Source organism: Nuphar pumila, chromosome 2, assembly GCF_984573655.1.
Source record: "Nuphar pumila chromosome 2, dmNupPumi1.hap1.1, whole genome shotgun sequence".
In the NCBI taxonomy this organism is placed as follows: domain Eukaryota; kingdom Viridiplantae; phylum Streptophyta; class Magnoliopsida; order Nymphaeales; family Nymphaeaceae; genus Nuphar; species Nuphar pumila.
The window spans coordinates 62152725-62216400 of NC_143250.1; the positions used below are offsets into that span (position 1 = coordinate 62152725).

Sequence of the window (63676 nt, forward strand, 5' to 3'; positions counted from 1 at the left end):
ATTTTCCGGGGGCGCTGCCCCGAACCCCCGACTATCAAACAAATAAATTTTTTTTTGCTACACCCCTGTTTGCTACCTTCATTTTGAAACCACTTAGTGAAAAACTCTATTTTTTTTAGTATCTAACCCTCTACATGTAATTTCCATGTTTGTTTGAGTAGAAAGTGATTATAGGTCCATTTTTTTTTTTGTTGGGATGAGATTCATCAGCATATAATGTACTAGTTTTTTAATCTTGAAAAAAATCAATTTATACTTTTAGGACAAAAAATATAATAACATGGTTATATCCCCCCCGACCCCCAAAACTGAGTTTCAACTAGGGATATGAATCGACAGTGGGGAAAATATAGGATACTCTTGAGTCTACTATAAGGCTTACCTTTGTTTGGGAACTGACAATTATACATTTAGAAAAAAGTAGCGTATGCCAATTAGTGGTATTTATTTATTTTTTAATGATGAGAAACCCTCGCCAATGGGAGAAAAACCCTGGGTGGGGCGCCATGACGACCCTGCCTTACGTGGCCTACTTCTGAAAGCTCAGGACACACCTGTGCGCCAGTGGGGGTTTGATTGGCCCCTTCATCTCAGCACCTTCTCAACAAACTCATGCAAACAACCCTCCAGTAGTGGTAGTTACCAAATCCCAGTTTTTAATGTAAAATACACTTGTTTTTTCGAGAGAAAACACAAATCCATACCAGTTATACAACCATAACATTTAGGGTTCGAACTTGCAACATCCCAACACAAGGTGACATGCATTAACTGCTCCTGCCAGACAAGCAGAGCCTGATTTCTTAAATGCATAAACTACCCCTAATAGAAGTTCGGCGTAGTGGGATTGGGCCTAGGTTCAAATCTCATGGGCATCACGCTTGGCCAATCTCTTGGGGCAAGGAATAAGCCCACGGAGATTTACGCTGCCAAAACAGTGACCGTAAGTGCGTCTGGCAGAGCCAATACGACTAGGTCTATGATATTAAGGGGAGGTTTCTATGTGTAGATATATAAAAAAATAAAAAATACATAAACTACTTCACCGGGGATGAAGGATATAAAACGGGGATAGAGGTTAAAATCAAAATCCATGAAGGCATGAATGGACTTACGCTTTCTTACGCTCGACCCGTTCTCAATCCTTCTTTAGGAATAGCAATGGAAACGGAACCCTGCCCCGCCTCAACCGGGGATGAAAGACATAAAACGGAGATAAAAAGTGAGGAAGGAGGTTAAAATCCAAACCCATGCAGAGATGAAGGTCCAAATTTTGAGATGAGACCCGGGGGTGGATACCTTGTCCCCCCTGTCCACTGTCATCCTCCCTAAACGCACTGCCTCCAACTGAACCCTTTAAAAATGCCCTCAACCTCAACACATAATACCATCATTTATATCTCCGGGGAATATCAACGCGACCCACTTAATAAAGTCGCATTTCCACGTGATCCCTAACAACACAAACTTCCAAGTTCCTGAACTTAAATCATTTTTCAAACATGTCGGCTTAAAACGCTTATGCTTTCATACTTTTTGTCCAATCATAAAATATAATATGTATGTATATATATATATATATATATATATATATATATATATATATATATATATATATATATATATATATATATATATATTTAAAACGAGGAACTCAGAAGCAAGAAAAACACATCTATGCGTCAGTGAGGTTTGATCAGGTGCCCTCATGTGAGGGCCTTCACGATCACCCAACTAGCCATGCGGACGTAAACATAAAAATATGATTTGGCTCTTCTGGAAAGAGCTTATCTTTATAAAAAAAAAGGGTAGAATTGTATTTTGAGTAACTTGAATGGACGAAATAGAAGGCGACGTGTCACGTGTGCCTTATTTTAAAATCCGCGTTAAAATAAAAAATTAAAAATAGAGGGGCCCGGGTTTCTTCACGTCCGCATGAAATTACGATCTTGCCAACCGTATTTTATTCTCCGTATAAATCAAATCCAATAGATCGTTTCGATTCCGCTGTGACGTCGGTGGGTTGGGTGGGGGTGGAGGGCCTTCTTTCTTTGCGCTTCCGTACCAGGTCGTGGTTAAATGAGTAATCCACCGTCAACGAGCCGAACCTTTCCTCCCCTGCCGGACCCGGTTGTACGGCGCCACCGCATTGGCAGTTTCCGGCGAGGAGTCGACGAAAGCAGGAGGTGAGTGAAACAGAGATCGTCGTCGTCGTCGCCGTAGTACGGAGCCACCGCGTTGGCAGTTTCCGGCTAGTAGCCGACTAGAGTATGAGGTGAGTAAAACAGCGATCGTCGTCGTCCTTCTTCTTCTCGGTGCTCTCTGGGACCCGGTAGTACGGCGCCACCGCAATGGCAATTTCCTCCGAGTAGCCGACGGGAGTAGGAGGTGAGAGAAATAGCGAGCCTCCTCCTCCTTGGTCTACGTCTCGCTCCTCTCTGTGTGCTGATGAGTCTCTCTCTCTCTCTCTCTCTCTCTCTCTCTCTCTCTCTCTCTCTCTCTCTCTCTCTCTCTCTCTCTCTCCGGGAGTGCAGATCTGAGAGTGTAAAGAAAATGACAGGCTTTTTGCTGAGATTGGGGAAAAGGAGGGTGGAATCTCTCTCCTTTATTGCGTTTATTCTCTCTTCTTTCTTATTTTGTTTTTTAGTTATTTTACTTTTTCTTTTGTTCTTGGAGATCGCGTGATTTTTCTTGCTCTTTCTTTTTCGTGACATGAGCTAAATGTTGGAACTTAGAGTTAGTGATCAAGCTTTTGTAGTCCGTCTTCAAATTGAGGGGAACGAAACGTTCTTTCTGCTTCCATTTTTCTCATTTTCTCTTTTTTTTCGAGAAATGTGTAGTTTTCATTTTATTTTTTCAGGATTGCGTTGGTTCTTTGTTTGTAGGCACCGGAAATTTGGGGTTCAAAATGAGTTCTTGTGGTTTTTTCTTGAAATAGGAGGAGAAAACAAAACATTGCCTTTGATTTTCGTCTTAGCAAAGGAAGAGTGGATCTTTTTTTAAATTATTCCTGTTTTCATCTATTTCTTTGTTACTTGTTGCCATCGTTCTTCACAGAAATTAATTAATGACAACGTGAGATTTTTTAATCTAACTTCCTCTTCTTTTGCGACAGTTATAAAGAGAAACAGACGAAATTTGCCTGCAATTCATTGTTTTCGTGTCCTTTTTTCTTTTTTGTAGACCATCCCCTTTAAGTGCAGTGTTCTTAAATGATCTTTAGTGTGGCAAAGTTCCTGTTTTATTTTCTCACAGTTTACTGTAACTTTTTCTTCATTTCCTTTTCCCTTTTTATCTGAATTTGAGAAATCTTCTCTCTTTGAAAATTAAGTGAAATTTCCTTCCCTATTCTCACGAGAGTTTTAAGGCTGGAAGCTGGAAATTGGGGACAAAAATCATCCTGCATTTTGTGATATAGTTTTTATCTTGTTTTATCTTGCTCGATGAGAACTCTTACATCCTCCCCAATATTTTTTTTTTTTTGAAAATTAGAGAAAGAGTGCTGCTTTTAGTCTTGTTTTTCCTCTACCCCCACCAGAAGAGAGAGAGAGAGAGAGAGAGAGAGATAGAGATTTGCTGCTTCTTTTAAAAAAGGGTACTTTTCTCATGGTAAATTTTTTCCTTCTTGTTTTGTTTGGATTTGTCGCTTTTTGTGTTTTTTTTACATTGTATTCTTTGCAAAAAAACTATAGGTATTTGGAACTGGTTTGAATGTAAATCGTCTGTTTTTGACTTTCACTTGCATTTTGTAATTATGTCTGGTAGGGTCTTATCTTCTGCTTTGGAACTTGGTATGGACATATTGTCCGTTTTGGGCTTCGTTTTGTTTGATGAGATCCGTACAATTTTATGGAATAGGACGTTTACTGTATCTGTTTTTAACCGAAGACCTCTTTCTTTCTTTTTGTATCGATCATTTTTTCTTAATCTGAGATATATAGTCGGATGGGCTGGCTCATAGACCTGCCTTATTTTGTGTTTTATTTATTACCTCTCTACCAACAGATCAAAAACTCGTTTGGACTCGTTTTATGAACATATCATACTGCTCTAGAAGGATTTCTCCTAGCCGACATGCAACAATGTCCATTCTTTCCTTCTTCCTTTTTCCGGAATGTGGATTTCGCAAATTAAGATCTTGGTTTCATGTACCTCACAATGTAATGTTTGTGGAATGTTTCATGTATTTCATAAAGTAAGATCTTTGTTTCCCTGGTATTGGCAATTTTGGCATTCACGACTATGACCTGAACTGTACTAAGGTTACCCATATCTAATCTTTGCACTTCTGATGCAGAATACAATTTCTGTTTGCTGTTTTTTTATATTTACACATAGAAACCGCCCACAGTATCAGAGACCTAGCCGCACTGGCTCTGCCTGCCGTACTTATTGTTCTGTCCTGCTGTCCTGGCAGCGGAAAACTCAGTGGGCTTACCCCTTGCACCAAGGAGTCGCCACCTCTGTTAGCTGATTTACTCTCAGTTTTCAGAATTTCTTGTGTTTTTTTTCTATGACGGCTTGACTAGGATTATGGTTGCGATTATGACATCTCATTGGTATTTTTAAATGAAGTACATGGCACCTTGCCAAAAAAAGTCACTATAAAATTTTCCTCTTCTGCATTGTCCGTTCATTTATTGCCTAGTATTCTTTATTTTTTGGTGGTCAACGGTAGTCTAGTTTTTTGAGATTTCTTGCCTACTTCGGCCTGAATACTTGAATATTTTGTTTTTCTTTTCAGCTTCATTTGTATTGTTTGAAATTTAAATAAATATTTGGTTCGTGATCGTTAATTTTACTTAACCGTGTTTTGTAAAAAGAAAATGGTTACACTGATCGTACAAGGTTGGCAATGTCTCCATCCTTTTGCCCATTTATTGTTTTTTCTTCTTGTTTCCTTATGAGCATGTATCCATGACGTTATTGTTATTATTGATATTTATTAGTACTACTACTGCTGGTACTTGATCCGTCAGTAGGTCTTTTATTCTCTTCCGAGCTGGATGATTTCTGAAACGAGTTGGAATTTTATTCCTTTCATAAAATAGTATTCAGGTTTCCTTTTTATCCCCGTTTCCAAGGTGAGGTTTCTCTGATATAGTTTCTCCTTTTTCTCGTCTTGTAGTTTTCCACTGTACAAATTGGAATAGTCGTCACCCTTTTCGTCTTAGTCTTTCCTTAGCATGGAAGACCCTGAGTTTGTGGCCTTTTGTAGTTATAATCATACTGAATGTTATACTGATCTGAACATCTCAGTTCTGGGATCTTGGGGATTTACCACTTCATCAGTGAACCTGTCATGCCATTTGCCACAAATATTCTCTCTTGTTATGTCCTTTTCCAATCTCTGCATCTTTGTCAGTATTGTTTACCTAATTTATGCTTGCAGCCTTACAGTGATTTTCTTTCTTTATGTCGGACTGCTGTTAGATTCCAAGTTTTACTGCTTTTTTGTCAGTTTGGCTGAACCTTCTTTTCTCTCTTTCCCATTTCTCCATAGATTTAGAGGTCACTACAGGTCAATTTCTTGAGGCGTGGATGCTGTGCTGTTGTGCTTAGGGATAAAGAGGGTGAGCGTCGTGCTCTTTTTCTTGTGCCTGTGTTTGGTGTTATCCAAGTGGATATTTGAACTCATGCTTCTTGATGGTTTTCTTGTTAGTAAGGTGTTGGAATGGCTGAATTTCAGCGGAAGAAATCCACTAGTTACCACAAATCATCTCCAGGATGTATGGGAAGGATGGTGAACTTGTTCGACTTGAACGTGGGGGTTTCAGGAAACAAACTACTTACTGAAAAACCTCATTGTGATGGTGAGTTTAGCTGTGTGCTTTCTGAGTTTTTCTCCTTGTATATTTCTTTTGATGGAATAGTCCGAGTTGGATATGAATATAATGCATGTGAATCCTTCATTTAATGGAAAGTATCAAGGAAATGCTGATTTATGGATAAGCTTTATGTGTGTGTGTGGATGCATGCAAGGAAGCTCCCATCCTTTCTTCTGTTTCTTTTTTAATGCAATGATCTCTGCTTCCAGTTAGTGAAACCCAAAACAATCAGCTAGTCCAGGATTATTGAATAGAAAATTAGAAATCCAGTTTGCAGTTGAATTAATTAATTGGCCTTGTATCTGTCCAACTGCCTTTTTTCCCTAATTTCACTTGGAACCAGCAATTTATCTTCCTGGATGGCTAATGTCAGGATCAAATCTTTTGAGAAGTCAGGTGGAGTCTTCAAAGGTATCACATCCTACGGAGAAATATATGGAAGAGGAACCCGTAAGTATCTGGTGCCTTTACTTTTTGTATCCCAATTACAATTTGAAATTTGTTAATGCTCAATGTTTTTTAAAAACTTTCATGAGAATGAGAAAAAAGGAATTTTTGTTTCAAATATGTCAAAATGCCAACAGTGTCATGTCTGAATTTGATTCCACGGTCTTCCTTATGGGCTGTGGTGGCTGTTTGCTATCTGATAGGCATGTATTCAGTTTAATTTGTACATCGTGTGGTTACCAGGCAGCATATGAGTCCAGGAGTTCTTTAAACAAGGCCAGAAATGGGACACCTATGAAGATGCTTATAGCTCAAGAAATGTCAATGGAAGTGGATCCCAAGAGAAAGCCGCCCAGTGTTGTTGCCCAGCTAATGGGTCTTGATGCTCTTCCTTCTCATGAACCATTTTGCTCCAGTCTAAGAGACAAATCTGAGAGCTATTTACAAAGCATTACATTGAGGAATCATGAACACTGTCGTCACTTGCCAATCCAGGTGGGTTCCACTCATTCAGGAATCATGAAGGGACACCAGAAGCAGGAAAATGGGTTGAAGGAGAAAAGCCTGCTGCACAAGATCCAGACCCATTCTTCTATTTGTGAAGAAGAAGAATGTAAAGATGTTTACGAAGTTTGGCAGTCATCTAATATGGAGAAAGTCAATAACCAGTCACTGCACAAAGTAACACATAGTGGCCATATGGATGAGAAAAAAATGGATCTTGTACGTCAAAAGTTTGTGGAAGCAAAGCGACTTGCTACTGATGAAAAGCTTCGTCAATCTAAGGAATTTCAAGATGCATTGGAGGTGTTAAGTTCAAACAGAGAATTGTTCCTGCAATTTCTTCAAGAACCTAATTCCTTATTTTCAAAGCATCTCAACAGCTTGCAGTCTATTCCACCACCATCTCAACCAAAGCGCATCACAGTGCTGAAACCATCGAAGACAGTGGTGGAAAATAGCTCATGGAAACAACCGAACGGTGGTGAAAGATGCATTACCTCAGAATTAAAGAATGACAGACTGGGAAGGAAACAGGAAATGTTGAATCACTCCCTAAAGAAACAGCAGCTAGTTGAGGCAAAGGGACTGGATGAGAATAGGCCACCTTGGAGTTCTGTTTTTGAACATAAGAGTAATTTTCATGTTAGACCACCAGGGAAAGCTGATAATTCTCCTAATCCTACGAGAATAGTGGTCTTAAAACCTAGTCCCCAGAAGGTCCAGGGCATAAGAATGGTGGTCTCATCCCCACCCTTATCACCTAGGCCATACAGTAGAGCCTCATATGCAAGCAGTCCGGAGAAGCTTTTGAATGCTTCAGCAGATGAAAATAATGATTTTCTAGTGGGGGAGATAACGAGACATATGCCTGAAAGCTTAAGCAGCCACTCATTGAATGCATCAAGTATGAGGGAGGAGACAATGCTCTCATCTGTGTTATCAAATGGCTATGTTGGAGATGAGAGCTCACGTAGTAGATCTGAAAATGAGTATGCAGAAGGTACCAATCTTAGTGATTCAGAGGTTATGACCCCAATCTCAAGGTATTCATGGGACTTCATCAATAGGTATAGTAGTTCTTATTCATCATCTTCTATTAGTAGGGCGTCTTATTCCCCAGAGTCTTCAGTAGCCAAGGAAGCCAAGAAGCGACTTTCAGAGCGGTGGGCATTGATGGCACATGGTAATCAAGAGCGACAACTACGAAGAAGCTCGAGTACATTGGGTGAAATGCTTGTTATACCTGAAGTGAAAAGGCCAACAAATTCAGTCGGGAAGATCAGAGAGGAAGTTCTTAGTATGTCAAGCAGCAGGCCACTTGCTGAAAATGACGATCATGAGTCGAGTTGTGTCTCAGGTAACAAAAGTATAGATGATGGAGCTGGGGAGTGCTCCCCTAGAAACCTGTTGAGATCAAGATCAGTTCCAGTTTCTTCAAAAGTGTTTGACACTGTACAGCTGGACGATGAGGCTTATAAGCCTCAACTGCCAAAGCCCATTGCAAGCGCGGAGAAACCGAAGAACACAAGGTCATTAAAGGGGAAAGTTTCCAGTTTGTTCTTCTCCAGGAATAAGAAATCACGCAAAGAGAAAAGTGATCCATCTCCCTCACTTGGGAACTGCCAAGAAGGAAAATCTGTCAATGTGGAAATGTCCAGAGATGTCACTGAATCGCAGCAGCTTCCTACCAGGAGTAATTGTGAAAGCAGTTCATCTCCTATGTCAAATTCACATGAATTGTGCAGAACAATTGCTTCGACTTCAGCTATGAAGGGATTAAAAGGAGGCTATTCTATCGAGGTACCTGTTTTAAAGGATTTTTTGTGAACACACATGCATGCATATGCACACATGTGCAAACTTATGAGATCATCTTGCTATTACAGAGGTTCTTCCCTTCTAGTGATGACTATCTAGTCTCTGATATTCTTTTTCTTCCCACCCACCTACCCTATCCCTTTTTTTCCCTTTTGATAGTCAGGCTAGGGGATAGCCTCCAGTGGGATTCAAAGCCCTGGACCCCTCGGTTAGGAATGTGCGACTCTGACAGATCCAGCTAATCTTATTCAGTCCTAGTCTCTGGTATACTTGTTTATTGTATGTTAGTGTACAAAGTTGGTTGTCTTTGCAATAAAGATGGATGCTGCCTGAAATATTCAATTGGGCATACCAACATACAAATGTACCTCGAAAGTTTATTCCTAGCACAAACCTTAATATGCCCTACAAGTGTTGTGTGAGCTCGTGTACCCCTATTTTATGCTTGCATCTACTCATCGATGCACTTCATTTTGTTTGTTGCTGACTGAACTTCTAGCTTTGTTTAATTTTGAATTCTTCTATCCTTGTGTAGGCAATCCTGAGTCAAGCAAAACCCAAATCACTAGAAATTTTGAGTGAGAACCAAGAGCAACCCAGTCCTGTCTCAGTGTTGGAACCGCCATTTGAAGATGAAGCTCCTAGCCCGCCTGGCATGGAAATGAACATCTCAGATTCTCAAGGTAGGTTTATCACTAACAGCTAAGGTTTGTTTCTAATCATGTATATTAGCTCCTGATCTATTCCCTTGCCCAACAGCAGACCATGCACCTCTTTCCCGCAAAATGGGCACAAATCGGATATCTTCACTCGATTCAGTGACTACTGCATTGTCGTGGGAGGACACGAACTTGGAAGATGGCATAACAGCAAACAGAGGGACAGAATCAGTGGCAGTGGATGAACAAGAGCAATTCCTGTTTGTGCAAAAAGTGCTTGCTGCTGCTGGCTTGGATGGGGAACAGCCCCATACAAGAGTCATTTCCGATCTATGGTATTCATCAAACTGCCCCTTAGACCCCTCCTTGCTGGAGAATCTCATTGATTGGAACAAGCATTTTAGCAGTAGTAACACTAAGGACTTGATAACTGAGGCAGTGAAGCTACGGCGAGTTATGTTAGAAAGAAGGCTTCTGTTTGACAGTGTCAATGCTGTCCTCCTGGATATGGCAGGGCTAGCTTTGGATGTGAGTCCATGGTTGAGAGCCAGAAGCGGCGCTAGGGAGAGTATGGTCCTTTCAGGAAGTGAGCTAGTAGAAGAGGCATGGAGGCGTCTGAAGAAGAGTTTCACCGGGGAGGAGGTGGTGGTGGCTGTAGTAACGGCAGCAGGAGGCATGGATTGTGTGGACAAGCTGTTGAAGAAAGAGGTGGGAAGCAGAGGGTGGGATTGGTTGGATTTGGAGGTGGTGGAGATGGACGGTATTGGGAGAGAAATAGAGAATGATGTGCTTAATGAGTTGATAGAGGATGTTGTTTCTGATTTCATCCATGTATGCTGCCATTGACCTTCGCTTATGTTTGTGAGGCCACTTTCTGCCTTTTGGAGGTAGACGAGAAAAAGCAAATAAGGTTATGTTATGAGAAACACAATTTTTTTTTTCATTTGGGATTTTTTTTTCGGGTCCTACTTTTGTAATATATGTATGTACGAGCATCTTGTATAAACTTTTATGATTTAAGATTTGAATTTTGTTTCAAGCTGATCAATAATTCTATCTATTCACATCATGTTTTAAGGTGGGGGAGGGAGATTCCTTAGTACTAGTGGTTGTAACCAAGCAGAGGGGAAAATCTCTCTCTCTCTCTCTCTCTCTCTCTCTCTCTCTCTCTCTATATATATATATATATATATATATATATATATATATATATATATATATATATATATATATATATACCAACCAAATATGTTTACTGGTATGAACTGAGATTTTCATAGGGCTTTTTACTTTTTTTCAAAAATTTCTCCGTGAGGATGGTCTAGATGCATGGTTTTATAGAAACAGACTCTTGGATCATCCAATTATGATGTACAAAAAGGATCTTTCAAGGATTTAAAATCAATAGCTTAGAATTTTCATAAATATTCAAGCATAAAAAATCTCATTTCTTGATTTGATATGATTTCTAGCAAATGAACCATGCCGAATGCATATGCAAGATTAAATTTGCAAAAAAACCTATGAAAATCTCGATTCATACCAACCAACGTATTTGGCTGGTAAACATATTCCAGTTTCCCATATATATATATACAACTGATTAGTTGATATGGAAGTAACTCTTAAAGGGTAATCACATATGTTCATGGTTTGAGTTGTATAAAGGTACGAGCTGTCTGATTCTGCCAATGCAGATGCAACTTTAAACTTTTGCAGCAGTCCCATCTTCAGAAGATTCCTGATATTTGGAATCAGATTCAGGCCTGTCCTGGCGGGTACAAGACATTCCTACATTCCTAGATCACGTTGGAAAATTTTTAAATATTCAAAATGGTGAAACCGTTGGAAGAGGGGCGTCCATGGAAACGAATGCTACGTTAAATGAAAACAGAACTCTGTCAAGGAACAACGCACTGCTTTTAACTGCACATAAATTACTACTGTTTAAAAAGAAACAATTCACAGCCTATTTAGTGGTTACGCTTTTATAGACAAGGAGGCTAAGAATAAAGAATTTGAAAAAGAGTCGGACCAGTTCCATGCTGGTTTGGTCATCGGTTTTACATGATGGAACATCTTCCCTGGTCGTCCCCATTGGTTCTCATGGCTTGACATGCTTTTGGATCCACTCCACTGTACCCGAATTCATTCGGGTTCAATCCATACTGCATGATCAATAATAAAGCAAATTAACTCCACTGGATCTCTCAGAAGCCCATAATATCAGTCATGCATTTAACTATTTGACAACCAAATATTTGACAAGAACAAGCCACGGAGAGAGAGAGAGAGACTATGTACAGTTACGTGATGCAGAATAGAGGTGGCAACAGTACCTTTTCTCTCATCCTTGTGCTCCAGGCATCAAAGCGGTTGCTTTTACTATTATCCATTGAGGTGGAAGCAACGACTTGGCCCCCTTGGTTAAGGAGCACCGGCTGCCCATAGTTATCCCTCGCAAGATAATCATCATCATCACTGCCATAGTCTGATCTTCTTGTTGTAACCATGGCCCTTAGAATCATTGCCAATAACAGTGAAAGAGCCTGCATGGACATCATTGAAATAGTTCACCTGTTTGTTGATTAAGCCCACTCTGCTTGAGCATGTTTACTGGTTCCAATTTCTAGACAGACCAGTGAATGGGCTATTGACCTGCTTAAAATGAAGTGATACCAAACAATGTTGGGTCCCCAGATACAAGGAACAAGCAGCATAAAGCCCAGAAGGGCTCCGCTCATCTGGTAGGAACGACTTGTGAATGTCACCAAGTTGACGGGACATCACAAGTTAGAAACCACGGGTGGTGCCCCTTGCCGCAAGGTCGAAGCCGGGTGTACTCCATGGTGGGCCTCAAGGGTTTAATCAACCAGAGGCCAGCCAATGTGGTCAGTGATGGACGAGGGCGTGGTGTTCCCTGGATTATCCCCAAAAAAAGGAACAAGTACAATAAAGAAAAATTCCTGATGATGGATGAGACCCATATTAGTACATGAAGGGATTGTCTGTATCTGATGCAATAGAGTCGTTGTGCCAATTTTGAAGGCTCTGCTTGGGAGCTTAATGTTGGCGAAAAGTTTATGGAATTGCAAAAGGAGAGCACTCAATTCCTGGAACTGGCAAATACTTCCTCTATTGCTAATTCTGCTTTCAAGTGCAAACAAATATTGCTAGAATAGTTTGACTCAACTGTGACCCAATTCCTCATTTCCTACCTCATCTACCAGCTCTCAAACAGAACCATAACTCTAGCAAACTAAATCTGGAGCCTCACCTAAGATCCTCAAGTAGTACGTTACATACTTTGTTAATCAAACTCATTCGGCTTACAGTTGCATGTGAGAACTATATGGCTTCAATAAATGAAATAGTATTAAGGAAATGATTAGTTTCTCCGTAATGTTGTGTAGCGTGGTCCATCAATGTCACTCAAAAGTGCGTCTCCCTCTACTCATTTCCAGAGTATTATTTACTTCATTATTCATTTGTTCTTCTAATAACATCATTCTATCTCCATACTTTGGCCTAGACCCTTTTTCTTTATCAGGATGAAGGCACATATTTTGTCAGTTGGAAACACCCGGGCCTGGAAAAGGCCAGGTCCAGCTAGGGATGTCAACTGATCAGATTTTCACCGATGTACAACTGAATCTGAATCCCTTTAGTTGGATTTGATAAGCCAATACCATATCCAATTATAATCAGATGCGGATATGGTTTTGATTTTTTCTATCAAATCTGACGAATATCCAAATCCATTTACATGTAAAAAAGCGGATTTGGTACGAGCTTTTCACCATTCCAATCCGAATTCAAATCAGTTTCGACAACATCCAATTAGTCCGATATGGTATTGCACACAGTTGAACTGAATCCAAACCGTTTACATCCCTAGGTCCTACTAAAGCTCATCTTGTTTCCTAGCTCGGTCCAGCTCTCTGGGATGCATATCATACCCAAATATCATGAAACTGAACCAAATTGGTCAAGGTCCTATGAAAAATCCAACAGCCTAGGTCTATATTCAGACCCAAGGCTAATTAATGTAAAGTGCACTACCCCTTTCCCCCACAAAGACAAGTACAAACTTTTCTGCTCTAGAATCAGTAAATCCAGAATGATGTGAAACGAAATATTCAAAGGGATACATTAGTATATGAACACAGAACAGCAAGTTACAGTGACCACAAAAAAGGGCAACAACAAGATGAAGGTTTCAATAAGTACTAATTGCGTGTGTTTTCCCAGCTAGCAGGACACATAAAAAATAAGTTGTAAACTCAGTCTAAAAACTAACATGTTGCATTAGTGATTTTACAGTGACTGAGTTTGCTACCCTAACATCACAACATTCAAGTGTCGCAGATCAAAAGCTAATTTTGTCATAATGAGAGAAAATAGAGCAGAATGATAAGATTATCAAGAAACAAATGTAGCCCAATCCCTACCATAAACCAATCCAGTAGAAATGCATTAGCAAAAGGAAAAATAAAATCAGAGCAATATCGAGATGAGAAAGTCCAGGAACCAAATGCAGAAAATACTCTCTCAACTTGAGAAGGGTCCTAACAAGTGAAATTCCTTTAACCAATAAACAGGTCATATGAACCGCTCATTGGAGAAAGCCAAGAGTACAAATTACCACACATAGACAACAACCAAGAATGATGCACTTCAGTTTTCTAATCTGCAACCATATTACGAGCATACCACACTAAAGCTGGCCCTCCAAATATTGCAACCAAGTTGAGCAAACAATAATGTGCCATATTATATGGATCTGACCCATTTGCTTTTTGTTCTCTTCTATAAAGTTTTCCATTTTCAATAAACTTCATTCATCATAATTCTTATCATTCAACCGATCATATTTGTGGCTGAAACAATGCATGGTTAGAGCATGTAATGTTACTTCTTGATATAAAATTACACATGTTCTATACTGCTTTTCACAAAGAAAAACAAGCAATAAAAATTCAAGAATTTAAGACAAAACAAAGATTACCTGAATACTGACCACAAACAGGCCAACACCTTTACAAATAGCAATATTATCTTCAATAAAAGATCTAAGATTGTCAAATTCTCCAGTAGGGTCATATGGAAGATCCTGCAGAGCATGAAAATGAAAGAAGAAACACCAGTGGTGAAATATGAATAGAAGGTATTTGTGAAAATACATAAACATGAACTAGTGGATACAGTTTTCCTCAAAAAAAAAACTGGTGGATACAGTTACCTCTTCCCAATGCTTGTCAAGAAGCATATAACCCATCAAAGTCGCTTCCAGCAGAATAAGAACAGTTGTAAGCAATGTATACTAAGCCAGTGGTTAAGGATCAAAGTTGCATTAAGACCTCACCATTCATGAAGGTTAAGGTTCAAGAAGATGCATGGTGTCAATAAATACTCAAATTAATCCATTAGATAATGGACAAATATTTCATCATGGTACCATATGCCTGGATTATTCTGCATTTAGGTGTGACGTTATATGCTACAAGTGTGCTAAACTACTAATCAATGACACAAATCCACAAGAAAATAAAAAGTTTGTGCATGGTTCGATGAAATTACAAAGACAAAAACAGAAGTGCTACAAACAGAGAAGTTGACTGATTCCTTGGACAAGATTCAAGAAAATAGATTGAGAAAAAACCAGTAAGATGAATAAAGCTTCAAAGAAATGTCATGTCATAAACATCAATATCAGGAATTTCTGTGCAAGTGTATCTGATGACAAACTAATACAATTTGCTTTATGGAAAAAACTTGGGAAAAATATCAGCAGCATGGTAAATTTGTGACACTTTAAAACAGGTGATATCTTGAAAATGCTGCCATTTTTCAATATTATACCATTTTTTCACAATATTTTAGAAAATTATCAATGTTCATGACCTCACTGTTTCATCTTAGCATAAGGTGTGTTGCAGGCATTTCTATATGCACAACCCAAATTAGAAAGAAGAAAAATATGACAGCTAGAAAAATATCCTGAAGCATGCCTGCATTGTGGTCCAATATATACTGAACTCCAAATATCTGAAGGAACAAAACACTAGCCAGGATACAAAGCATAGGCAGCAACCATTGATAGTTTCTGCAGCAATGTGACCAACACAAGTAATCAAGCATAATATGATGCCAATACTCATAAAAGAGTAGATAAACCTGTCATAAACAGCAAAAGGAATTACTCAGGTTGCCACTATGCCACAATAAGAAAAGATCATCTATAAATATAACCAAGGCAGATTGTGGGGGGTGGGGGGGAGTTGGACACCTTTTTTGGCATCTATAGGCTGCTGGACATGTGTCAGGGTGATATAGAGGCTGGTGTGCATGCTTTTAGCAAATTAAGGTTGGCTATACTCATGACATGTGGCATGTGTGTGTAGCACACCGAACTGAGCCGGCTCGGGCTCGTCGGCTTTGTAAATGAGCCGAGCTTGAACCGGTGTATAAAGCTTGGACGAGCTATCAAGCCGAGCTTGAACGACCTGTCGAGCCCGATAAGGCTCAGTTCGTTGCAAACCCAATATATATAAATTCTTCGCAAATAATTTCACAAGTGCATTGTTACTGTAATGGGTCTTTCTTCATAACATGTTGGGTTTGAATCCCGTCTTTTATGCCTTTTTTCGCTGAGAATTTTTAGTATGTATATAATTTTTTCAATGATAACAGTCAAAAGACGTGCTTTGGCTTAATGGTGGGTCACTTGGTTAACGTTAGAGAGGTCGGGGGATCAAATCCCTCTGCAAATTTTTTTTATAGATCTTGTTGAAGCTCAGCTCGGCTTGGCTCGAGCTTGAAACCGAGCCAAGTTCGGACAATGCCTTACAAGCTCGGCTCCGAGCTCGAGCCAAGCTTGGACAAAGTCATTTTGAACCGAGCCGAGTTCGAACAGCCCAAGCTCGAACTCGAATCGTGTGCATCCCTATGTGTGTGTGTGTGTGTGTGTGTGTGAGAGAGAGAGAGAGAGGGATTTCCATTCTCCATGTGTGGTAGGTATGATGCTCATGTGGTTGACATCCATAGTGCACATGGATATGACTGCTACATGCAGCGTACACATTCTGATTGATATACATAAGAGGTGTTGATATATATATATATATATAATGAAGTGTGTGTAAGAGAGAGAGAGAGAGAGAGAGGGGGTGGGGCGTCTGCTGGGGGGATCTAATTTGCCATTGTCTTTCAACCAAGTTTAACTACACACATGTAGGTGAAGGCCAGGTTAGCTGTGACCACGTGACTGTTAACATATATAATATATATATATATATATATATATATATATATATATATATATATATATATATATTCCTTCTTTTACACCATAATACCCGATAGAGGTATTATGGTCTTTTCACATAAATACACCATAGGGGTATTTATTTCTTTTCTTTTTTCCCTCTATTTCTTTTTCCTTTTTTTATTTTTTATTTTCTTTATTGAAAGCCACATAGGGGGGCCCACCATAGAGTCGTTGGGGGCTCCCAACGACTCTATTGGGAGCCCCCTTGTGGTCCCTTGAGTGTATAAATAGGGGCGCTCCCCCTTGTGCTTTGTATCCACTTTTAGAGCTCCTCCTTTAATAAAAAGAGTCTATCTTTTTTTATGTGTAGCCTTCTTATAAGATCTTTTCGTATTATCCCTTAGTGGATTGCCTCTTTGTGTGCCTTTGTGCCAATTCCATTGTTGGACCTTGTGAATGCATTTGCATTCTTGATTCGTCCGCATACTTCATTACATGGAATCAAAGCCACTCGACTCTTGTAAGGTGAAGTTATGATTCCCTCTCTTCTTTATTCTCGTACTGAAAAGAAGTGTATTCCCCTTGTCACGAGTCACGGATTTGTAGATCCAGACCCGTGATCATTGCCTTCTCATTAATGGCACGATGTAATTTATTCTTTTGTAATAAGGGTACTTTTGTACCCTAATTTCTGTAATGGTATGTTATTATAAAGAGGTTAATACAACAGTCGACCCTACGAAACATAGTGGGTATCGGTTTTCTTGCAGTTCCTCTCTCCCTCTTTATCTCTCTCTTTGTTTCTCAGCTTTCACGCAGGGAAGGACGAGAACATTGAAAATCTTTCATGGTATCAGAGCCACGCTACACCTGAAACTGAAATCGATCTCAAAGGTATGTCCAAAAGATCTGTCTCTTCTCGATATTTTCTCTTCTAAGTCAAGAAATTGTTTTTTTTTTCAAATCTCGTTTGTTTCCCCAAATCTCGATTTCTCTGTCTCTTGATCTTGATCAGATATGACGTTAATCAGATCTGATCAAACTCTCGTCTCTAACTAATCTGCTGATACCATCTGTTTTCCCCAATCTCGTTTGTTTCCCCAATCTTGATTTTTTCCCCAAATCTCGTTTGTTTCCCCAAATCTCGATTTCTCTGTCTCTTGATCTCGATCAGATCTGACGTTAATCAGATCTGATCAAACTCTCGTCTATAACTAATCTGAGTTAACTCAGATAGGACCAGGTTAACTCAGCCCAGGTTTTCGATCTCAAACCCTTCGTTGAACCCCATCTGTTTTTCATTAATCTGTCAGTGTGATCTAATCACGCAATCGGGTCTTATTTGATCCAGCTAAATACTTGATCCAACCATATCCCTGATCAGATCTGACCAAGCCGATCTGACGATACCCTCATTTCTACCATTTCATTTCCTATAGCTTGAAAGCATTGTGTCAATACCGAGTGTGAATTCATATTCACATATTTTTTGTGGCTTTCGTATTCGGGATTCATTCCTTTCTGAAAATCAGAAATCTGACAGATATTCAATTTCTGTTTTAAATCAGCCATTGATCTGAATTAGTTTCTGCAAAAAAAAAAAAGGGTTACAGAAACTGTACACAGATTGTGTTGGAAACACTCCTCATACTGTGAAACATGAATTCACTTCTTACTCAGTCGGTCCTTTCCTCAAGTTTCCTCAGTCAACTTGTGTCTGAAAAGTTAAACAATAGTAACTTCTTGACTTGCAAGAGGCAAATCATACCTTTCATTAGGAGTCAAGATCCTTCTGGACATCTGGATGGATCTATTCCAGTTCCTCCCGAGTTCATATCAAGAGAAGAAAGGGACAACAAAGGGGAATCTACTACGGTATATGTTAGAAATCCTGAATTTGTAGCTTGGATGAAAAGAGACCAAGCGCTAGTTGCTTATATTAAATCTACACTGTCACAAGAGGTACTTGTAGCAATTCCGGATGACTGCACTGCCATGCAACTTTGGAACAGACTTGTTCAGACATACTCAGAGGTTTCTCAGGCCAGAATTATGTTTCTTAAAAAAGAATTTCAAATGTTAAGAAAGGATTCCATGACCATCATGGAATAATTAAACAAAATGAAAGTTATCACAGATCAACTAGTAGTTGTTGGAAGTGCAGTAACTGATAAAAATTTGGTACAACAAACTTTCAGTGGATTGAGACACGACTATCATATGATTGTTACTTCCTTGTTGTGTTTACCTGAGCTTCCCAATTTTGAAGATCTGCGTGCAAAATTGTTACAATATGAGATGAACCAAAAGGGATTTTCTAAAGAATCATCTATGCATATTGGGGCCCAAGAAGTTCTTGCTACAGGGATTACTTATGCACGAGGACGAGGAAGCTATGATATCAAGGGAAAAGGAAGACAAGGGAGAAGTGGTCAAGGAGGTCGTGGACGGTTACCTACACCCAACACATATTCTAATCCACAAAGACAGAGGCCAATTCCTACTTGCTTTCTATGTAATAAGAAGGGACATATCAAAGCTAATTGTTGGTTTAATCCTCAAAATAAAGGAAAATCGACACAAACTGAAGCAAAAAGAGGCACAGACAGTACAAGGACCAGCGGAAAAGTAAAGGAGTTATTGTTGCCAGCCTTAACAGAATTGAATCTAAAACAGAATGAGCAAGGTAATTGGTACGTGGACTCTGGCGCAGCAACTCACGTTACTGGTGATGCCGGTAAGCTCCTAAAACGTGTTCCTTACATTGGTAGAAGTAGTATAGTTACTGGAGATGAATCACACCACTCTATCTCTCATATTGGAAACTCTATTATACCCTTGTCTGAATCTTCTATCAACCTTTCAAAAGTTCTTTATGCTCCTAATATCAAGAAAAACATTGTTTCAGTCTCTAAACTTGTTGATGATACCAAAGCCTCAGTTGAATTTACTCCCTCTTCTGTTCTTGTCAAGGATCTCTGCACGAAGGAGACGTTCGCTAGAGGAAAACGACAAGGCAATATGTATGTCTTTCAAGAAGATCCTTCAGCACATATTCGCTCTGCAGAACCAAACTTGAAGCTTCACTCATCGTTGCCTTCTGAAAATTCTACCTGTATCTTCAGTGTCTCTGAAATCAATAAGCCAAATCTTTGGCATGGTCGTCTAGGTCATTGCAGTAGTAGTTTCATTGAAAAGCTTGTTTCAAATAACCTCATTCCCAAGTCAAGTTTAGGAATAAATGTCAATGACAACAAATGTTCTAGTTGTCTCTTATGTAAGAGTCATGTCTTACCATTTCACTCTATCAATAAAAGAGCTTCAAGACCTTTTGAGACTATCTCTTCTGATGTTTGGGGGCCTACCCCAATTGCTTCCATATCTGGAACTAGATATTATCTTTTATTTGTTGACAGTTATTCACGTTATTCTTGGATATTTTTCATGAAACACAAATCTGAGACTTTCAAGTTGTTCCGGAACTTCCATTCCTTTGTCAAAAACCAAATTTCTGAAAACATCCTTAGTTTCCAATGTGACGGAGGAGGTGAATTTTCTTCCATTGACTTTACTAACTTTCTTCAAAGCAACGGGATAAGGAAAAAGGTGTCTTGCCCACACACACCTCAGCAGAATGTGATTGCTGAAAGGAAGCATCGCCATATTGTTGAGAGTGCGATGAGCATGATGCATGATAGTTCTTCTGATTACTTTATGGACAGAGGCCTTTCATTCTGCAGTTCATGTGATAAATCGATTGCCCATGACTATTTTGGAAAACAAGTCTCCTTACTTGTCTCTTTTTGGTGTACATCCCAACTACCATGATTTGCATGTGTTTGGTTGTTTATGTTATGTTCATGTTGATAGGTCAATGAGACATAAGTTTCAGGACAAGGCCCTGAAGTGCAGGTTTGTGGGTTATGCTGATGACTATAAAGGGTACAGGTGCTATGATCCGGTGAGCAAGCGCATCAAAATATCAAGAAATGTCATCTTTGATGAATTAAATTTTGATTGTCGATGTACTAGTTCTTCAGAATCAAAATCTAAAATCGAGGCTTATTATCCTTGGTTGAATTATGAACTTCTCTCAGGACCTAGTGATGTTTGCTCAAATTGTACTCAAAAGGATAAGGAATTTGTGTCTACTGATGAAATGATTGCCCATGAAAATACAGACTCAATTTTGAATCCAGAAAGGTATAAAGTCTTTGTCTACACTCGACGAGAAAGAGAGCCGCCCACCATAGTTAATTCAGACATTGACACATCCTCTACATCCAACATCGTTGATACCAGAAGATCCACCCGTTCTCGCCATCCAATTGAAAGATGGGTCAGTTATGAAAATTTCTCATTAGATTTTCAACTCTTTCTAACAGCCTTGAATAAAGAAGATGAACCCACAACGTTCTCCCAAGCATCAAATTCCAGAAGATGGATTGAAGCAATGAATGAGGAGATGGAAGCTCTACATGAATGTGGTACGTGGGATGTCGTATCAAGACCAGCGACAGAAATGTTGTTGGTTCGAAATGGGTGTACAAAATAAAGTATAAACCATATGGGACTATAGAGTGATACAAAGCGAGACTTGTAGCTAAAGGTTTTACACAAGAGTAAGGACAGGACTATGATGAAACCTTTAGTCCAGTGGTGAAGATGGGGACAATCAGAGTCATACTTTCTTTAGCTATTGAACATCAATGGACTATTAGCCAACTTGATGTGAAGAATGTTTTTCTTCATGGAAATTTGAGAGAAGAAGTATACATGGAACAACCCACTGGTTATGCAGAAGGCAATCCTACAAAATATGTATGCAGACTAAAAAGGGCGATATATGGATTGAAGCAGGCATCTCGATCTTGGTTCGATAGTTTTTCTCTTGAAATACAAAAATATGGTTTTAAGAAATCTCTTCTTGACCACTCCTTATTTATATTTAAGAACCAAGACGCAGTTACTCTGTTGTTGATATATGTAGATGATATCATCATCACTGGTAATTCCAATGAGCACATTGTAGAAGTCAAACATCTCTTGAATCAGAGGTTCAAAATGAAGGACCTTGGCAAACTACGATACTTTCTTGGAGTTGAAGTCGACAGTACCTCTGAAGAGATGACTCTCACTCAACATAAGTATATCATTGATGTTCTCAATAAAGCGGGTATGAAAGACTGCAAGCCCTTGGGAACTCCTAGCGTTCTTCATCAAAAGCTTAGCTCTTAAGACGGAGATCCATTTGATAATCCCACACAGTACCGTAGCATAGTGGGTATGTTACAATACCTCACTTTTACTCGTCCTGATATAGTATACTCCGTGAACCAAGTATCTCAGTTTATACATGCACCATGTGAAGGGCATATGGAAGCAGTTAAACGGATACTTCGATACCTAAAGGGAACGGTTGGGGATGACCTCTTATATAAGAGAAAGACCAATGGGAAAAATGCACATGAGATCACTGTTTATTCTGATGCAGACTGGGCGGGAGACCCAGATGAACGCAGATCAGTATCCGGATATTGTGTGTTTGTTGGGATGAATTTGGTTTCTTGGAGTAGTAAGAAACAAAAGGTTGTTGCCAGATCCAGTACAGAGGCTGAATACAGGTCAATGGCAGCCGCCACTGCTGAAGCTACTTGGATTAGACACTTACTGACAGAAATAGGAGAATCGATCTCTCGATCACTTCTTTTGCGTGACAACCAGAGTGCCATTAGTATGTCTTTTAATCCAATCCATCACAGTCGTGCCAAACATATTGAAATAGATCAGCATTTTGTGAGACAAAAGGTAGAAGAGAAATAGATTGAGCCTGAATTTGTACGAACTACAGATCAAGTGGCGGATATATTTACAAAAGGATTGACAAAAGACAGATTTTGGATGTCAAAAGGCAAGTTGTTCATGGTTCAAGATCATGCACAACTTGAGGGAGGGTGAAAAGAAGTGTATTCCCCTTGTCACGGGTCTAGAGATCCAGACCCGTGATCATTGCCTTCTCATTAATGGCACGATGTAATTTATTCTTTTGTAATAAGGGTACTTTTGTACCCTAATTTCTGTAATAGTATGTTATTATAAAGAGGTTAATACAGCAGCCGACCCTACGAAACATAGTGGGTATCGGTTTTCTTGCAGTTCATCTCTCCCTCTCTATCTCTTTCTTTGTTTCTCAGCTTTCACGCAGGGAAGGACGAGAACATTTAAAATCTTTCACGTACTTCCTTATTGGAGCAATGGAGGCCAAGATCGACCTATCAATCAAGCTAAATGGAAAAAATTACATGACGTGGGCATCCGCAATGGAGAATAACCTCAAAAGAAAAAAACTTTGGGGTTACGTAATGGGGCCTGTTCCGGAACGTCAACTTGAGCTCACCAAGAGTGAAGGAGGTCAAAAAAAAGCTCTTGAGGAAGATGCTCACCTCAAAGCTATTGAAGACCATCAACGACAAATGAAGGATTGGGAAAGCAACCATGCAAAAATCCTAGCATAGTTTATGAACAACGTTGAACTTAAGGTACGTGCAAATATTGCTAAATTTCGCCGAGCCAATGAAGCTTGATTTTTTATGAAGGGTATGTATACCCAAAAAGATCTTGCAAGAGCTTATTTTTTGCAAGAGAAAGTTAGAACTACGAAACAAAGAGATATGAGCATCCAAGATTACTATAGTGCTTTAAACCCTTTGGGGGATGAATTAGCTCTTTTAGAGCCTAAATGGGTGTCTATGGAGGATGTGGAGCTTAGACAAAAACAAATGGAACAAGATAGATTGTTTCAATTTTTATTTGGGCTTCGTCCCGAATTTGAACAAGATCCTCACTCCTTCATAGATCCACTCTCTCTCTTTTAGAGGATGTCATTACCAAAATTACTCAAGAAGAGACTCGGCATGGTATGAGTAAAAGTGTGGATGAAGTTCTTGTCGTATCTAAACCCGACAATCATGTTAAACCACCCCATTTTGGAAAACAAGGGAATGGTGGAAGGAAGATGATTATATGTCATCATTGTTATGAGCTGGGACATATCAAACCCGCATGTCCAAAATTCAATGGGACTTTCAAGCCTAAGGTGGCTTCCGTTGAGGAATCCTCCACTAAGATGAAGGCAAAAGCGTGGATCTCAAAGACACACTTGGACAAATATCCATGGCTCCCCAACAAATCCTAAACATTACTTCTTCCACCTCCGGTGCCGTCATTGCTTCTTCGTCACCTCCCGATACATATTCTTGGATCTTAGATTCCGGAGCTTTTTTTCACGTGACTCCCCATGAAAGTGCTTTAACCAATGTATGCACCAATTCAAAACAACCTTGTGTCTCTACGGCCGATGAAACTTTTCTCAAAATAAATGGCATTGAAACTCTAGATCATAAAAAATTTTAAAATTTCTTTGTTCCAAAAGTTAGAATAGTTCCTAAACTAAACCTCAACCTTTTCTCTGTTTCCCAAATTGCCGATCATGGATGTGAAATATCTTTCTCATCTCAAGGGTGCTTTGTGCAAGATCTCCAGTCCGAGAAGCGGATTGGGCAAGGCCATAGAAAGGGAGATCTTTAATATATGGATCACTTGACGTTCCCTACAAACTCTTTTTGTACCTATGTCTAAGATAAAAGTATTGAAACATGGCATAAAAGACTTGGACATCCAAGTTATTTTAAAATGTATCTTTTTTCTTTTGGAAACAAATTTTGTAAAGAAAAAGATATCAATTGCAAAGATTGCATTTTTGGAAAATAAAATTTATTTCATTTCCTACGAGAACCTTTATTTCAACAAGATCTTTTGAATTGGTGCATTCGGATGTATGGGGACCATCCTCGGTTCTATCTAAAGGTGGTTATTCATACTATGTGACGTTTATTGATGATTATACTAGATATGTATGGATCTATTTTCTTAATCTTAAATCAGAAGTCTTTAACCTTTTTAAAGAATTTTGTGCAAAAATTCAAAACCAATTTCAAAGTCACATATCCATTCTTAGATCCGACTCCGGTGGAGAGTACTTATCAAATGAATTCCAAACATATTTAAAACAACATGGTATTTGTCATCAAAGATCATGCCCAAGAACTCCTCAACAAAACGGTCTAGCGGAAAGAAAACATAGGCATATTTTAGAAACCACTAGATCATTACTTATTTCTAAAAATATTCCTAAATTTTTTTTGGCCGAAGCCGTGTTAACCTCCACTTACTTAATCAATCGAATGTCGTCCTCAAAATTAAATAACATCTCTCCTTATGAAAAACTCTTTAAAATGACACCCGATTCCAATCATCTTCGTATTTTTTGATGTAAATGCCTTGTTCTTTTACATAAAAGAGATAAATTATCACCAAAGGCAATTGAATGTGTATTTTTAGGATATGGTGAAAATCAAAAGGGCTATAGATGCTTTGACTATAAAAACAATAAGTTATATGTCTCAAAAGATGTGACCGTTTTTTAAGATGAGAACGGATTTGAAGTATTAGACAAACAAAATGAAACTGAATATATGTTTCTAAATGATCTTTTAGAAGATATAAATAATGACTCTTTAAGTCATCCGGAAACATTAAAAGATGCACATAATAGTGAAGATACACATAATGTTGAAGTATCACAAACTCATGGTGACAATCTCCATGTTTACACTCGGCGCGGGCAAGAGAAACCTATTAGTGCTTTAGAAAAATTCTCGCGACTTAACGAACCTATGGAAGAAACTTCCCTTAGGAGATCCTCTAGAGAATCAATTTCACCTAATAGGTTTGTCTCATATGAATCTCTCACACCTAATTATAGGGTTTGTCTAATAGCCTTACATTCTTACTATGAGCCATCTCATTATTTTAATCAAGCAAAAAATATATCACATTGGATTAAAGCAACGAGGGTAGAACTAGATGTTTTAAAAAAAGGCTAAAACTTGAGAAATAGTTCAACTTCCTCCAAATAAAAAAGTTATTAGATGTTGTTGGGTTTACAAAGTTAAGACAAAAAGTGATGGTTCCTTAGAACGCTATAAAGCAAGATTAGTAGCTAAGGGATACTCACAAGAGTATGGCATTGACTATGAGGAGACTTTTGCCCCAATTGCTCGAATGACTAGTATCAAAACCCTAATTGTTGTAGCATCATCTAAGAAATGGCCTATATTCCAATTAGATATTAAAAATGTCTTTCTTAATGGCCAATTAAATGAAGAAGTATATATGGATCCTCCGTCGGGAATTACTATTAAACAAGGTCAAACTCTCAAACTATTAAAAGCTTTATATGGTCTTAAACAAGCTCCTAAGGCTTGGTATGATAGATTGTGATTCTCTTACTGTATGTTGATGATATGATCATCACAGACAATGATGAGATGGGTATTATTAATGTTAAAAATATGTTAAAAGATAATTTTGATATGTCTGATTTAGGTTTTCTTAGATATTTTCTTGGCATTGAAGTTGCATACTCTCCCCGAAGGTATATATTATCACAAATGAGGCTTGTTGCGGATATATGTTCCAAATCTGGAATTTCAAACTATAAAAAGGTGGAGACTCCAGAGGTTATCAATGTTAAACTACGGTTAGAGGATGGGGTTCTACTGAAAGATCCTACACCCTACAGACAACTCATTGAATCTCTCACCTATCTGACTATCACCAGACCAGACATTGCACACGTTGTTCACTCTGCTAGCCAGTTTCAGCATGATCCTACAACTGTGCATATGAGTGTCGTTCTTCAGATCATTCGTTACATAAAAAACACTCTAATTAAAGGGTTATTTCAATCCTCAGTCTCTTCATTAAATTTGCTTGCTTATATTGATGTTGACTGGAGAGGAAACCCAAATGACAGAATCTAAACTACAGGTTTTTGCATTTTTTTAGGAGATTGTCTGATTGCTTGGAGATGCAAGATGCAACAGAAAGTCTTGTTATCTTCTACTGAAGTTGAGTATCGGGCTATGACAACTACTACAATGGAACTTGTGTGGCTTCGAAGTCTTCTTCAAGATATGGGAGTTGAAATTTCCGGTGCCTCGAATCTTTGATTTGACAACAAAAGTGCCATCTATATTGTCAGCAATCACACATTTCATGAGCGGACCAAACATATAGAAATTGACTGTCACTATGTTCGTGATGAGTATCTCCGTGGGACAGTTACACTGCCATATGTCACATTCGAATATCAGCTTGCAGATTTTTTTACTAAAGTGCTTCCTGCTCCCCGATTATTGTTTTTATTTGGCAAACTTTTCGTCATCTCCCCGTAAAGTTTGAGGGAGGGTGTTAACATATATATATATATATATATATATATATATATATATATTCCTTCTTTTACACCATAATACCTGATAGGGGTATTATGGTCTTTTCACATAAATACCCTATAGGGGTATTTATTTCTTTTCTTTTTTTCCACTATTTCTTTTTCCTTTTTTTATTTTCTTTATTGTAAGCCACATAGGGGGGGGCCACCATAGAGTCGTTGGGGGCTCCCAACGACTCTATTGGGAGCCCCCCTTGTGGTCCCTTGAGTGTATAAATAGGGCTCTCCCCCTTGTGCTTTGTATCCTCTTTTAGAGCTCCTCCTTTAATAAAAAAAGTATCTTTTTTTATGTGTAGCCTTCTTATAAGGCCTTTTCGTATTATCCCTTAGTGGATTGCCTCTTTGTGTTTGCCTCTTTGTGTGCCTTTGTGCCAAGTCCATTGTTGGACCTTGTGAATGCATTTGCATTCTTGATTCTTAAGCCGGTGTCCAATATATGGTGAGAGTGCACTAAGCAGGTTGGGTGGGGGTTTGTTGGATCCGAGGAAAGCCGACAAAAAGATGTGGATCACATACATGAACTTGGATCCCGGCGTGAGTACATTAGAACACATTGGATCTGGTGCATGTCTTATGAAAAGCGCATGGAAACCTGGTGGAGGTTTATTTTCCACATGGGATGGATGTGATTACTATCAGAATCATGCAAATTCGGGCCAGGTGAAAGTGAAATTGAATCCTAGGTTCCATTATGGGATTTGAGAGTGTGTGAGAGAGACGGCGCACGTAGTGATTACGATTTAAGCATGTGGGTTGGCTGGAGTTGTGAACCAGGTCTACACAGAATCCGACTCAAACTGAATCATAGATTCCATTTTTTGATGCATTGTAAGTATTAAGAATGTATATTGTTTACAGATCTGGGTCTGGACCTTTTATGTAACCTGTAACAATATTTGATGTTATCGGGTATCGGGTCTGTGCTAATGTAAGACCCGATCCAACTTGTAATGTGTATATATATTGTGAAATATAGGGCACGATACACAATAGGTATCACACCTCTCACTGTAGCCTCTTTTTCTCAACTTTCTTTCTCTTCTGCAGTGGTTGAACGCTGGAGCGTGATCCCTTACATGGTATCAGAGCAGGTTCGTGTCTGATCACCACCCAAGTGTGCGAATCTGATTCCAGAAGGTGTATCCTGCGAGATCCAATAATCTAACAGGTATAGTGATTTCCTTTTTCTCCTTTTCCTTCTCGTTTCTATCTCTCTCCCCAACATCTATCTCTATTCTACCGTGATCCTTTCTTTTTCCCCAAAATTAAATTCTGTTTTCCTGATTGAATCGGATTTTTGTTGACTTCAAATCTGTCCTTTCATTCAAATCAATTTTTTCAGGCATCACACACAGCTGTCGTTTTAAATCCCCTAAGTTTGGCTAGGTTGTGATTTCAGATCTGACCCACGTATCAGATCTCCTCTTATTCCTTAACATAAATCCTTGTTGCTTCCAAATCTGGACGTCAGAGCTGTGTGAGGATCGATTCTTTTGAAACAGATTGAAATCTGTTCACATAACGTCTGATCTGGTATTGTCGACAGATCTCAATTCTTGACAGATCTGATCTCCTTTTTCTTACTTCTTTCATCCATCGGATTTGATTTTCCTCTCATTTATCGTCAACATTATTTCTGATCATTGTCGTGAGATAAAAAAAAACAATATATATATATAAAGATCTGCTTACACAACTTGGATAGGGGTGTCTTCTGTCTTAACGTCTGCCCCACTTTTGATGATTAACGGCAGACCTGGTCAAATCAGAATCAGACCAAATTTGACCTGTTTCTCAAGAGCAAGGGAGCACTGCTGATTATTTCTGACTGTCCGTACTCGTACCCTAAAAAAAAAAGGGCGAGAATTGTATTGCTGGACTGAGTGTTCCCTTGGGTTGCTGTGTTCTATTTATTGCCTTTTGTGCCATCGACCCCTGTTTGTCTTTCCTCATGGATTCTCTTTTTCTTTCGTCTAGTTTTCTTGGCCAACTTATATCTGAAAAGTTGAACTCGAATTACTTAACCTCGAAGAGGCAAATTTTGCCTTTCATTAGAAGTTTGGATCTCTCTGGACACCTCGATGGAACAATTCATGCACCACCAGAGTTTGTCCTGCAGGAAGAACGAGATGATAAAGGGGGGGGGGGGGTTCCAATAAATTAGTTCGTAATCTAGAATTTGTAGCATGGAGGAGAAAAGATGAGGCGGTTGTGTCCTACATTACCTCTGCTCTCTCTCAAGAGGTATTAGTGGCCATTCCAGATGAATGTTCGGCTAGGGAGTTGTGGCAGATATTGGCACCGACCTACTCACATATTTCAGAGGCTAGGATTCTGCATTTAAGGAGAGAACTTCAGCTTTTGAACAAAGAGAGCTTATCAGTTACAGAATACTTGAACAAAGTCAAGAGTATCACAGATCAGCTAGCCATGGTAGGTTGTGAAATCCCTGACAAAGAAAAAGTTCAACAGGCACCGAATGGTCTTGGATCTGACTACCACATGCTGGTCACCTCTCTCCTATGTCTCCCTTCATTGCCCAGTTTTGAAGATCTAGGCGCGAAACAAATTCAGTATGAGGTTACTATTAGAGGTGAGGAGATGGCATTGAATTTCAGTAACCATGATGTACTTGTCACAGGAATGATGCTAGGTCGAGGATGTGGAGGTTTTAGAGGAGGACGTGGACAGGAAAGAAACAATCAAGGAGGTCGTGGATTGCTTCCCACGCCCACCATGTTACCTAACTCATTTTCAGGAAACCAACAATCTAGAAATGTTCCAACATGTTTTTAGTGTAATAAAAGGGGGCACATTAAAGCGAATTGCTGGCATAATCCGAAAAACAAAGGCAAATTTAATGGTGCAGGACCTTCTAATAGAGGAAAAGCAAGGGAAGGTTCTAAAGATGATGAAAAGGAGAATGTGAAGAATCTCCTGATTTCTGCTCTTTCAGGGTTGAACTTCAAACATACTGAGCAGGGAACTTGGTACATTGATTCCGGGGTTGCTGCACATGTAACAGGTGATGTTGGTAAGATTTCGAAGCCCAATTCTTATCGTGGTAAATTTAGTATTAAAACCGGAGATGGTGCTCTTCATCCTATCTCTCATGTTGGAAATGTTTCCCTTTCACTCCTTAATTCCTCTCTACGTTTGTTTGATGTTTATCATGCTCCCAGTATTGTCAAAAATATTGTTTATGTTTCTAAACTTGTCAACGATACTAATTCTGTCGAATTTACTCTTCCTGTATGTGTTAAGGATCTTCTCACGAAGAAGACGCTAGTTGAAGGAGAACGACAGGGAAATATGTATGTCCTCAAAGAGTCTCCTCATGTTCGTGATGCTTCAACAAATTCACAGCTAGTGTTATTCAAAAATTGTTTTAATCTATCTCAGTGTAATAAGCCAGAGATCTGGCATCGTCGTCTGGGTCATTGTAATCATTCATTTATTAAAAAACTTGTCTGATGGGCTTGTTCCACGGTCTAGTTTGATTGTTGAGTCTGACATTTCCCTTTACTCCAGTTGCCAATTATGTAAGAGTCATGTTCTCTCATTTCACTCAATAAATCAAAGAGCTTCTATGCCTTTTGAAATTGTTTATTCTGATGTTTGGGAACCTGCCCCACAATCTTCTTTATCAAGCAGCCGTTATTATGTTACATTCATCGATAGTTATTCCAGATACACTTGGATTTATTTTGTGAAACACAAATCTGAGATGTTCAATCTTTTTCGCTCATTTTGTGCTTTAGTATGTAATCAATTCTCGTCTAAAATTCAATATTTCTAATGCGATGGTGGGGGAGAGAATTTATAAAAAGAATTTACTGAATTTCTCCAAGATAATGGAATAAGTCATCGAATATCTTGTCCACATACACCACAACAAAATGGTGTGACGGAAAGAAAACACCGACACATTGTAGAAACTGCATGGAGCATGTTACATGATACTCATATTCCTTTAAGCTTGTGGATGGAAGCTTTTCATTCCACTGTGTATGTCATAAATCGACTGCCGATGAAATTGTTAGAGAATCAATCATCTTATTTTACACTCTTTGGGGTTCACCCTGACTATAATGAATTGCGAGTGTTTGGTTGTACATGCTATGTTCATATTGACAGCTCTCAACGTGACAAGTTCCAGGATAAGCCATGCAGGTGTAAGTTTGTTGGATATACTGATCAGTACAAAGGTTATCGCTGCTACGACCCTACTACTGGTCGCATCAGAGTTTCACGAAATGTTGTGTTTGATGAGATCAATACTGAGGGCCCAGGGAGTGTAGAGGGACACAACAAGGACGTTGAAGGTTATCAGTCACGGCTCGCCGCTGAGCTGTTTGATCAAATGGAGACACATGACACTTCCTCATGTGATATATTACCCACTGAATGGAATGAGATAGATGTGCATCCACAAAGGGAAGAGTCGTCAAATATGCAGGATACTACTATGCTCGTTTCAGATGTTACAAAGTTTCAAGGGGCTATTTATGTGCGGCGAAACAAAGACAATGCTCAGCAACTTATTGTGCAGCCCAGGAGGTCTGAGAGGATTCGTCATCCTATTGAAAAATGGGTCAGTTATGACAACTTCTCCACAGACTTACAATTGTTCATCTCCTAGATTGCAAAGCAGGATGAACCCATCAATTTTCCACAAGCGTCTATGTCAATCAAATGGGTTGAGGCTATGAATGAGGAAATAGAAGCTTTACATGAGTGTGGGACTTGGTGTTAGAACATCAGTTTCCACTTGAGCTGATATGCAAAAGAGGGAAAAGTGAGAAGATAAAGATAGAAGAAAGAGGAGACGCTGAGTCGTTTTTGCTGCACACAGGCTCACGACTATTCATTATGTTATCGTGGCCTTGTTTAATGTATTTAAGCATTAGGTATTAGGTTACAACTTATGGACATGATTGTCCTATAACAAGTTACAATATTATATTTGTGCCCCAGTAAACACGTCAATGCACAATCCCAGTTTGGATCTGGGTCAGACCCAAACTGGGTCCAGCACTACACGACACTTAATACCCTCCCTCAAGTTGTGCATGGTCTTGAACCATGGACAACTTGTTCTTCAAGAACTAAAATTTGTTTTTCGTCAAACCCTTTGTAAATAAATCCGCCACCTGGTCTTCTGTAGGAATAAAATGACGCTCAATCTCTGTCTTCAACCTTTTATCGAATGAAATGTTGATCTATCTCAATGTGGTTTGTCTTACTGTGGAAAATAGGATTAAAGGATATATTAATGGCACTTTGATTGTCACACAATAAAATAGACTTGGAAATATATTCCTCAATTCATTCAACAAATGCCTTGTCCAAGTAGCTTCAGCAGTTGCAGCAGCCATTGATCGATATTCAACCTCAGAACTTGATCTAGCTATTGTTTTTTGTTTTCTACTGCTCCAGGATACTAGGTTTTCCCCAAGAAAGATGCAATATTCGAAAACCGACCTCCTTTTATCAGGATCTTCTGCCCAGACCGCATCACTGTAGACCATGATATCATGCATGCTTCCTCTTTTCCAACTTTTCTGATAAACCAACCCATCTCCAATAGTACCTTTTAAGTATCTCAACACCCTCTTGACTGCATCCATATGCCCTGTTCATGGCTAATGCATGAACTGCGATACTTGATTGACAGAATAAACAATATCCGGGCGAGTAAAGGTAAGATATTGAAGCATGCCAACTACACTTCGATATCTTGTAGGATCCGGGTACAAATCTCCATCCTGTGAACTGAGCTTTTGATGTAAGACACTCGGTGTAGACAAAGGCTTGCAATCTTGCATACCAAATTTCTTCAATAAATCTAGTGTGTATTTATGTTGTGTCAAGGTCAGGTAACCATCATTCCTGTCCACCTCGACCCCAAGGAAATAACGCAAATCTCCCAAATCTTTCATCTTAAACCTTTGACTTAATAGTCCTTTTATTTCTTAAATGTGATTCATTGAATTCCCTGTAACTATAATATCATCAACGTATATCAACAACAAGGTGGTTATGCCTTTATCCTTGAAGATGAATAAGGAGTGGTCTAAGAGACATCTACAGAACCCATGCCTCTGTATTTCTAAGGAGAAACTCTCAAACCACGAGCGTGAGGCCTGCTTCAAACCATATATGGCTCTTTTTAGTCTGCATACATATGTGCTCGGGTCTCCCTCAGCATATCCTGGAGGTTGTTCCATGTAAACTTATTCCTTCAAGTCTCCATGAAGAAATGCATTTTTGACATCTAACTGATTCAATGTCCATCCATGTTTGACGGCTAAAGACAATATAATTCTTATTGTCCCCATTTTGACCACGGGACTGATTTTATAAACCCCTTTGCAACAAGTCTTGCTTTGTATCGTTCTATAATGTCATCGGGTTTGTATTTGATTTTATAAACCCACTTAGAATCAACAACATTTATGTTAGGAGGTCTGGCAACAATTTCCCATGTCTGACATTCATGAAGCGCTTCCACTTCTTCATTCATGGCCTCAATCCATTTGTTTGATTTCACAGCATTATGAAACTTTGTGGGTTCATCATGCTTATCAACCTGAGATAGAAAAAGTTGAAGATCCATAGAAAAATTATTGTAGTATGGATAAATTGACAATTACAATTCTAATTAATCAATGAATTCGGTATATTCTACATTCATAGGAGTACATCTATGTTTCTGCTTCACGAATATGATATTTTCTGGGCATTTCTAATGATATCAAGTGTTATTCCTATTTTGGCATTTATATAGATCTCTTTACTTGTACGACTTAGATGTCTCGTATTTCTCGAAAAAGTGATTGGATTGATGGGATTTGGTATGATACTTATGAGATAGATGATATCGATGAGATTGATATTCAAATCTTTCTTCTTAGAACGTATTGATTTGACCCCATAAGTGGGACCACCACCCAATAGCATGTTGCCACCAGAAGCAGAACTCCGTATTTCTTCCAGAGAATCTCCTAATTGTTCCAGAGCAACTAGAAAGAGATTCTTTAACCAGAAAGAATTCAGTTCAGGTGGAGGATACCTATCCAGAAGTTTTCGCAACTCAATCATGTATGATTGAATCATCAAAGATTTGATCTTTGCTGACCCATCTGTCAATAGGATGTCAGATTCTATTTGAACTCCTCAGGTTTCCAACAGGCACATAAGTATCTGATCCAATGTGAGGAGCAGGGGGAGTACCTTTTTCTCTTCGCACATACATATACCCTTTAAATTTGTCAATAGGATGTGATTGTGGGTCTGCCCCTTCTTCAGTGTGTGAAGCTCCACAGACCTGATCACCAGATTTAGGTAAGCATGCTTGGCCTGAGTCAATATTATTTTGGTCAACTGAGTTTGTTTATTGAGTACATTGAGGTGAGCAATCACCATAAGCATCTGCAAATAATTCTGCATTCATCCACGGATGATAAACTTCTTCTCTGGGAATCCTTTGACAGGTATTAAATTATACATCTCCAAGATTATTCTCGTCAAACACATTCCTGGAAATCTTAACACGCTTAGTCATGGGGTCATAACATCGATAACCTTTATAATCATCAGCATATCCCACAAATCTACACTTGGAAGCCTTTGGTTGGGATTTGTTCCTGAGAGAATCATCAATATGAACATAACAAATGCATTCAAACACACGCAGTGCATTATAATCGGGTTGAATGCCAAGAAAGGAACACAGTGGTGAACTATTTTGCAAAACTGTCATAGGCAGACGATTTATAATATAGACAGCTAAATGGAATGATTCTGTCCACAGACGAATGGGAAGATTACTGTCATGCATCATGCTCATGGTCGTTTCAACAATATGCCTATGCTTTCTCTCAACGACCCCATTTTTTTGTGGCGTATGTGGACAAGACACTCTACGCTTTATTCCATTACTTTGGAGAAAATCAGTAAAATCCTTTGATGTATACTCACCACCTCCATCACAATGAAAATGCAGAATATTGGTAGAGAAATGGTTTTGAACAAAGGCATGAAAGTTGCGAAATATGGAAAAAGTTACAGACTTATGCTTCATAAAGAATATCTAAGTATAACGAGAGTAGCTGTCAATAAAGATGAGATAATATCTGCTGCCAGAATAAGAGCATATGGGCCTAGATATTATCTGCAGCCAGAAGAAGAGAATATCAAGAATTGATGATATTGAAGATCCTTTATGTAATGAAGCATATGATTGAGCACCCCTTGAAGAGGCACCAAATGGAAGAACTTTATGAATTCTATAAAGATATTTTGTGTATTGGGTTTCATCTTTTGTAATTTCAAACTTACAGTGAGATACAATAAGTTTGAGGGGGTGTTAAGATTAATGTAATATATATAATATATATGGGAGTCAAGTCAAAGCCAGTTTGACTAGATCCCAACGGCTAGAATTCTAGCCATTGGGAGTTATCTCTCATTTTTTAATGAGAGAGGACTTCCCTTCTCCATTTCACTTATCTTCTTCTCTCCTCTACTTTTCTCTATAAATATAGGTGGGTGGGTGCCTTTGTAAGGTGCGATAGTGATGGGTAGTTCTAGATATTTTTTAGTGTTCTTGAGTGCATTTTGTAGTGAGGTTTTTATGTATTTATTTTTTTTATGTATTTTATTGTTCATTATGAATGAAATCATTTATTCACAAAACTTATATTAGTTTGTATCTTGTTAGTATTCAAATGTATTTTGATTTGGCATTTGGATTACAATTTGGAATGTCTTGGGTTTCGCACCATTTCGTGACAATATGTACATCTTCATCAGGCTGCCATGTATCATGAAAAAATGATTTCTCTCCTCAACTGTAATTGTTGACTTGAGAGAGAGAGAGATCGCATGCAACATTCATGAGGTTATGTGTATCACATGCACTATGGTCATGAGGGAGAGAGAGAGTAGTGGTGGGTTATGTTGGGTTGTGTATTGAGAGAGACGAAGAGTGAGATAGTTGTCATGTGTGGAATGCATTGAGCGGTGGCTTTATGTTGGCATGGTGAGATGAAGCGGTGGATTTGAGTCATGTATGGTATGTGGATAAGACAAAAGCTATGACTGGGTGCTGGATGGCCGATGATGAAAAATGAGATGAGGGAGACATAGTTGGTGAGTGACTGCAAATGGTGAGTGGTGGGACATGCAGACTGGATAGAAGAGGTGGGAGTTTGATTCAGCAAGCATACTCTTTAGTGTTTGAAGATAGGGCCTACAATTTAAAGTTGGTGAGAACTGAGGATCAGTCCGGCTCATCTGTGTTTGTAGTGGGAGTTCTTGTGCAGATGAAGAAAGAGGGACAAATGGAGACAAACAAAGTACTGGTCTACAATCTCATGAGCCTATACCCTGACCTCCTTTCTTCCATCATCAATTCTTTGGATCTAAGATCTGAAGCATTGCAAAACCCCTAGAAAAAATGAAAATGTTGGAGGGTGAGTTTGCTTGGGGCAATTGCCATCTCAGATAATCCACATCACGAGCTCATTAGTTGCAAGCCCAGTCCTCCCTTAAATTCTTATTAGAAACACAAACTCTCAAAGGGGATGTGATGGACGTGAATTAACAAATTTCAAATCACACTCACTCATCCCTTCAACTACTGCACATACTCGACGTGGAGTAATCCATATATCCAGCCACTATTCACAATCTATCGTATGTTGTCAGCCTCCAATTCATGTGTAGAGGTATAAGTCGGTAAAAAGCTAAAAAATAATATATATATCACCTCGGTTTCAGGTAATACTATATCTTGGTCTACATATAGCTCCCTAAGAAATTAAAAATTAAACCATCCAAGTAACATGAGTTCAGGACATCGCATGCTACTCCTGAATTTTGAGCTTCTTAATCCATGGTTTTCTTTGATTAGCCACTGCAAAGTTCAAGGGCATTCTTCAAATTCTAAAAAATAGTTGTTGTTTTCAGTTATGCTGAAAGGTTAGCTAATAATTGCAAGAATCATCCAAACACAATTAATTTAACTATATACACAAAAGATTGATATGAAAAATGATGCCACAAGCGGCTGATAGTATCAACATGTATTGCAAATGTAATGCTTGAAGATTGAGTAATTTAGTAAGTTTCCTTATTATTGATTAATTGAGGAAGTAATTAATTTAGTTAGTAATAACTTTCGTTCATTTGATTTTTCTGTTGTTGCTTTCATATTCAGTAGAATTTTCGTTTAGTTTAGATTAGCATATGGTAGATCATAAATCATAGTGCAGATCTTATTGACCCCTCTTTGATTTCCTTCGAGTATAAATATTCCAATTTGCAAAGGTCCCAATCCATCCGTTCATGGAGTTTGCACCAAAAATGGATGATTGGAGTCAGAACAAGCGGGTATGGAGCCTTTCCTAATGAGATGTATTGAGCTTCCCAATGTTCCAAATGTTTTCATATCTAAACCAAGCAATATGGTCCATTTGTACATGGTCAGATTTGGATTAGCTGTTTGGTCGGATCTAACTTCCAACATCCATAAAGCTTTTTTTCTTCAGTTTTCTTTCTGCCAGTTCCAATATTTCAGTTAGAGGCATAGACATTTGGGTTGCACCAGGTTTGGTTTGGTCAGGCTGTTTTCGATACACTTCTTGCATTTTTGCTTCTCCATCGACATGCAATGCACATGAATTTACCTCATCCAGTTTTTTTAACACATGGAATGCAATATGGATAGGAGTGACGACCACATCTTCCTGGTCTTCCATAATAGAAGTTTACAAAAGTGAAAGCACCAAAACTACTACTTGTTTTAGCTCAAACATTAAGTGAGCACACCTAGCAAATAAACAAATAAGTAAGATGAATGGGTCCACCAAATAACATAACATAAGGAAAAAAACTCACAACCCACAAAGAAACGATAAATCTATGTGGTCACCGCTATATGCATCAGCATCCACAAGAACACCAACAAAAATAACACTTTCTTATATGTTCATTAAAACATAGAACAATAAATAATTCAATTTTTCATGTAGGCAAAACTGAATTTATGAAGCTGTAAATGTAAAATATTACAATTTTTTGTATATATTATTATATCATTATCATATACCCAATTCGCTATGCACCACCGCTTCCTTAAACCTTTTCATTTCCGTACATCTTCCCTGCCTCTGGTTGTATGACATGAAGGAGCTGATCTTCCTCCACTCCCTTTTATACCCAACAAAAAGAATTCCAAGAAAAACCTCATCATTGCACAAAGCTTGTCTCATGCACAAGAACTCCCACTATAAACACAGATGAGTCAAACTCATCCTCAATTCTCACCAACTTTAAATCGTAGGCTCTATCTCCAAATACTCAAGAGTAGGCTTGCTGAATCAAATTCCCACATTTTTCATCCAGTCCACATATCCTACCATTCACCATTTGCAACTACGTCACTAACTATCTCTTCCCTCATCTCATTTTCCATCCTCGACCATCAAGAAGAATGTGAAGGGCCCGAAGCACCTACATGCCATACACCTAGCCATAGCTTTTGTCTTATCCACATAACATCCACGACTCAAATCTGCCGCTTCATCTCACCATGCCAACACAAGGTTCTCCCCTCTTGCATGCATTCTACGCATGATAACTCTCTCACTCTCACTCTCTCTCATTACACAACAACTCAACAAAACCCACCCCTACTCTCTCTCTCTCTCTCTCATATATATATATATATATATATATATATATATATATATATATATATATATATATACACACACACAACCCAACAAAAACCCTCTCTCTCTCTGTCTCTCTCTCTGTCTCTCTCTCATGACTATCGTGCATGTGATACACATGAGCACATGAATGCTGCATGTGATATCTCTTTCTCAAGTCAACAATTACAGCTGAGGAGAAAATTCATTTCTCCTCACCCAGATGGTTGTCATGATGCATGGCAGCCAAATGAACATGTACATATATGAAAAGATGAGTGATACTCTCTAATGAAAACCACTCATTCAATCACATTTTCATGGTTTCTTTGTAAATGATGGTTTGATCTGAGAATATAATTTGCTTACGATGAGTCATAAAATGGAACCTATGATTCAGTTTGAGTCGGATTCTGTGTAGATCTGGTTCACAACTTCAGCCAATAAACATGCTTAAAAGGTAATAATAAATAACTGCATCATCTCTCACACTCTTGGATCCCATAATGGAACCTAGGATTCAATTTCATATACAACTATGTTGAATAGTAGTACATCGACCAAGATAGAAAGCTCCAAAAGATTTTCTTTTTAACCAACTTACTTTTTGAAAAGGTTAGGGAATCAAACAACCTAATACTTAATTTGAAACAAGAAAATCAGAGAGCTTATGAACAACAAAATCAGAGAGCTTGTTGTGGAGACAAAGAAAAACAAAATATAGTCCGAACTAAAACCTTTCTTTTATTTGAAACAGCATCATGCACACATATTAAAAAGTATCTACACCAAAAAAAAATGAACATATACCCAAACCCAGGACTCTTAATTTACCTCTCAAAAATGGTCATTCCAAACCAATAAAAGAAAGAAATGCCACATATCCTAGCACTAAAATCACACAATTGGAGGAAATGATATAAGGAAACAAAGCAGTTACCAAGGAGCCGGAAGCTCTTTGAAATTGAAATCCAACCCAGCTTCAAGGCCAGAAGTAATATGCTCACCAAGCTTGCGTGACAATATATGGTGAGAGTTTCCAACAACTTCATTATTCTTCTGAACCTCTGAACTATACAACCTCAACATTCTAGAATGAGCATTTTCAGGTGAAGGTGCTGATGGAGGAGGAATATAATGATGATGGTTCCAATGATTGAGAATCCAAACCGAATAGAGAATAATTGCTACTCCCACAAAAGTTTGCAGGAAATTAAGAAACTTCAATATGAATGCCAGGAAACATCTACACCCTCTAGAAGCCATTCTTTTAGAGCATCAACTTCCTTTAGCAGAAGCTGCAGCGCAAATACAGTCTGAAGTCAGAATTTGGTTATTGTGCAGTAAAGAAGCAGCATACCCATCTTCTATAGCTATTCAGAAACATAAAGAGAATTCCCACAAGAAAGATCAAAGAAGCTAATATTTACTGCAGTAGTCTATGCCGCAATTGACATTTAGACCTACCAAATTAGTTGCACTGTATTATCAGAATTTGATGAACCAAATAATAATACGACAATGCAACTAGGAAATGAGCCATATGTTCTTTTACGCTAGAATAATATAAAATTGAAAGAATAGAATTTACACCTCATATGGAAACATTTAAATAAACCCACCCTTCTAAACAGAAGCTGAAGCAAGAAAGCCTGGAAAACACCAAAATGATTTTCCCCCATGTTATGAAGTAGTATCAGGATATAACATCATAAAAAAAATTGCCACTATAGTACAGAGATCCTACGTTTTGATGTTACTTGAACAAATCCATTTCAGAAACCAAATTTGATGTACCAAAAAAACAAAACCAAACGTAGCCTTCACTTAGAATCATAGAATCAGGCATAGGCGAGGCTTGTTGGTAAGGCTAGAGCACCATTAGGGTAAACCATCTAGTAGAGGATCATCCAACCAAAGAAAGACGAGCACCCTTTGTACAAAATCAATCAGATAAAAACCATCCTAAAACATGCATCTTAGAATCACAGAGAAAACGGGTAGAATCCATCTAAAACGGTCCAAACACATGCGGAATGCCTACTTCAGCTCGAAATTGCAAAACCCCAAATTACTTTTCTCGTAACGGAGCCTCAATTCGAAAACACAAATACCATTCGCTAACATTACCCAAACATGCTCTTCAAAAACATCAAATTCTGAGTCTAGTAACAATCAAAATCACATGCACGCACCCTTCATCTCCAAATACCAACAGAGATAAACTTCATTCCCAATAAAGAGTTCACAAGAATCTCAACACTCTCTCCATCGGAGGATAACCCAATAAAAATTGAAAACTGCTAATCAAAACAATTCCAACTTAGAAAGACAACAAAAACACGAGCACCCATCATCTAAGATCATTCAAACAGAAAGGTTGGTTGGCCCTATTGACCACCACAAGAACCCATAAAACGGCCAAGAGAGGCGCATGGAGTGCATTATACTAACAAATTATCACACCCCAAAAAAGAAAATTTCTAAGAGAGGATGACCAATTGGAGAAACAAATAGAGGAACACCCATCTGCTATACTGAGGCAAAAAAATTCACCAATCACATCAATGACAAAGGCAAAAGAAATGAAAGGAAAAAAAAGGTTGGTAATTCAGAAAAGAAATACTCAAAAAGGGAATTACCGCTTCGGAAGAAGGTTCTTAACAGTTTCGATACATCTTCTGTAGAATTTAGGATTGTCAGAAACTCGGAAGAAAAACCATGAAAAACTAGGAAAAGGAAAACCGCAAAAAAACACGAAAACGAGTTGTTAAATATACCCCCAAGTCTAAAAAAAAAGAAACGGAAACACCATTGCTTAGCTGTCAACGGTCGGGTTTGTATCGGGTACCCGACCCGAACCTAAATTATCAATTATGACCATGAAAAATCGGGTCGACCCGAACCCGAACCCGAACCCGACCAGAGCAGATTACACTTTCCGAAAGAGAGTTCAACAACCATGAAAGGGTCATATTATTACATCTGGTCTAACCGACAAATTGAGGGGACGATGCATCTGGTTTGATCATGGATCCATCGATCAACCCCATTTTGTTTTTAGCCCATAGTGCTACCATAACAACACGATTCCAATAAGCATAATTCTCACCTGTGAGAGGAGTGAAGACGAGAACCTGACCTGGGTTATCAGAGTTTTTAATAAAACATTTTTTGAAGTTATGTGGGTTCCATTCTAGGATTTCATTTTTGTGACCCGAAAAAACCGGAACCCAAACTCAAACCGGGTGATATTTTATTTGAGCGGGTTTAGATATACCTTAATAGGTTGGATACCCGACCCGTTGAAAGCCCTAACTGTCCTACCATTTGCACGTCTCTCACCTAAATGACTGGAATGCTCTTAGGGTCTGGAGATGATTTTAGTAACGCAAGCAAGAAGAGAGAACAAAAGAGTCAGGCTGGGTGGCCTGCTTGCTTCCCATGTGGCTTCAAGATGGCTCCTGCTCTCTGCCCATACTTTACTAGAAGCCAAAGAAGAAGTAAATTTTTGAGTGGTAATGCTCAATAAGTTGCCAAACGTATTCTTGGTTCTTTTTTTATTGGATATCATATGGGCAGGTTTATAGAAAAACTAGAAAGTCACTTTGGAAACTAATGAGCTCCATTCAATTTGATAATCACAAATGCATGAGCTAGAGCAAAAGCCAATGTGAACCTTCGAATTTGCATTATTGAAATCAGTTTGGCATCAAGGTTGAGCGGATCTAGAGTTCTACACCATGTTTGGTACTAACTAAACAGTAGCAATCTCATTCGAGAGTAGGGGTACGTACACCTCTCTCTCTCTCTCTCTCTCTCTCTCTCTCTCTCTCTCTCTCTCTCTCTCTCCTCTCTCTCTCTCTCAAAACAAATAGAACTTGACAAGAAATAAACAAATTCACGCAAAATATTACATGCTTCGGTGTTGGGACCACCTACATCCAAAGTTCAAGCTCTATACTCTTTTGGAGGTTTTCTTAATAAATAGTTTTTCTTATTGATAGAATTATTACAATAAAGTGTTTTTACCATATCCAAACTCTTTCTATTCTTATAGTAATAGTGCTGCAAGGCAGCACTATTACTATAAGAATAGAACTGCTTTCCCTTATCGTGATCCTTTGCAACATTCATCTCTCTCTCTGATCCTCTGTTATCTCAATATGAGCTTAAATGCCCATCTTTAAGCTTCATTGTTTTAAGTTTCATTATTTTTTAAGATATAGCCCAGCAAATGTAGTCTACATGTTTGTTTTAGTACAGAACAGCCTTTGAATCATGTTTTCATAACGTGTATATCGAATTTTCTTGGTATGAACAAATCAACAGCCTGGAAGACTCTAGGTTCTTGCAGTAAATTCTCATTCTCTTTGAGCCCAATGGGTTGTGAGGCGACCCTTAATTGTAGGGCTCGTCCCCAAAATGGAAAAGAGTTGCAGCGAATCTATGTGTTGTACAAGTTTGGACGGTGAAAAATAAGGAGGACCAAAAGAAGTTAAACCACCCTCATCCTTTCGGGCAAGGCCAGGTCATAAGCTATGGCTTTGGTGTAAGCATGGTGCTGCCTGTCAGGGGCTGGCAAACAAGCCCATTTTTTTTAAAAGAACCGAATATATAACATTAATAGGAATAAGAAGCACACGACAGTATATAGCTCAATGGAGAGTGATGAGCTATCACATCCCCAGCCAGTAGAAAAAAAAAGACAAACCAAGTGTACAGAAAAGATGCCTCGAGAGGCTAACGTCGAAGTCAAGAAGAGCAGCAACGGACCAGTGGCGGAGCCATGGACACTGGTACTGTGCCCCTCCCCGACGGGCGATGGCCCAACCCCAGACGCCTGAGCCCCACTCACTCTCTCTCTAACCATCTTTCTTCCCAACCTTACTATTATCTCTCTCTCTCAATCGAACTAGAGCAGCTCTGCCCCTGTGCCTCCCCGGTCAGCCACGTGGCAGTGCAAACAGGCATGGCATACTTCTCTAAGTTGTGCAGATTTTCACTGATTTAAATCTTATTATAACAAAGACTTATATTTCTTTAAGTATAGTTTATTGTCATAGAAATTTTTATTTTTTCACAGTGCATTTGTGCCTGTCAGATGCTTACTTCTTCAATAAGTCAGTGTGGCATGACAATCCTCTTTTACCGTCGCAAGTCTTTCGGTCGCTCACTTGCCATTGCGGAAGCTTTGATAGTTGAGAGTGCAAGAAAGTGATAGAATACAAAGAGATAAAATTTTCGATCACTCGAAAGCAATCACAACGAGAGTGAACAACATTTGCATTCATTCACAATTTTGTCTATAAGCTCATTACAGTTCAGATCTATGGGCTAACCCTTCAGGGTATTGATCAACCTAAACCAAAGTGAAGGGTGGCTCGGAGAAAGTTACAAGTAACTTCACACTTTACATCAAGACTCGATCAAAGCAAAACAGACTCTAGACACAATTGTACAAAGTAGGTCACAGGTGAACAACCTCCCTCCTTCAAATCATGCATTGCCATATGCTTCATGGTAGGCCCTGATTTCGGTTGAATAGTGGCTCTTCATCCAGAATGTTGGCTCCCACATCAGCTTTGTTGTCTCTTCCCACTGCACCAAGAACTTCTTCGCTTCGCCCAAGTAGTTAACCTTGTGGATGAAGCGGTGGATTTGAGTCATGTATGGTATGTGGATAAGACAAAAGCTATGACTGGGTGTTGGATGGCCGATGATGGAAAATGAGATGAGGGAGACATAGTTGGTGAGTGACTGCAAATGGTGAGTGGTGGGATATGTAGACTAGATAGAAGAGGTGGGAGTTTGATTCAGCAAGCATACTCTTGAGTGTTTGAAGATAGGTCCTACAATTTAAAGTTGGTGAGAACTGAGGATTAGTCCGACTCATCTGTGTTTGTAGTGGGAGTTCTTGTGCAGAGGAAGAAAGAGGGACAAATGGAGACAAACAAAGTACTGGTCTACAATCTCATGAGTCTATACCCTGACTTCCTTTCTTCTATCATCAATTCTTTGGATCTAAGATCTGAAGCATTGCAAAACCCCTAGAGAAAATGAAAATGTTGAAGGGTGTGTTTGCTTGGGGCAATTGCTATCTCAGATAATCCACATCACGAGCTCATTAGTTGCAAGCCCAGTCCTTCCTTAAATTTTTATTAGAAACACAAACTCGGCTCGTTGTGTTGTCAGGGCCCTCTGCAGGATAAGAGCGTGTTGTGAAAAACTATGTTCCGGATCTCTCTCATCCACATAGAACGGTTTTAGGTTGCACACGTGAAACACCGGGTGCACCTCGAAGTTTGGGGGCAGGTCCAACTTGTACGCTAGGTTGCCCACTTTCTTTGTAAGACCCACAAATTTTCTGAAAAAAAAAATTCAATACACGATGGAATTTTAAATTTATGTGTATCTACATGGATATATGTATACGTATATATATGTATATGTATGTGTATATATATATATATATACGAAACCCTAGAACGAATGAGTATATGTATATATATATATATATATACACATATATATCATAATGATATTATACCAAATCCTTAAGTTTTTATTTAAAATGCATAGAAACATTTCAATTGATCCACCGAAGAATTTAATTGCCTAAGCTCAAGGTATTTTAAGAAATTCTGACAAGAATCGAGGCTTTTAAGAAAATGCTTGAGTTTTTCAGAAAATTTAGAAAGATTAATTCAAAAACCTAAGTGTATTTTCAAGTAAAATGAAATAAATATAGCAATCTCACTCTAGAGTGAGTGTGGGGGTATTTCTGAAATACTTCCAAACCCTAGAAGGGGTGTAGGGCTTTAGAGAAGGATAGTTTTGAAAGACTTTAAAAAAATTCAAATGATATAAGCCTATTGGGTGTGTGGGAGGTGAGATTGAGAAAATACGAGTATGCCACCGCCTAGAAGGGTGTGGCATACACCTCAGCGGCAAATCCTTGACTTCTAATCCTAGTCGTCCACTTGAAAACCCTAAAATATAAATGCTTTTTTAGAAGAGGAAGATAGAGAATGCTAGACGTTTTTGGTCTCTCTCTCTCTCTCTCTCTCTCCCAACCGTGAGCTCCTCCGTTTGTGTTTTGGTGTAGGGGTGGGTACCAAGCTAGGGACTCCCTCTACACCTCAAGCAAAGGAGAGTCGTTGGTTCCACCATTTATTTTTTTAGAAGCAACTCTACACGGTTTCAAGGTGAGGTACATTTTCATGGCTACCTTCCTTATAAAAAACTGAGTTTTTCTAGCATGAAGTCTCGTCTCCCATGGTGTACTATGCAACACATGGGAGCTGGACAGATTACATCCTTACTTAAGTTACATTTTTGTTCGTCCTTTCCATTTGAATCACATTCCATGTTCACACACACATACGACATGTACATGTTGTTTTTCTTCTTAGGCAAGCACGACATTTGCAACCTAGATGGGTTTTTTTATATCCTTTGTTCACATCATATTCCTTCCCTTCCGATTTTGTTTTCTGGGGTCATGGACTGAACCCACCGGGTTCAGACACCCCTAATAAGTCTTTTTTGTGCTGCTGCAGGCCGGCCCCTACAGTAGAGGAACCGCCCGGATGTGGGTCGGTCTACTGTAGGGCGGTCGCCCTCTCCTCTCCCATTTTTTTTCCTGTCCCTGGCTAGTGACGGTTGTGGCATTCCAGAAGTCGTACATCTAAAGCAATCAAGGACTCGGGTTCTGCCCTGCTATGGCAGCAACCCAGGCCCTTCCAGTCGAGTTGCAGGCCTACTACAACTATTTGCAGCAATGCCTCGTTGGGCAGAGGCTGGTCTGATTTGGGTCAGACCAGTTTGTGCCTGATGTACCCGAGCAACCAAGTGAGCTCTTTTGGTGCTGGACAATGTTCGTGCCACCATCGTTGCGGCCAAGTTCAGCCTCGATATGGCAGGACTAGTCTGAATGTTTAGTCCAGACCAGCTTCGGCCTGTCCGCTAAGCAAATCGCCTAAAAGTCCCCCACATTGTTTTGGAGTTCTACGTCGAATCCAGCCCACCACCCATAATCAGGTTAGCCCTAGGTTAGATCGAGCTGCGTGTCACAGCCTGGCAATGCTGCAACCAGCACTAATCCAGCTACTGGAATTTTGTGCAGAATAATCTCTTTGGCAGTGTCGCCTTGCTGCAGTTATTTCTGCAGCAACGGCACAGGTGAGTTGAGTTTCGTTGTTGCGAACCCGCGGTAGAAATACCTTCCTTGGCTGCACCATGTGCGTTTGGAATTGTGCGGCAGGAAGTGATTACGAGCAACACCTCACATGTGGCGGTTTTCCTACGATTTTAGCACACGTAATGGCAACCTCTTGTTACTGTCATTTTTTTCCTGGACATGGCCTCCGTGGCAACTTTTAGGTTGTTGCATTTTCCAATGTGATTTCGCTTATAGCAGCATGCCTCTCGCTGCAAAACTTCTGGAGTAATGCCACTCGTGGCAGCAATCTTCCTGTTGCATCTTCCTGTGTGATGGATGCCTTAGGCAATTCGTGTAGGCTGCAAACATATCAGCATATGTGTCATGTTATTGGTAGTACCTTTCACGATTGCAAGTGTTCAAAGAATGAGCACTCCTTGGCAGCAGCCTATAGCTGGATATTTTTCGGTAAAAATCAGGCTCTATGGCAGCCCTTGGTTCGCTGCAATGGTCTTCAGAACCGCGTACTCTTGGGCAGTGCTTACATCGTTGCAAATCCCTGCATGTTAAAATGCTTGATAACAGCATGTACGTTGTTTATATTCGTCGTAAATGCCTTCTTTGGCAATGCTTATTAGGTCATACTTTTTCTGCACGTTTAGCCAACATGGCAATCTATAGTTGTGTTTTTTCATGCTTTTAGCAGCACTTCGTTGTTGCACTTTGCCCGCAGTTGTTAAAATGTATCATTCAACCTTTGTAATCTTATATATATATTTTATATATATAAAGGATAATACATATTCATATATGGTATATATGCATATGTATTATCCTAATTATATATATAATATATATTTCTCTATTTATAGGCATAGGGGTAGTTTAGTCATTTCATAGTTTTACGCATATTCCATTTGGAATATGTTTGTAATTTTTACTTTTATTTTTCCCTTTTTTTGTGGTTTGCGCCACCTAGGGAGGCTCCCCAAAGAGTCGTTGGGGAGCCTCCAACGGTCACAAATGTGACCGTTGGGGGCTCCCAACGACTCCTTTGGGAGCCCTCTATGTGGCTCCTCTCTTGTATTAAAATAGGGGTTTTCCCCTTGTAATTTCGGCACTCCTTGTAGGAGCTTATGCTCCATTGTATAGGGTTTTTACCCTCTTCTTCCTTTTTCCTCAATAATATTCAACTTATGACTTTAAGTCATATTTACCCCTTTTATGGGTTTATGTATTAGCACATAATGTGCTTGTGTTGTTCCATTGAGTGGGTATATTCGCACTTCGTGTGCATGTGTATGAGTTCATTATTGAACCTAATGTATTCAAAGTCACTTTCTAACATGGTATCAGAGCTCGGTTGAGATCGAGTTGCTCTTTGGTGCATCGGGAAGCATGGTATTCAAGAAATTTTTAAAGAAAAATGGTGAAGTATTCATTTCTCTCTCTTTTCTTTCTTAAAGTTATTCGGTATGCATTCTATTTCTTTAAGTATTGTATGAAGAATTGAATATGTTCTTTTTTTATGTGTACTCTTTGTCATTATGTCTTTTTATAAAAATTTGAGTTACTTGATACTCTATTGAATCTTTTTCGTATACATACTTTTTCGTATGTTTTTCTTTGAAAAATTTTAAATGATAACTTGTTTGGCAAAAAATTAGATATATGATTGCTCAAAACTTGCTTTAATGAGTCGGTAAAAATTTATGACCATTGGAGCTTTGAATTTATATTTTAAACCTAACTTTGTTTATAAGAATACATTTTATATGAATGGTAAGTCTTTAAAGAAAGGTATGTTAAGATTAAAATGTTTGTGAGGTGTAGTTTTTTTTGAAAAATGCTTGACATATATGAAAAATTCTTTAATAAGTTTTGATTCACTTTCCTAATGTGTCCTTTTTATATGAGCAACATTTAATTAAGAAGGTTTTTTTCCGGTTGAATTAAGTTTTAAAATGGTCTTATGGAATATGGTGATTTTCTTTGCATCTTTATACTCTTAAAAGATTTTTCAATTTGATTTAAAGAGCTTGTCTCATTATAAAATTTATGGTCTTCACTAATGTTTGTTGCGTACTTATTGCATTAGGAGTTGGTAATAATCTATGAAGTCATGTTTTTTGATAAAACTTAAGAGTTTTGAATTTTTCCTCGATAAATGTTTAATTTTATAGATTTATGCCATAGTACAATCTTACTTTATCATAAGGTTTTTTAATAAATCTATTATTCTTCTTTGTTGGGATTTCTCCCACTTTAGTGGAGTTTCCCCCTTCTTTGGGAATTTTGTGTGTTTTTTGAGCTCTCTTTAAGGAGTCTTTCGGTCCTTATAATCTTCTTGTGAGTATATACTCTTTTATGAAGATTTCATGGTTGTTGTGAGAAGATTGGTTGTGAGCATCATTTTTTAAGTTACAATAGTGGATTTCATAAGATTTTCAAACTTCACCATCTTTATGAATTCCTATATTGGCCTAAGTTTGTTATTTGCTCATTCAAGATTATTGTCATTTAAAAATCTTGCATTGCATAAAAGTGTATCTATTATCATTTGGTGTGCATTTAATTGCCCTTTATATCTATCATAGTTGAGGCTTGTTTTTGACTTTTTGATTATTCCAAATCGGTTCTTACGCATGATGTTGCTTAATATTTCATAAATTGTGTTAGTTGCATAATAAGTCTTTTTTGTATAAATGACTTCTTTTGAAGATTAAGCATAATTCGGATTTATGCAAATTTGTTGTTATAAAGCATATTATTGTGATTAATTATATTGGACCTTTGATTCAATTTTTAATCGGTCCTCTTTTCTTTGAAAAATGATTCCTAAAGTGTTTATTGCCTTTTTGTGGCATTTATATTTGTCCATCACATGTTATTTAATGCATCATTTGTTTGGCCTTATTATTGTTTTAATTAGAGATGTTTGTTGAGGTGAGTTATGGGCACCTCGTGTTATATCATTCTAGATTGTCCACTTGCCATATTATAGATGGTTGTTGAAGTGAATTATGGGCACCTTGGGACTCTAAAATGATTTGTTATATGATCTCTAATTATGAGTGTGTCACTCATTTTTTCTCTTTTGGCCATTAATCTAATGGATGCTCTTATTTATATGTAAATGTGATGGATATATGGTGTTCAAAACCTTAAATGTTTTAAGGTATATTAAAATCAAGGTTTTGGGGATTATTGCCCAACCTTTTATTGTTTATGAATCATATGAGTGCATTTGCACATTTATGTTTTGTGCTTTTGTGCACAAGTGTTCTTGGTGTGTGTATATTCACACATTTATTCCAAAATGATATTGTTATGGGTATTCTTTTTGAAGAATATTGTTTCAAGGTTTTATTTATATGTTTGTCATTACAAGTTTTATTGTCTCAAAAGTTTTCTCCTTTTATGCCCCTTATCTAAGTGTCATCATATGTAGACAAGAATTTTATTACACCTTCGTGTGTTGGTAGCCCTTTGTTGGCTTTTGCTCTCTTGATCTAGTAGCTGAACACACTTGTCTTGAGTGTTATTTTATGTAGACAAGGCACGTTGATTCACACCATGGTGTGTGATTTTAGTTCATGTTGGCGTTTGTGTCCTTGTTCTAATCGTTGAGATGTATGCCCATGGTTGGCTTATTTCACTCAATTCAAGTGCCATCTTATGTAGACAAGAGATGTATTGTGTTTTAGCCCATGGTTGGCTTGTTACTCTTGTTCTAGTAGCTGAACATACTTGGTTTTGAGTGTATTTTTACATAGACAATAGATGTTTTTGGTCCATGTTGGCGTGTATTCTCTTGTTCTTGTCGTAGATGCACTCATTTCAAGTATTATTATATGTAGACAAGATGTTCTTTTGCACACATTTGTGTGTGTCTTTGGCCTTTAATGGCATTATATTTATATTCTTGATCTAGTAGCTTATACACTTAATTTATGGGTTTTGGAGGACTAATGAGGTAGTTGTTTGTAATGGATGAACTATTGTTGAAATTTGCAAAATTTCATTCAAGACTTGTGTTTTAAGATATTCAAGTGAATCATATTTTTGATATGCATATTTTAAAATCAAGTTGATTTTTTGGCATTTAATCTATATATTAAGTGCTTATGGTTTTTTGACCACTTTTGTATGCAAAATGTGTTTTTTTGTCAATTGAGTGAGATTTTCCTAAATGGGTAAGATTCTCTACTCAAATAACACTCTTCGTTTTGCCTCGTAAATGGATTTAAAACCTTGTGAACTCTTGTGTTTATTTTGTCTAAAGTATGCTTGGAGACTTCGTTTCTCTTGTTTGGCATTTCATTACATGTTTGAAGCATGTTCATTAATGATTCCTTTAAGTATTAATTCATTTCATGATAATATATGCATATGCTCTTTATGGCCTTTTAGGATCTCATTCAATAAAACATATGTAACTTATGCCTCTTCGTAGGCTTACTGTGGTGTCCCTTAGGGGACCATTGTGTTATTCCCCATTATGGGGTTATGTTTGTCCAATGTTGGACCTTATGAATGCATTATGCATTCTTGCAATTCATTTCCGCATAATTTGCTTTCGCTCACTCTTTAACATGATGTGTGATTTTGAAACTTTGGTTTTCTAAATTTACTTTTCATGCTAAAATAATTATCTTATTCTATCAAATTTTTATGTATAAGTTATATTTTTGCACCATTGTTTTGCGGATGTGTCATCCGATATGGTTTCAATTAAGCTTGGTAGAAATGTTTCATTTGAGTAAAGTGCAAAGATATGTTTTACTTGTTTTTTTGTTGTTGTTCCACAGGATCTTGAAGATAAGAGGAAAAGAAGTACCTTGGATAGATCATGGAAGGTGGTCATCGTTAATGACGTTGGAGGAAGACATTTGCAATGACATTTGTACTGAAGGCTCTTGAAGCCTTGAGATTCTTCCTCTTGCTTTCTTCAATCTTATCGTTCCCCCACGCAAAGTTTGAGGGGGGGTGTTAAAATGTATCATTCAACCTTTGTAATCTTATATATATAAAGGATAATATATATTTATATATGGTATATATGCATATGTATTATCCTAATTATATATATAATATATATTTCTCTATTTATAGGCATAGGGGTAGTTTAGTCATTTCACAGTTTTACGCATATTCCATTTGGAATATTTTTGTAATTTTTACTTTTATTTTTCCTTTTTTATTTTTCCCTTTTTTTGTGGTTTGCGCCACCTAGGGAGGCTCCCCAAAGAGTCGTTGGGGAGCCTCCAACTGTCACAAATGTGACCGTTGGGGGCTCCCAACGACTCCTTTGGGAGCCCCCTATGTGGCTCCTCTCTTGTATTAAAATAGGGGTTTTCCCCTTGTAATTCCGGCACTCCTTGTAGGAGCTTATGCTCCATTGTATAGGGTTTTTACCCTCTTCTTCCTTTTTCCTCAATAATATTCAACTTATGACTTTAAGTCATATTTACCCCTTTTATGGGTTTATGTATTAGCACATAATGTGCTTGTGTTGTTCCATTGAGTGGGTATATTCGCACTTCGTGTGCATGTGTATGGGTTCATTATTGAACCTAATGCATTCAAAGACACTTTCTAACAGCAATTACGGGCTCTTTTATAGCGACATTCTTGCTGCAATTTTTTTCTGCAACGTTGGTATAGCTTGCAGCACCTTGTGCACAACATTCCCGGTAAAGAATGTATTTGCTAGCAACACTATGTAGGCCGCCAAACCTTGTGCATGAGACATGAAACAACAATCCTCAGGATGTCTTGATAGAATGATATGTCTCAAATATTAGAAATATATCGAGGCACGCTTAATGAGTTACAACTTGTCACATGCACATCCTAACACAGTTAAATTTATGCTTTATGAGCATGTTTGATTTAAATGTCGCGATAGCGTGATTGTGCCATGAAATGTTTGAAATGTTTTGTACGAAAACTCTCTTACAATTATGTGATGTGTTGTGTATAGAGTCATAGACACTTGTTGCATCCCAAATATGCAAAGGAGACTTGAATCACATAATAGGGGAAAGAATGAATTATTGCAGCATGATAAGTAAATTGCCACATAACACATGCACTTCTCGCACATCTTGACATGGATATAAATTGGCTATGAGAATCATGTTGCGTCTTGCTTAAATATTGTTTTATGATATTTATGAAAGCATGCTTGTTGTCAAGTGTCTTGGACTTGCGGTTGTGTCATAGAATGCCATGACAATGCTCGTATAATGCTTCTAAGTGGCCGCGTGTATGTTACGGTGAAATGACATCTTTTGAACTCAAAAATATATTACAGCGTGCTTGATGGATTATGATATAACATGTGCACTTCTCTCACATCTAGACACGATTGTGAATTGCCTATGACATACATGTTTTGATAATTTAAGTGTTGCAGTTTCGGCGGCATGATGATAGCTTTGATATGTCCACAAGCACAGTTGACACATCATGTCACTGAACCAAAACGTGCTAAGTTAAGCATGCTTTGTCATCAAGTGTCTTAAATTTATCGTCATTACATAGCACGCAATGTATGTTTAATTAGATTCGCGTGCATTTTTGCGTAACACCTGATGAATGTTATACCCTCAACACAGTATTTGTCCCAAAAATGTAAAGAGGACTTAGGGCACATTGTAGGGGTATAATTGTCTTTTAAGACTTTTTGAATATTGAAACTCTATGATGAGTTATGTGTGGGCGATGGACCCACCTCGTGAGTCAAGCTCACTTGTTTAAGGATGTCATACACCCTTGAATGATGACTGATTGATGTCGCCTTCACTGGAAAAGTGTTGTACTTAGTTTTGTTGTGCTAGAGCACGTGAATGTACGAGTGTGACCTCGTCATGTTGTTCGTGTTGCCTTGCGGGAAACACAAGGTCAGATGGGCCTAAGTACCTCGAAAGGAGAGAATGTCGCGAAATAAGCCTAAGTGAGATAAATCGCCTGGGTGCCCATTTACAAAGCAGTTCACCTTCGAGAGTGTGCATTGAAATCCATGACTTATGCAAGGATCCTTCGCATACCCGTAGCGGTAAACAAGTATAGCAATTAGGCTAATATGTTAACCGCTGACTTATGAGTTTAAAGGTTTCTATGCATAATCCATCCAAATTTTGTATTAAAAATTCATTCTTATCAGTGTTTTTGAAAAACTATTTTAAATTAAAAAATAAAGGTAAAATCATATATTTCAAGCTCTTTCCTGCATTTTTCAGTGGTTTGTTTAGTTTAGAACTTTTTTAATTATTAGTCTAATTAGTTTAGAAGTTTTTAACTAGTGTTTTATTCTGTTTAGAAGTGTCTTTTATGGAAACACATTTTTCAAGAATGAGGCTTTTCAAAAATTTCAAAACTTAATTGGACTTCTTCAGAAAATCGTGTGACCTAAATTTTGTAATACAAAAACTCATTTTCCAGTCATAGAGGGCTCATCTTTTCCCTTGTATTTCATCTAGCTTTTGTCTCCCTCCTTCTCTTCTCTTCCTTTCCCGTTTCACTCTTGGCCGGTTCCTCTCTCGGTTCTTCTTTCCTTCCTTGTTTCATCTTGCTCATAATTCTTGCTTTCACCGGCTTCTTCTTGTCTCCATTGTAGGAGCTACGTGCAGCTTGGCTAATTGCTTAAGTACATTGAGTTATGAATCTAGATGCATGCTTGTCACACGATGATGTCACTCACTACCTTGTGATAACTCTGTGATTAAAGTTATATTTCTCTGCTCATAGTTATAGTTGCTGAAATGTTCATTGTTGCAATTGAATATTAATTTTAATTACAATAGCATGCTAGTCGCTTGATGATATCCATACTGCTTATCTTTGATCATGTTGTTAAAGTTGTATCTTCGTGATTACTGTCTCTTACTTATTGTTGCTCTTGTTAATTATTTGCAAATATTTCTAACGGTTTCATCATGTTAGATTTACTTGTGATTAGCCATTGTTGATAGTTGCATACCATGCCATTATTGTTTGTGTTTTTCATAAAATGGATAGTTGTAGATATTATGGCACTAACTCGCAAGAGTACTGACCTCGTTTTATGAAGATACAGGTGATAACTACTAGTGGTGAGATGGCGATCGATGTGCGGCAGAGAATTGAATCCACACTCTAGAACTTAGTGATGTTGGCAGTTGGTTTTGGGAAGTCTCCTGTTTTGGGAGACAATTTGTAAAGTAAAATGATGTATGTTTCTCCTGTATCATCTTGTAAAACTATGGTAATGAAATGCTTCTTTTTGTTATCATACTGTAACTCACTCAAAAAAATTTAACTGTTTTTCCCTTTCAATCTTTCTGCTTTACGTAACATTTCAAAAAAAAATAACTTTAAAATCTAAGGATTTTCCAAGTTGGGATTTTGGGGCGTTACAGATCTTGGTATCAGTGCAGTGTTTTAGAAGTGTGGTTCAAGACTCTGCATGCATCGACCATCGCACTGTAAGTATACTTGACTTAGTAGAATTGTGTTGTTTGTTGCTTTATTTGTTTTCTCCTGCATGATTAGATGAATATGTGTGTTTTATCAGTTGTCATCGGGTGCGAGACACAACCTGGTGCTTAAAGCCTTACATGATTCGGCTCAAGGCATCCGAAGCTTGAACCAAGCAATTCAGACTATTATGTGAAGCGTGTAAGTGTTTGCAAATCAGGTACCTCTTTGTGTGAGATGTAAGATGGAACTCATGGGGCAAAATTTTACCCCATGAATTGAGTTTATACACCTATTGTGGATTGAGAAAACATATAGTATTTGAGTGTCAGTTGAAGTTTGGTATAGAGTTTTGGAAAGGTAATGCTGCTATGCTTAAGGATGTGGTTTCACAAGCTAGTCCATGCTAATTCCTGTGAGAGTTGAAATTCTTGATCTAAACCCAAAGACTATTTGCGTATTTCACTGATTTCTCCTTAGAACACAACAGCTTCACCTCCTTGTTCCACATTACCTGAGGGGAGACGATTGATGAATTGCAACGACGATCAAAACTATTACACCAATCGTATTGAAGACGACCTTATTTTGATAAAAGTCGTCTGATGAGACACTGAGTTAGTGTTTCCTTTTGTTTCCCAACTACGTTGGATGTGTTTGTAACCCTATCTTTGATGAAGGGTATTTTTTTTTATGTGACCTTTTAGGCAGATTGCTAGAGCCTTGTCTGTGCCTGTTGAACCTTGGACCCATTGGAGGAAATTGTAGATCCTCAGTTGTTCTTGGTGATAAGAATATGCATAAAAATGTATGTGCTTAGCAAATTGCTTATTAGTTGCTCGGGTAGTAGTCGACGCCTAAGAGGGTCGTGGACCAGGACAACATAACACCAAACTTCATGGTGTTATTGTTTTTGAGAAAGAGTTGTGGGAGTTCTTGTTCCCAACCACAATATGAGGGGATCATGGTGTGCTAAGCAAGGTTGGCTCGGGTAGTGATTCCTGGTGATGCCAGCGATGCCATTAGAGTGGTGATTCTCTAATGAAGTTGTTGAAGTGGTGATTCTTCAACAATGCCGTTAGGGTGCTGATTCTCTAACGATGCCATTAGGGTGGTGATTCTCTAATGAGGTGGCTGAAGTGGTGATTCTTCAACAATGCCATTAGAGTGGTGATTCTCTGACGAGGCCATTAGGGTGGTGATTCTCTAATGAAGTTGTTGAAGTGGTGATTTTTCAGCAATGCCGTTAGGGTGGTGATTTTCTAACGATGTCATTAGGGTGGTGATTCCCTAATGAAGTGGCTGGAGTGGTGATTTTTCAGCAATGTCGTTAGGATGGTGGTTTTCTAACGATGTCATTCGAGTGATGACTCTTTATTTATGATGTCGGAGTGGTGATTCTTCGGATAGTGTGTTAAAGTGGCAATTCTCTAACGATGGTTATCTAAAATGGTGATTTTCTGACGATAACGACCTTAAGTAGTGTCGCTTAGAGTCATTCAAAGAATATATATTGAGATATTGCACCAATAAATTTTATTGTGGCACTGTTTGAATTGTGTATCGTGCACTCGAGAACTATGAAAGATTGCTAAGAATATTACTTAGCAAGGCTGATTATGGAACCTAACGATTGACTAATATTATTTTTTGTCCATATAGATGGCCTAGGAGGCTAGGTGCAACGATATCATGGACACAGTGAACAACCTTGCGGAGGTTGTGCAACAACAGGTGGTTGCAATGCAACAGATGGGTGCGAACCTCCAACATGTAGGCCAAGGTAGGCAAAACATAGGTACGATCACCTACAAGCGCTTTATGGAAATGGATCCTCCTGCTTTTAAGGGTAAGACAGACCCTGAAGCTGCTGAGACATGAATACGAGAGATAAAACATATTTTTTGTGTTCTAAATGTTCCAGATGAGCAGAAGGTGAACTTTGGTACCTATCGTTTGAAAGACCATGCTGAGAAGTGGTGGGACACGATCTCTACGGTTAAGTTCCAAGACGGGAATGTTACGTGGGATGAGCTTGTAAAGGTTTTTAACTCTGCATATTTTCCTAAGCATGAACAAAGTAAGAAGATGCAAGAATTTTTAGACCTACAACAGAGGACAACAACCTTGTCTCACTATATCACTAAGTTCCGTTGTCTGGAGTGATATTGCACAAATGTATGCGTCATGGAAAAGGATCGAGCAATGAAGTTCACTCATGGGTTGAAGCCAGCTTTGAGGACCAAAGTGTTCACTCGAGGGCCAAAATCACTCAACGAGGTAGCAACACTGTTGGAAGAAGACTGGATTAAGGAGAAGAAGAACCAGCGGAATAAACCCGAACCATAGACCAAGATTCATGTGAGTACTAGTGAGAAGACTCCTAATGGGAAGGAGTTCATGCCACCTACCAAAAAGCAAAAGCGTCAGGAAGGCTACCAGGACTGCCAGCAACGAAGGCAATCGCAACAACCAATGTCCAGCAGAAGTGTCGACGATGCAACGAAGATCATCCCTTCAAAGTTTGCCCTCTCTATGATGGCAAGTGTTTCAAGTGTGAGCAACCAGAGCATATTGCCAAGTTTTGTTCGAAGAAGTCTATGGGAGATTTAGTTTATGCTGATTAGGCTCCATCGAAGGAGAAGACGTGACAACAACCAAGAAACTTGTCGAGATTGTTGATCGTCGAGATCAATTTATGCGTACCAAGACCATTCTGTTGGTCAAAGTGTGTTGGCAGCAAAATGGCATCGAAGAATGCACATGGGAGCCCAAAGCAAGTATGAAGGAAAACTATCCTGACCTGTTGTTGTTGATGTTTGTGATTTCGCGAATGAAATCCTTTTTAAGGAGGGTAAGATGTAAGATCCGCGATTTTTCTAAAGAAAAAAAATTCAATACACGATGGAATTTTAAATTTGTGTGTCTACATGGATCTATGTATACGTGTATATATATATGTGTACATATTCGTATATATATACATATATACGAAACCCTAGAACGAATGAGTATATGTATATATATACGTACATCGTAATGATATTATACAAAATCCTTAAGTTTTTATTTAAAATGCATAGAAACATTTGAATTGATCCACTAAAAAAATTAATTGCCTAAGTTCAAGGTATTTTAAGAAATTCTGACAAGAATCGAGGTTTTTAAGAAAATACTTGTTTTCAGAAAATTTAGAAAGATTAATTAAAAAACCTAAGTGTATTTTCAAGTAAAATGAAATAAATATAGCAATGTCACTCTAGGGGGCTTATGGGGGTATTTTTGAAATACTTCCAAACCCTAGAGGCATGTAGGGCTTTAGAGAAGGGTAGTTTTGAAAGACTTTCAAAGAAATTCAAATGATATAAGCCTATTGGGTGTGTGGGAGGTGAGATTGAGAAATTACGAGTATGCCACCGCCTAGAGGGGTGTGACATACACCTCAGCGGCAAATCGTTGACTTCTAATCCTAACCGTCCACTTGAAAACCCTAAAATATAAATGCTTTTTGAAAAGAGGAAGAGAGAGAATGCTAGACATTTTTGGTCTCTCTCTCTCTCTCTCAACCGTGCGCTCCTCCTTTTATGTTTTGGTGTAGGGGTGGATACCAAGCTAGGGACTCCCCTCTACACCTCAAGCAAAGGAGAGTCGTTGGTTCTACCGTTTATTTTTTTAGAAGCAACTCTACACGGTTTCAAGGTGAGGTACATTTTCATGGCTACCTTCCTTATAAAAAACTGAGTTTTTCTAGCATGAAGTCTCATCTCCCATGGTGTACTATGCAACACATGGGAGCTGGACAGATTACATCATTACTTAAGTTACATTTTTGTTTGTCCTTTCCATTTGAATCACATTCCATGTTCACACACACATACGACATGTACATGTTGTTTTTCTTCTTAGGCAAGCACGACATTTGCAACCAAGATGAGTTTTTTTATATCCTCTGTTCACATCATATTCCTTCCCTTCCGATTTTGTTTTCTGGGGTCATGGACTGAACCCACCGGGTTCCGACGCCCCTAATAAATCTTTTTTGTGCTGCTGCAGGCCAGCCCCTACAGTAGAGGAACCGCTTGGATGTGGGTCAGTCTGTTGTAGGGCGACCACCCTCTCCCCTCTCATTTTTTTCCTTTCCCTGGCTAGTGACAGTTCTGGCGTTCCAGAAGCCGTGTGTCTGAAGCAGTCAAGGACCCGGGTTCTGCCCTGCTATGGCAACAACCCAGGCCCTTCCAGTCGAGTTGTAGGCCTACTGCAACTATCTGCAGCAATGCCTCATTGCGCAGAGGCTGGTCTGATTTGGATCAGACCAGTTCATGCCCAGTGTACCCGAGCAACCAAATGAGCTCTTTTGGTGCTGGACAGCGTTTGTGCCACCGTCGTTGCGGCCTAGTCCAGCCTCGATATGCCAGGACTAGTCTGAACGTTTAGTCCAGACCAGCCCCAGCCTGTCTGCTAAGCAAATTGCCCAAAAGTCCCCCACATTGTTTTGGAGTTTCGCATCGAACCCATCCAACCACACATAACCGGGTTAGCCCCAGGTTAGACCGAGGTGTGTCACAGCCTGGCAATGCTGCTACCAGCACTAATCCAGCTGCTGGAATTTTGTGCAGAACAATCTCTTTGGCAACATCGCCTTGCTGCAGTTATTTCTGCAGCAACGACATGGGTGAGTTGAGTTTCGCTGCTGCGAACCCGCGATAGAAATACCTTCCTTGGCTGCACCATGTGCTCTGGGAGTTGTGCGGCAGGAAGTGATTACGGGCAGCACCTTGCATGCTGCGGTTTTCCTACGATTTTGGCACACGTAATGGCAGCCTCTTGTTACTGTCATTTTTTTCCTGGACATGGCCTTTGCGACAACTTTTGTAACGCCCCAAAAATCCAGGACTTGTAACTTTTTTGAATAGTTTAAAAAGCTTTGAAATCATACAATAATCAGAGTTTAAATAATACTTCAGCGGAAAATGATATTTTTAAAACCACAAGTCAATGGACCTTGAGCGCATTACAGCGTAAACTTTCCTTTTGTCAAATCCCGCACAACCATTGAAATCAAATGGTCTAGAAACGGAGTTTCAATAATTGAGAATTCGTTGCTGAAACCAAGAAGAAGCTTACTAAAACAGTTTTATTAACTCACGGTTTAAGAAAAGAGAAATTTTGAAACACACTTTATTCCAAATTTACCAACATGTCCTCAGGAGCGAAACGTCAGGGAAAGAGCTCTATCTTGATCTCATCACGCCATCATGCCATCGCGACTGTATTACCTATCCATTACTTGCCCATAAAATGGGTCAGTTTCACTAAAAACTGGTAGGAGCACAGACATGACAATATTGAACATAATTAAGCAGAATAATTTAATATGTCAGGTAGACAGGCAATTATATAGCAATTTAATTTCAACAGATTCAGAGAGCAACTATCATGAGCACAATGCTAAAATTATTACAAGCATTTTACTGGCACAAGTAGGCTAACTATTACAAGCGAAGCACTGCACAAGAAAGTTAACTAGCAAAATACAATGCTTCATCAACCACACACACAATTCCATAAGTATTGAACCTGTTGTACCCTATAACTTCCATATGGGCATAACTCAACAAATTGTGTGATCAGATTATGTTTCGATATTAACTGGCCAAGCGGGTACGCACAAGGCACGACTCTAGAAACAGCCTAGACTGATCCGGGGGTTTATTATGCTATGTATTTTATGATAACCCGGATAGCTGACTGAGTCCGCACCTAAGGGGACGGTCGGTGACCAAGAGAGAAATCCCCGAAGCAGCATAAACAATGGATGCATCCCAAACATGGAGAGCTACCACCTAGGATAATTATGGTAGTCTCATTCCCCTAACTCCGATGACTGGGGAAGCCGAGTCTTTTGCTCGTAACTGCCATTAATGGCATGTCCATCGAAGTTTTGTACCTTCCTGTCCTCTCTCCTGACAGGAGTCAGCGATTCGAATGAGTACATCAGGGGTAGTTAACTGAAGACTCATTCTACATACTCTGATCTTTCGACCCACTCGAGTATCTTGCCGGTGAAGGCGAAAACATCACTTATTTAGGTGATCACAACATTTTGTTATTTGCGCTCATCGAGGTTGCCACAACCTACTCATCCAATCATCGCAACGTAAGAAGACGTACTTGTCAAAAAGTACGATCGTACATGTCATAAGTACGACTACGATGAAAGGGATATGGTTCCACAAAAGAAACCCCAACAGATATTATCTGCAAAAGAATTAATACAACACAGCCTGGCAAGATAAGTTTTGAATTCACTTCAACAACATTTTTCATATTTCATAATGCAAGGTCATCTCGGATCTCTCCTCCGATCAACAAAGTACTTAACATGTTGTGCATGTCTAAAAGTACGCTATACTGAACCAGGGAGGTCTGTGGGCATCTCAAAAGGAATACCCAACACACAACTTCATAACAATTCAAAAAAAATATAGGAGTGCTCATTTGGCACGATTCATCCTTAAAAGCCATAATGCCACATTAAGTCATTCACACAAGACACAACACTATCAATCTTACATCCAAAATTTATTTTAGTATCGACATGTGACACTAGATTGATACATAAAGGATGGGTCCTTCAACAGAACCCCACTCATTCATATGCTCATGCCCCTGATCGGGGTTATTCAAAATGAGCCGCAACTTGAATCAAGGTTATAAAACATTTCTCCCAAGTGTGTGGACTTGGGAGGGGCCAAATGTGACTTCGCAATCATGCAAGACTTAATCATACTTTGCAAAAGTTGTGCATTTTGAAGAGCCCTGGGTTTGCAGAAGGAAATCCTTTTTAAAAGAACTATAGTGCACAAGTGCAACTTCTAGTGTTTTGAAACAAGTGATATCAGGATAGGCACAAGACTACGTTTATGTAAGTACATATTTACCATAAATATGAGCATATGCAGGTTATAACCTGACAACAAGCAACTCTCGACTTGCAATGCCGCACATCGAGCGAAACGCACATAAGTAACACACGAGGTACCAAAACCATACCTTGACCAGTTAGATAGGCAAACACATAAGGTCATAAGTAATACACGAGACACGAAGTCGTACCTCACTCAAAGGAAACGTGCAGGCAAAAATGTATGCAAGCAAACAAGGGCATATGTATTTCAAGAAATACGAAACCACACCTCAACTCATAAGCAACTATGCAAAATAATGATCGAAGAATGAAATTGTACATCGACCCATAAGAACGTACAGGCAAGTATATATGCAAGCAATTAAGGGCATAAGTATTACAAAAAAGTACGAAACCACCTTCAACCACATAAGCAAATACGCAAATTAATACTCAAAGAGTAAAATCATACATCGACTCATAAATATACAGACAAAAAATATGCAATGCAGAAGCAATATAAATCTAAGCATATCTAACATGGGCATCTTAATTATTTCAACTTAAATAGGTTCATTTATTGCCCTTTGTGCGACTTTACCCTACCTCGGAATGCCGTGCAGCTGTGTACGCCTACGCGTGAGGATAATATGAGGGTTGAGTCGCAGAGCACGAGCGAGACCTGTTGCGTAAATCTGCAAGAGTGCGAAACATTTAATTAAGCTAATTTAATTAATGGTGCGATGAGGACATGGGTAGGTTTAGGCGACAGGCACTGCCGAAAACAGCAAGGCGGTAGGGGCCTCGGCCCCCTTGCCTGAAGAACATGATATGGCAGGGGCCACAAAAATAGGGAATGGCAGGGGCCCCAGCCCCTGCCTGACGAATCAAGGGACAGCAAGGGCCTCGGGATGGGGGTGACAGGGGGCAACCGGCCTCCCGTCGGTTTCCCTATCACCCACAGGGGTGAGGAGGTGCCGCATGGGCCATTGGCCCCCCTGCCGGCACTCCGACGAACCCCCACAAGAGAGAAGTGGACGACAGGGGCCTTGTAGGCCCCCTGTCGGGTTTCCAATGGGCAAAGAGGGAGGTGGGAGGGCGCGGCAGAGGCCGTGCGCCGCCTGCCGGCGTCCTGGCGAGGTGACAGAGAGAGATGGGAGGGGGAGGAGGAGAAGGTGGAGGCTGCATACCTGGAAGGAGAGGAGGCGAGGTGGCTGGCGGTCGGCGGCGTGCGCAGGGAAGGAGGAGGCGTCGGTCGGGGCTGCCGGCGAGGTTGTCGCCTGCAGGGAACGAGAAGGGGGGCGGGGCATCGTTCCTCCCCTCCCGCAATGCTCTTAAAGAGCTCGGGGAGGGGCGACAAAAGGGGAAACCCCGATGGGTTTCCCAATCGGGCCGAAGGCGCGGTGGGGGGAATGCGGCGCACAGGGGGGTTTTGTTTTAAACAAAACCTCTCCTGCGTCGGGTTATGAAACCCTATCGCAGGCGGGCCCGGGTCGGGTCCGGACCCGACCCGGCCCGGGTCCGATTTTTTTTTTTTTT

The 63676-nt window shown here is 39.0% G+C and overlaps 2 protein-coding genes across 7 annotated transcripts; one reads left to right on the forward strand and one right to left on the reverse strand.

Moving 5' to 3' along the window:
* The first annotated feature begins 2006 nt into the window (after positions 1 to 2006).
* Positions 2007 to 10317, forward strand: LOC149845551 (uncharacterized). 6 transcript variants are annotated; one of them, XM_089997664.1, is made up of 7 exons: positions 2007 to 2275; positions 5504 to 5573; positions 5663 to 5813; positions 6202 to 6278; positions 6519 to 8579; positions 9133 to 9280; positions 9360 to 10317. In XM_089997664.1, exons 3-7 carry the CDS (start codon positions 5675 to 5677, stop codon positions 10100 to 10102), a joined length of 3168 nt encoding a protein of 1055 aa, XP_089853790.1. In that variant the 5' UTR covers positions 2007 to 2275; positions 5504 to 5573; positions 5663 to 5674; the 3' UTR covers positions 10103 to 10317. The 6 variants fall into 6 exon arrangements, with proteins under 6 accessions (XP_089853790.1, XP_089853789.1, XP_089853788.1 ...); XM_089997663.1 differs by having other exon boundaries at positions 2009 to 2275; positions 5667 to 5813; XM_089997662.1 differs by having other exon boundaries at positions 2209 to 2275; positions 5690 to 5813.
* Positions 10318 to 11176: 859 nt separating this feature from the next.
* LOC149845552 (tetraspanin-18-like) lies at positions 11177 to 41352 on the reverse strand. Its single transcript, XM_089995823.1, has 7 exons — positions 41246 to 41352; positions 39544 to 39901; positions 15334 to 15433; positions 14499 to 14579; positions 14265 to 14369; positions 11596 to 11805; positions 11177 to 11424 (listed from the first exon to the last, which is right to left on the reverse strand). The coding sequence occupies exons 2-7, from the start codon at positions 39867 to 39869 to the stop codon at positions 11320 to 11322; spliced, it is 927 nt and encodes a 308-aa protein (XP_089851949.1). The 5' UTR covers positions 39870 to 39901; positions 41246 to 41352; the 3' UTR covers positions 11177 to 11319.
* Positions 41353 to 63676: the final 22324 nt, after the last annotated feature.

Excerpts from the sequence above, each read along its gene's own strand:
- LOC149845551 (XM_089997664.1), top strand. The coding sequence starts at position 5,675 with ATGGCTGAATTTCAGCGGAAGAAATCCACTAGTTACCACAAATCATCT. Across the intron at positions 8,580-9,132 it reads AAGGAGGCTATTCTATCGAG|GCAATCCTGAGTCAAGCAAA; the intron begins GTACCTGTTTTA and ends ATCCTTGTGTAG. Across the intron at positions 9,281-9,359 it reads GAACATCTCAGATTCTCAAG|ACCATGCACCTCTTTCCCGC; the intron begins GTAGGTTTATCA and ends GCCCAACAGCAG.
- LOC149845552 (XM_089995823.1), bottom strand. The coding sequence starts at position 39,869 with ATGGCTTCTAGAGGGTGTAGATGTTTCCTGGCATTCATATTGAAGTTT. Across the intron at positions 14,580-15,333 it reads ATGGTTGCTGCCTATGCTTT|TATACATTGCTTACAACTGT; the intron begins GTATCCTGGCTA and ends CCACTGGCTTAG. Across the intron at positions 14,370-14,498 it reads TTGACAAGCATTGGGAAGAG|GATCTTCCATATGACCCTAC; the intron begins GTAACTGTATCC and ends CATGCTCTGCAG.